General features: G+C 49.0%; 2 protein-coding genes across 6 annotated transcripts in view; both read right to left on the bottom strand.

Annotated features, from left to right (window-relative positions):
• Positions 1–6,973, bottom strand: part of LOC140365193 (eukaryotic translation initiation factor 4B-like) — a 13,552-nt gene extending 6,579 nt beyond the window's left edge. For all 3 annotated transcript variants that reach the window (XM_072451466.1, XM_072451467.1, XM_072451468.1), the window contains exons 1-6: positions 6,884–6,973; positions 3,569–3,715; positions 2,507–2,712; positions 536–652; positions 366–420; positions 84–224 (exon numbers count right to left, since the gene is read on the bottom strand). In XM_072451466.1, coding sequence (XP_072307567.1) covers positions 84–224; positions 366–420; positions 536–652; positions 2,507–2,712; positions 3,569–3,715; positions 6,884–6,896 — 679 coding nt within the window. In that variant the 5' untranslated portion in view covers positions 6,897–6,973. The remainder of the gene's footprint in view (positions 1–83; positions 225–365; positions 421–535; positions 653–2,506; positions 2,713–3,568; positions 3,716–6,883) is intronic.
• Positions 6,974–24,690: 17,717 nt separating this feature from the next.
• On the bottom strand, positions 24,691–61,137 carry LOC140365192 (disks large-associated protein 4-like). Of its 3 annotated transcripts, none has more exons than XM_072451463.1 (15): positions 61,119–61,137; positions 46,530–47,460; positions 45,685–45,976; positions 44,358–44,593; positions 40,631–40,747; positions 38,802–38,970; positions 36,882–37,161; positions 33,560–33,860; positions 31,206–31,443; positions 30,578–30,678; positions 29,103–29,309; positions 27,564–27,850; positions 26,792–26,883; positions 26,560–26,703; positions 24,691–24,952 (listed from the first exon to the last, which is right to left on the bottom strand). In XM_072451463.1, exons 2-15 carry the CDS (start codon positions 47,402–47,404, stop codon positions 24,716–24,718), a joined length of 3,576 nt encoding a protein of 1,191 aa, XP_072307564.1. In that variant the 5' UTR covers positions 47,405–47,460; positions 61,119–61,137; the 3' UTR covers positions 24,691–24,715. The 3 variants fall into 3 exon arrangements, with proteins under 3 accessions (XP_072307564.1, XP_072307565.1, XP_072307566.1); XM_072451465.1 differs by having other exon boundaries at positions 24,715–24,952; positions 26,538–26,703; XM_072451464.1 differs by lacking the exon at positions 40,631–40,747 and having other exon boundaries at positions 24,692–24,952.
• Between the last annotated feature and the right edge of the window lie 10,428 nt (positions 61,138–71,565).

Below are 71,565 nucleotides of genomic sequence, written 5' to 3'. Positions count from 1 at the left end.
GTAAAAGACACGTGGTCATTTCATTCGTTACGTCGGGATATCTTCAGAGGCCAAACCATCGTCAAGGCGATAAGAAAACGCACCGAATGACGAGTCCTCTCCTCTTTTGGGCGGCCCGTCGTCCACGTCATCCACCGGACGAGCCCTCCAATCCGCCGAGTCCGTTTTGTCCGGGCCCATGTCGGACATCCGGCCTCTGTCTCTGCCCATCCCGTTGTCACGCTCTGAAATCACACACGGAACACGTTTGTACGCAAAACGCACGCGCAAACACACAAAATGAGTGGGGCTGGGAAACATCGGGCTTCCAGTAGAAACGGGTCAGAAATGAGTTACTTGAAGATGAAACGAGTAAATATTTGTACCTTTGTCGTTTGATTGGTCGGCGATATCAACTCGAATTCTCCTGTTTCCCAGATTCTGTGGAGAAGGTAAAAATAGTTACATCTATGAAGCCGCCGGAAAGTGAAAGGCAGTTCTACATCGTGTTACGTTTTGACTGAAAGCTCGGACAGTAAAGGGACAAAGGTCTGACCTCTTCGTTGAGGCTGAGCGCTCTCATTAGTGAGTCCACGTCGTCGAACTCCGCATAGCCGAAGCCCTTCAGCCGCTCGGGATTCGAGGGCTCTCGAGGCAGTCGCACTGCACTGATCTGAGGAGAAAACACACACCCATGAGCCTTCCGCTCCACCCAACACAACCCAACCTGCTTCCGCTCCCTCTGACCTCTCCAGGTCAGTCTGTGTGTCAGAGGTCAGATTTTTTGACCTGGTTTATGGGTCAGGACTCCATCGTTATTGGGCCAGTCCACATGAAACAACCTGACAACGTTCAGTCCTTTGAGTCAGTACACGGTAAATCATGCAAGATTCATATAATCCAAACGATTAAAAGTTCATAGGTCATAATAGTCCAATCCTTCCAGCAGAAGGCAGACTTTAGCGATTGGTCTGTCCTGAACATTCGTTTCAGTTTTAATCCTCAGTGTGCACTTGCCATTTGTATCCAGAACAGCATCAAAACTCTAGCTGTGATCCATGAACTGTGCAGTGCGATATCGTCCATGAGCATCGCGAGGGGTCAGGGTTATGAAGTAGATCTGTAGATGCTTTTGTTGTAGGACGGCTGTTAACAGCCCCAGCTTCACAAAACAACCAGATTCGCTTCATCCAGAATCTGTGTCTTCAGAATGGAGTTCAAGACTTCACGAACAGACCGAACCAATCTCTCCCAAACACCTGCATGGTGCGATGCAGCTGGGGTATTGAAAACCAGGCAATATCTCTTGACCATTTGCACGACCACGTTCAACTTCACAGGCATTTTCCACCTTTGAGACTTGAGCTTTGATCATTTCCATCTGGACTTTCATATCCTCTTCCAAATGCTCAGAACTCATTTCTGATCTCGCCAGAGTCTCTCTCCACTGCAGTATATGCTGCACCAACAACAGCAAGTTTTTAAACTTAAGGAGCCGACTTACAGCCATCAATTTAGCCAGAAGGAAAAGTAAATAATGAGCTTCTCTACTGGACGTGCCTGCTCATCCTACACAGTGCTCTCAAACAAAGCCTTTACCTCTGGATCATTACCTCTGGGTATGTCAAATATTTGTTCTCAGGTTTCACAAGAAAGTTTCCAATTCCAATCACTCTCCACAGCCTTCGTCTGAAACAACTGGGTGGTAAATGTAGTTAGAAATGTTGCCCCTTCTGCATTTAACTGCAGTGGCTTTCCTCCTTACTTCCATCTGACTAAGCAGAAACTTTACAATCTGAGGCCTTTAACACGCTCACTTTGGCCGTATGGGCAGCCAGCTCAGTGTCAAAGTAAAGCGTTTTTTTCCTCCTTAACAGTTCCTATTCGTCAACCTGCTGTTCTAAAAGGATACTTCAGGCAGGGGCCATGAGAGCTGTGGCATCTGCATCGGTCTTTCATCTGGCAGACGATGAGGTGGACACAGCAGATTTACTGACAACAGTGCTATGTCACTTTGATTTATATGATATTTCCTCAGCTTCATTTCTCACGCAGTTCAGTTCAGTTCACCTGCAGCACCGTCATTTCACACGGGCGACTACAGATGGAGCACTACATGAACAGCGCCCTCTGTAGAAATCTTCTCCAACAACCATTTGTCTCCTTCATAAAGGTCGTCAACACGGTCAACCCACTCGTTTTGCTTTTTCTGTTCAGGTGGGACCATAAAAACCTCTGTCGGAGTGTGGCAGTTGATAATAGCCAGAGGGTGAGAGTGTAGCAGTGTGTAACCACCCCTGTTGGAGTGTAGCAGTGTGTAACCACCCCTGTTGGAGTGTAGCAGTGTGTAACCACCCCTGTTGGAGTGTAGCAGTGTGTAACCACCCCTGTTGGAGTGTAGCAGTGTGTAACCACCCCTGTTGGAGTGTAGCAGTGTGTAACCACCCCTGTTGGAGTGTAGCAGTGTGTAACCACCCCTGTTGGAGTGTAGCAGTGTGTAATAGCCAGTATTCAGTGCTCTACTCACTGCCAGTCCGTGGAAGAACTCCTTGATGGACTCTTCGCTGACGTCGTAGGGCAGGTTCCCCAGGAAGGCGGTGTAGGGCGGTGAGCGCGGCAGGCGGGAGCGGTCGATGTTGGGCTCTCGGGCCGAGCGAGGAGCTGTGGGGAGGATGGAGCGGTCGATGGCAGGTGCACGGTACGAGTCCTCCTCTGTGTGCCACGATGTCGAGACTGAGACGGAACACAATGTTAGCTCTCAAACCGGGATTTCAATTTTAATTAAACACCATTTTCAGCGTAATTAAATTAATTAATAATTAAATTAACTATAAACATGTGGGTGTAATCCCTCATTCATCCAGGAGTGTTTCATTGTAGAAAAGAGTCACTTGTATCATCTGGACTTGACACTAGCTGTCAAACTTGCCGATACATTAAGTGCAGTGTGTAACTTTTATGATGAGGGTCCGCCCCCTGCTCGTCGTCATGGACATGGGTCATTGCTTTGCCTGGAATGTTCCATTGAATGGCATTAAACTTGTATTTATTCACATGCGTTTGTATGGCGGTCTAAAGTGGACAGAGGGTTGGTCTAAAGTGGACAGCGGCAAGTGAAACGTCTCGCCTGGCGCGCACGCAGTGAAACGTCTCGCCTGGCGCGCACGCAGTGAAACGTCTCGCCTGGCGCGCACGCAGTGAAACGTCTCGCCTGGCGCGCACGCAGTGAAACGTCTCGTCTGGCGCGCACGCAGTGAAACGTCTCATCTGGCGCGCACGCAGTGAAACGTCTCGTCTGGCACGCACGCAGTGAAGCGTCTCGTCTGGCGCGCACGCAGTGAAACGTCTCGTCTGGCACGCACGCAGTGAAACGTCTCGCCTGGCGCGCACGCAGTGAAACGTCTCGTCTGGCGCGCACGCAGTGAAACGTCTCATCTGGCGCGCACGCAGTGAAGCGTCTCGCCTGGCGCGCACGCAGTGAAACGTCTCGTCTGGCGCACACAAGTGAAACGTCTCGTCTGGCGCACACAAGTGAAACGTCTCGCACACACGTCGTTACGGGTTTTACAGCCGTGTGGCTGAGGCTCACCATCTCCATCCAGATCGTCCGTCTCATCGGCCCAACTCGTGGACTTAGTTGGGTAACTCGGGGCGGGCGCATTGTTGTTGCCCCCGGTGTCCTCAGCAAGGAAATCAGTCAAAGTCAGGGTTTTCCCCTTCTTATTCTTCTTCTTAGCTGTAAACGGAAGAGAAAACACAAATATGTAAATATATGTAAATGTACTTCAGTCAGTGGCACATTCTCAAAATACTGTCATTCTGAAGACCAGGTGAGAATAGAGCGCCATCGTTCCCCATCATCCGAGACTGAACCGCCGAGACTGAACCCCCAGGACTTAAAGACGTTAAGTGTTGAGTAACGCACATGTGCTCAGACAGATAAGAGACGACTCCAAAATACAACTTTACAACAGAGTCAACACAGGGAGGGCGGGGTCTGTCCCACCAAAGACAGTAAGGGAGGGCGGGGTCTGTCCCACTAATGACAGTCAGTGAGGGCGGGGTCTGTCCCACTAATGACAGTCAGGGAGGGCGGGGTCTGTTCCACCAACGACAGTCAGAGAGGGCGGGGTCTGTTCCACCAACGACAGTCAGAGAGGGCGGGGTCTGTCCCACCAACAACAGTCAGAGAGGGCGGGGTTTGTCCCACCCACAACAGAGTCAGAGAGGGCGGGGTCTGTCTGTGCAGGGTTTTATAAAAAGGTTAATTTCTTTTAGGACATTAGAAGGTGGAAAGGTTTTTTTAGGGCTCTAAACTCTTTAAAGTCACTGGACCAGGCGAGGCTCATAACGTTTCATCTAATTAGATTTAAAACATTTAATTTACAGCTTCACTTGGAGCTCTGTTGAGACAATCGTTTAATCGTCATCTCACAAGCCCGGTGCCATCTAATGACCTTTCCCCCCCCCTCTGTGCCCCCAAAAGATCAGCCCCGCCCCCTGGACCAGAGCCAGGGTCAGTGCAGCTGACCAAAGCTTCACTGGACCAAAGCCACGCGTCAGGACATTCCTCTGCGCCACCAAAACAGAGAAACGCAGAGTCACTGTTTACGACCAGCCAGAGCCACGCCAGAGCCGCGCCAGAGCCGCGCCAGAGCCGCGCCAGAGCCGCGCCAGAGCCGCGCCAGAGCCGCGCCAGAGCCGCGCCAGAGCCCTGAAGGCTACGGTGCATTATGACAACTGAGGTGTTTTTTAATGCAACTATTTCTAGACTTTTGGGGTGATGCGTCTTTACTCTCTTTCTGTGCTTTACTTTAGATTAAAAAAAATAAAAATAATAAAAACACGTGGGCTTTTTACCGTTATCAATAATTAGGAGTTAGAAGCAACAAACGATTATTTTAAATCATAAACAGTGAACTTAAGGCGAAGATGAGAGTCGTGATGAAGATGGAGGTCAACGTAAGATCTGACTGAGATGGAGCCATGAGAAGGATCTGGATAAATGTGAAGCACATTCTGGACAACACGGACCAGACACGGGAGAGAAGAAACCATCAAGAGGAGAAACCATCAAGAGGAGCAACCACCAAGAGGAGAAACTACCAAGAGGAGAAACTACCAAGGGGAGGAACCATCAAGAGGAGAATATCAAGAGGAAGCTTCTAGATCTGGACTCTTGATCGCGGTGAAACAATGAGACTTTGAGGACGAGGGAGGAGAAAACACAGGGGACTTGGCCTGAGCTCAATAAATCAATATCGTGACAAACTTTGTATCGATACAGAGATGTGCCCGTGATACTTTTACACAACATCAAGTCTTTATAAACTGCAGAGATCTGGACCAACCGAGCCCGAGGAACCAACCGAGCCCGAGGAACCAACCGAGCCCGAGGAACCAACCGAGCCCGAGGAACCAACCGAGCCCGAGGAACCAACCGAGCCCGAGGAACCAACCGGGCTCGGGACACGCGACCCAGACCGGGGGCCGGGCTCGGGACATGCGATCCAGACCGGGGGCCGGGCTCGGGAGACGCGACCATCAGCTTGTCCTGGCTTCACTTCACCTTTAACTGGGTAAAACTTATTTAAAAACATCTCATTGGCCTCTTGGGGTCTAAATTACTAATCAAAAGAATAAAAACTAGATTAATACATTTGCAAATTAATTCAGCCCAAAAACAAAACATCAGAAATTTATTTTAAATGTAATCATGTCTCACTCTTTGTTATAAAAAGATCTTTTAAAAGTCTGTTTTTTTTTAACTTACGACTATGTTTTAGTCGACTAATCGTGAGTCTGTTTAAAGTGGTGTCCCCCCGGCCCGGCGCCCCCGCTGCACGGGGCTTAGTCAGCAGCAGAGTCCCGCGGAAGGAGACTCGGTGTGTGCAGTGGTCTCAGGCCTAGCGCGCGCGCCACCGACACAAAAAACCGACCCAAGTGCGCCATCACCGGACTGCGCTTTCGGGGGCCGCGGCGCGCCTCGGACACGGCCCACCGGAAGAGGGCTGCGCCGCGGCGGCTCCGCTTCCACGGACCGCGGACGGTACCGGGGAAAGAGCGACGTTGGGAAGCGGCCACCGCACACGTGGGAACGGCAAGGCGGCGCGGTGCTCTACTCAAACCCGCACCCCGGCGAAACGTGACTCGAAGAGGGCGCTATGACACTGAGTAAATCACATGATACAACAACAAAAGCATTTCTGCACCGGCCATACGTCATAAACACAACATTTACAACAGTTTACGCGTTTACAGTGAAATATAATCGTTTAAACGATCCAGAGTGAACACACGCGGATGACCAGTGGCGTAAAACGTATATCAAAGCAATTAAACGTTCTATTTCAGGTACGTTGTTGATTAACGATCGTCATATCAACTAATAAGTGTGTACATACAAAGAAGAAACACAAAAACACGTAAAAAGTGTACATTCTATCCACTTTGCTCGGGGTGCAGATTCTGCCATGACACCGGTTCAGCCCTGAGCGCATTCACGGAGAAAGCTACCGCCGCGGACGTGCAATGTGCCAGCTCTTTGCGCACTTACAAACACCGCAAAAAGACGCGCACACCGGCCGCGCGGACTCGTCGGTCGCGCGGGCGTCAGAAAACGGCACAACTGGCAACAATAACGGCGTATTTCGGGCGTAAACTGCCGCTTCAAAGTGTTGTGCAAGTCGTAGCTTCGTTCATTCGCTTTCGCCCCGGAGCCGCGTCGTCTTTTACGGGACCAAAACAACCGACTAAACCGCGCCGCGAGCGTGAGACAACGAGACCAGGGCGCGAGCAGAAGCGTTACCAACCCGCAAAGTGACGCGAAGGAGCGCAAACGCCAAAAAATCCCGCTCAAATGAGGCTACGACGCGCACACAAACGAGAGCCACATAAACCTCACCTGACGCCGCCATGTTGGAGAGCGAGCTCGGTGTAGTTCCCGGATGTAGGCGTCAGAATTAGCGAGCGCGCGCCGATCCGTCTGCGCGCGGACGCCACCGACTCCTCCCTGTTTGTTTGGGTCGACAGAAACGGCGCAGATCAAAGAGTGTTTTACGCAACAGAGCGCGACGCGGCGGCTTTTGTGACCGCGCGACTGTCGCCATGGTTACGAGGGCTGCGACGTTTTCAGTAAAAAAAAAAAAAAGAATATTGATCGTTTTTTTGAGCTAAAAAGGTAAAAAAAAAAAAAAAAAAATACTAAACAATTTATGTTCTTACTTTTTTCTACTTTATTCGTAAACATTCTCTCTCTAGAAGCCTCAGTCACAATATTTCACCCTTTATTTGGTGACTAGTCGACAGCTAAAATAATTGTTGTCACCTTAATAATTACTATACTTATCGTTCAGTAAATGACCAATGGAACTATATTTTATAGGGTAAATATTTATCGTGTTGATATTTTTGGTATATTTCTGTACAAGGATAAGATTTGAGCTGTAGACGGTTGAATAAAGAATTTGGACAATTGTTTCATTCTGCTTTTCATTTACTGCAGTTCGTGTGTTTTATATGGAGTACTTGTCTTCAACATGAGCCTGATGCTGAGGGTGGTACCACAGGTTTGGAAGACCTGCTGTCTGGTTCCTGTGCCCAAGACACCGCGCGCCAAAGACCTCAACAGCTTCAGGCCAGTGGCTCTCAAGTCCCACCTGATTAAGACACTGGAGCGGCTGGTCCTGGACCACCTCCGCTCCACCGTGGGCTCAGCCATGGACCCGCTGCAGTTTGCATATCGGCCTGGCATCGGAGTGGAGGATGCCGTCATCTCCCTGCTGCACCGCTCTCTCTCTCACCTGGAAAAGCCTGGCAGCTCTGTGAGGATCCTGTTCTTCGATCTTTCCAGCGCCTTCAACACCATCAGCCGCTGCTCTCGCGGGACAAGCTGGAGATGGCTGGTGTGGAGTACTGGATCCTGGACTACCTCACAGACCGACCCCAGTTTGTGAGAGCACGGGACTGTGTCTGACACTCGGACCTGCAGTGTGGGGGCTCCAGGGCACTGTCCTCGCGCCCTTTCTCTTCACCCTCTACACTGCAGACTTCAGACCCGACACGGACAGCTGTGTCCTGCAGAAGTTCTCTGACGACTCTGCCATCATCGGACTCATCACGGACGACAATGATGCGGAGTACAGGGGACTGGCGCAGGACTTTGTGGACTGGTGTCAGCGGAACCACCTCCTCATCAACGCGGGAAAGACCAAGGAGATGGTGGTGGACTTCCGCAGACACCACCCCACTGCCCCCTCACCAGTGAACATCCAGGGAAGGGCAGGAAGAGCCAGAGTCGGCTCTACCTCCTGAGGAGACTCAGGTCTTTTGGAGTGACAGGGCCACTCCTGAAGACCTTCTCTCACTCTGTGGTGGCATCAGCTCCTGTAGGTGTGGCCTGCTGGAGCAGCAGCATCACAGAGAGGGAGAGGAGGAAGCTGGACAAAGTCATCAAGAAGTCCAGCTCCGTCCTGGGCTGCGCTCTGGACTCGGTGCAGGAGGTGAGGGACAGAAGGGTCCTGGCTAGATTCACATCTATGCTGGACCATGAGTGTCGCCCCCTGCAGGACACTCTGTCCCCTGCAGGACACTCTGTCCGCTCTGGAGAGCAGCTTCAGTGAGAGACTGATCCACCCTCGCTGTGTGAAGGAGACGTTTCACAGGTCTTTCCTTCTGCTGCTGTCAGACTTTTTAACAAACACTGTTAGCCCTGAACACTCGCAATACTGACCTAACCATGTGCAATTCCGTAATATTCATGTGCAATTACTGTCGTGATTCATGTGCAATTATTGTGCAATTACTGTCGTGACACATATTCATGTGCAATTACTGTCGTGATCACATGCAATGGTATTTATTCATTTATTTAATTTATCTTTATTATTTTTCCCCTCCATCCCTTGTTGGGAAATGGGAGGTTTTGTCTATAGGAGTTTTTGTTTGTAAGAGTTCTTCTATTGAGAGTGTTTTTCAAACTTCCTATAAGTGATCTGTTCTTTTCTTCTGTATCTACCTTTGTATCTACCTGTGTTGCAACAATGAAATTTCCCCATGTGTGGACAATAAAGGAATATCTTATCTTATTTAAAGTACTAAATGCAGTGTAGTGTGTATTATTGGGACAGTTTTCCCTCAGCTTCCTGCATGTTTCAGTTATTCCGTCTTGTCCTGTGTTTGAGGCTTGAGAGCTCGGAAAAATGAAAGAAAAACATATTCCGGGTAAAGGATTAAAAATGTCTCATAGCCCTTGAAAAAATAAAAAAAGAATAAATATGTGTATAAAGCTCTAAAGACACACTTACTCCTTTACTTTGATCAACTTTTAACTGTCACTTAATAAAACTCCTCCCCTCCTAGTGTGAAAGAGGCCATCATATTCCTGACACCAGAAGAAGGGAAGGACCGACTGGACTGTGCCTCATATAGACTATTTCTATTCTGAATGTGGACTATTGTTTATACACCTCAATTATGTCCAAAAGAATGGAACAAATCCTCCCAAACTGAATCCACAAAGATCAGACAGGATTCATGAGCAAACGACAAACACAAGACAACATAAGACTAAACAAAGATGTAAGAATAAGTCTGGACGCTGAGAAGGATTTAGATTCTGTAGCTGGACTTATTTATTTAAAGTGATTAACACATTTCAAATCAATGATTTAATTACAAAACATGTTAAGGCTCTTTACGATGGTCCAACATCAAGAATTAAAATCAATGGTCATGTGACAGATCCACTGACTCTTGACAGAGGGGTGAGACAGGGCTGTGCCTGGTCCCTCCTCCTGTTTGCTTCTTATTTGGACATAATTAGCCCCATTTATTACACAATCAAAAACAATTCACGGAGTTACAATTGACGGGACAGAACATAACGTTGCCTGCTGCAGATGATGTTCTAATATATTTGACCAAAACAAGAAATCCAATGGTCCAATGTCGGGCTCAAAATGAATGTACATCATCATTATACACCTCCTTTTACTACTAATAAAAAGAACCTTATCCTGGACTTAAGTCGAAGTCAAAGGATTGAAACTATAAAAATTAATGTTTTGCCCAGATTTCTCTCTCTGTTCCAGACGCTCCCGATTTCCATCTCCAACCGGCTGTTTGATGATGGAATAAAACATGTTTTCCATTTATATGGAAAGAAACCTCGAATCTGATTTAAACTCTATAATTATCAAATGAAAAAGGAGGCGGGGTTTTACCTTGTGTGAAAAATGACTTTATTTCAGGTCAAATCAGAGCGTTGCTGGTGTGAGCCAGAATCTGAAGCTCAATGGTGTTCACAAATACTTCATTACGTTTGTATAGTTTTGTACTGTATTTTACTGTAGTATCTCATGTTATAGAAGAAAAAACAACTGTTTTAAATAGACTTTTGGCTTCATCTACTGGCAGCAGAGGGAATTACATGGGTGAGATAAAAAGCATGCAGTTGTAATGAAGGAGAATCTGGAGAGGATTTATGGACCTCAAACAGCACAGGAGACCTCGGAGCGTGACCTTTGACATCGGGAGTGTTTTTGAGGCTCGGAGTGAGAACAGGGTTAAAGACAAGTGTCCTTTGAGGTCCTTGTGTCAGGATAAAGTCGTTTCAATATCGTTCATCGTGATATTTCCCTGCAGCAGTTTAATCGCACTTCAAATGTGTTTCACACAAATATGTCCGCAAATAAGAACAAATATATTTAGCACCACGTTTCACAGATAAACTGGCCTCACGGTCCAGAGGGGACACCTCACGGTCCAGAGGGGACACCTCACGGTCCAGAGGGAACCTCACGGTCCAGAGGGAACCTCCCGGTCCAGAGGGGACACCTCACGGTCCAGAGGGGACACCTCACGGTCCAGAGGGGACCTCACAGTCCAGAGGGGACCTCACAGTCCAGAGGGAACACCTCATGGTCCAGAGAGGACACCTCACGGTCCAGAGGGAACCTCCCGGTCCAGAGGGGACACCTCACGGTCCAGGGAGGACACCTCACGGTCCAGAGGGAACCTCACGGTCCAAAGGGGGAACTTCACGGTCCAGAGGGGACCTCACGGTCCAGAGGGGGCACCTCACGGTCCAGAGGGGACCTCACAGTCCAGAGGGGACCTCACAGTCCAGAGGGAACACCTCATGGTCCAGAGAGGACACCTCACGGTCCAAAGGGGGAACCTCACGGTCCAAAGGGGGAACCTCACGGTCCAGAGGGGGGACCTCACGGACCAGAGGGAACCTCCCGGTCCAGAGGGGGGACTTCACGGTCCAGAGGGGGGACCTCACGGTCCAGAGGGGACCACACGGTCCAGAAGGGGGACCTCACGGTCCAGAAGGGGGACCACACGGTCCAGAGGGGGGACCTCGCGGTCCAGAAGGGGGACCACACGGTCCAGAAGGGGGACCACACGGTCCAGAGGGGGGACCTCACGGTCAGACAGGGCTGAAGAACGATCAAAACATGAGAGAGATGAGTCTGGGCTGAAAGCTAAAGCAGGTTTCACCAGAACAGAGTTTTGGAGACATGTTCCACAAAACTAACGCGTTTACCTTGTTCTGCCTCGTTCCACACGTGCTTTTTCTTCTTTCAGACTCACACGCCGTCACCTTGGTTTAAAAGTAAAAAAAAGTAAAGTAAGTAAGTAAGTAAGTAAGTAAATAAATAAATGCTTCTCTTTTGTGTCGTGCCTTAACGTTCAATAAACACTTAAATCGTGTAAAACATCAGATTCTGGCTGAGCTCTGGGTTTAAACGAGAAAAAACAAAAACGATGAAGAGATAAAAATGTGTCAAAAACAGGAAACTTTCACAGACCAGACTCAGACCGGTTTTAGTCCTGGTTTAGTCCTGGTTAAGACCTGGTTTAGACCTGGTTTAGACCTGGTTTAGTCCTGGTTTAGTCCTGGTTTAGACCTGGTTTAGTCCTGGTTTAGTCCTGGTTAAGACCTGGTTAAGACCTGTTTTAGACCTGGTTTAGACCTGGTCTAGTCCTGGTTTAGTCCTGGTTTAGTCCTGGTTAAGACCTACTTTAGTCCTGGTTAAGACCTACTTTAGTCCTGGTTTAGTCCTGGTTAAGACCTGCTTTAGTCCTGGTTTAGTCCTGGTTTAGTCCTGGTTTAGACCTGCTTTAGTCCTGGTTCCTTGGACATGGCTCTGGCGCTATACACATACCTTGCGCTTTCGTGTGAGGTGTGTGTGTGTGTGTGTGTGTTTGTTTGTGTATGTGTGGAACTTAATAAACTAAAACTAAAGTGAACTAAACTAAACTGTCCTCTCTGGATCTAAAGCTCATATTAGAGGGCGGAGCATGAACGGGCCTCTGAACACGCCCACAGACTGAGCAGCCATAGGAGAAGAAGAACCAAGCTTCCTGCAGTACTGCTCAGCGGCCTGTAGAGGCTTCAGCAGCAGAAGAGAGGGGGAAACAGGCTAGATATAACATTTCTGAACAATTTAAATTTAGTTGTCGATTGTTCTGACCATACGAAACTGCACTGGACAAACAGGACTATTCAAGGTCTAAACTAGCACTAATCCATGTCTGTAACAGGACTATTCTAGGTCTAAACTAGGACTAACCCATGTCTGCCTGGAAATTGATGATCTTAGATGGGAAGAAGTCAGGGATGAGTTTGAGGCTGAAAGAGACTGATATGGTTTTAATTATTAGGCTGAAAGAGACTGACACAGACTGATATGATTTTAATTATTTATCCAATGGAATGCAAGAAGCTTTATCTCAAATGGTCAAGAATTCAAATGGTTTATCTCTCAACTATCTAATGCACGAGGCATTATTTGTGTACAGGAGTCTTGGTTAAAGCCTGAGTTAGATTTTAGAATATTGAATTACACTGCGATTAGGTGTGACAGGGTGGAAGGTAGTGGAGGAGGGTGTGTCACTTTTATTAAGGAAAATACAGCTTTTAGAGTGGTTAGAAAGGGGAAGGATGAGGAATTTATTCTTGTTGAAGTCTGGATAAATGGTCGAGTAATCACTGTCATACATTTTTATAATTCCTGTAAGAGATTGCAGTTAGATGAAGTTAAAGGAATACAAGGGGGGTGTAGTAATAATATAGTATGGTGTGGGGATTTTAATTCACATAGCACTTTATGGGGGGCAGCGCAGAATGATGCAAAAGGGGAGATTGTAGAACAGTTCTTGGAGGATAATAATTTGGTTTGTATAAATGATTGAAGGGGGACGCGGATCGATGTTCACACAGGGAGAAGCTCCGTTTTAGACCTAACACTGGTATCAAGAGATCTTGCTGGGATTTGTGAGTGGGATGTAAAGGGCGAGTCGACTATTGGCAGTGATCATTTTCCAATCTTTTGCACAATAAGTATAAATAAAGACCAAAATATAAAGAAGAAGAAGGCTCATTCTGTCTCTAGTCTGTTCAGAGCTGCTCAGGCTGGTGGGAGGGGCCAGTCGCTGTGCTGGGACTGTGGAGGTGAAACACAGAGGAGAGTGGAGACGAGGGTTCGGCTATAATGTCTGGGACCTGGGGGCCACAGCTGCTGTGTGTGGAGAGCTGGACTGTGGATCTGCTGTTTCTGGCGGAGACAGAGATGGTTTTCCAGAGAGTGATGCGTGGAACATCTGCTCTATCTGTGTGAGGGAGTCTACAGTGACAGAGTGTGTCACAGACTCTTCCTCTCTTCAGGCTCTGGAGGTGGTGTGTTCAGGTAGGTCTGGTCTTAAATCCTCAGGTTGAATTTCTCAGATGTTCCTCACAGACTCCTCCTCTCTGTGGCTGGAGTCAGTCATTATGGAAGTATTATTGGCTCAATATAACAGATGATGAACAGTTTGATGCTAAAGCTTAGAATTAGCTCTATAAATATCCAAATATGAATAATGAAGAGGGTTTGGGCTGGGACCACCACTGTGTCAGGAGCACAGACTCGTCTCCCTCACGCCGGGGTCTGGAGGTGTGTTCAGCTCTGAAATTACATTCTCCCGTTCACTTTCACATCTTTGTCTCTGAGGATTGAAATTATACTTTTTATATTATAAATACAGACAAACAGAACAAGACCAGAGAGAGAAAGATGAAATACCTGAAAATAAAATGTCCTCCAGGCACATGTCCCTCTGTATCTGTCCCATCTGTCCCAGTGTCTGGAGAATCTGTCCATGTTTAACTTTAATCATGTTTTAGCTCTAGTTTCTCCAGAGGAACGTCAGCTGTAAAAGATCTCTGTGGAACGTCCAATTAGAGTTTAGATCAGGCCCAAAACATCCAGCCTGACCCGAGTCCCTGCACTCATAGAATCAGAGTTACTTTAAGTAACCAGAGTTTGATTGTCAGAAAAAGGTGATAGAGCTTCATGTGTTCACAGCTTTAGTGTTCTACCTGCAGATGTCTCTGGACCAAAAGAGCTTGTCCTCAGACTACTGACCCACATGATCTCGCTCTGTCCTTTCTTTCTCTCTTTCAGGGCATCTGACTTTCACTGGTCTCTGCTCCTCTTCTTTCCCTTCTGTGCTTCATCCACATTCTTTCTCTCATACTCCTCCATGTCACACGTGTGTGTGTCCTATTGGCTCAGAGTGGTGATGTCACACATGTGTGTGTCCTATTGGCTCAGAGTAGTGATGTCACACATGTGTGTGTCCTATTGGCTCAGAGTGGTGATGTCACACATGTGTGTGTCCTATTGGCTCAGAGCGGTGATGTCACACACGTGTGTGTCCTATTGGCTCAGAGCGGTGATGTCACACGTGTGTGTGTCCTATTGGCTCAAAGCGGTGATGTCACACACGTGTGTGTCCTATTGGCTCAGAGCGGTGATGTCACACGTGTGTGTGTCCTATTGGCTCAGAGCGGTGATCAAATCAAATCAAATCAATTTATTTTTGTAAGGCCCAAAATCACAACAACAGTTGCCTCTGAGGGCCACAGGGAGAAATGAATCAACAATGTCTGTGGTGGCGATGAAGTCAGACAATGTCTGTGGTGGCGAGGGACGATGTCCCAGGGTCCTCTGTCCTTAGACTCTCCTTCTCGGCCAGGAAAAACTACAAAAAAAAACCTCTTTGGGAAAAAAGCGTAGAAACCTGGAGGAGTTCCAGTGAAGGAGAGATCCGACTCTCACAGACGGACAGACGGACACGAGGAGACTGGAGCTGGACCCACTCTTCAGGCAGATGAGGGACCGTCTGAGTCGAGCTGGACCCACTCTTCAGGCAGATGAGGGACCGTCGGAGGCGAACTGGACCCACTCTTCAGGCAGATGAGGGACCGTCTGAGTCGAGCTGGACCCACTCTTCAGGCAGATGAGGGACCGTCTGAGTCGAGCTGGACCCACTCCTCAGGCAGATGAGGGACCATCGGAGGCGAGCTGGACCCACTCCTCAGGCAGATGAGGGACCGTCCACACAGGGCAGGGACCACTTCACCAGGAGAGGGACATCTGGGTCCACAGGTCCTCAGGAGTGAGAGAAAGAAAAAGAAGGCGGTGAACAGTTTGCAAGTGGAATTAAAAAATAAATATTGTTTGATAGCATAAGTAGTCAGAAGAAGAAGAGGATAGTGCTCAAGCTATCATACTTCCCCAGCATAGTTACTCCAAGGGCAGCGTAGCTAAAGCTGTGGGTTTATGTTTCTGTTCCTAACTACTCTGACCATAAGCGATTTCGAAGAGGAACGTTTTAAGCCTGGACTTAAATGAAGAGACTGTGTCAGCATATTTAACATGGGTCGGGAGCTGATTCCATAACACAGGAGCTTGGTAGCTAAACGCTCTACCTCCTACAGTACTTTTAGAGACTCTTGGCACCACCAGAAGGCCAGCATTCTGAGAGCGAAGAGCTCTGTTTGGATGATATGGTTCTATAGCATCTTTGAGGTAGGATGGGGCCATGTCATTTATGGCTTTGTAGGTCAAGAGTAGAATTTTGAATTTGATTCTAAACTCGACGGGGAGCCAGTGAAGAGACTTCAGCACCGGCGTAATGTGCTCTCTTCTTTTTGTTCCTGTTAGTAATCTTGCTGCTGCATTTTGAACCAGTTGAAAGCTTTTTATGGAGCTTTTAGGACACGCTGCAAGCAGGGAGTTACAGTAGTCTAATCTAGTCGTTACAAATGCATGGATACGTTTTTCAGCATCGCTTTTAGGCAGGATTCTTCTGATTTTGGCTCTTGTTGCGCAAATGGAAATAGGCTGTTTTACAAGCTTGATTTATATGAGCTTTAAATGAGAGCTCCTGGTCAAATAAGACTCCAAGATTTCTTACAGTAGAACTAGAGGCTACACTAACATTGTCCAGTGTGGCTATCTGCTCAGATAGATCGTCTCGTAGATGCTTAGGGCCAAGCACAATGACCTCGTTTTTTTCAGGGTTAAGAAGCAGGTAGTTTAGTGTCATCCAGGTCTTTATCTCCTTCACACAAGTACTAAGTCTGTCTACTTGATCGCTCTGATCAGGTTTCATTGATAAATACAGCTGAGTGTCGTCTGCATAGCAGTGGAAGTTAATGCCATGCTTTCTGATAATGTTGCCTAATGGCAGCATATAAAGAATAAACAGAATTGGACTGAGTACCGAACCCTGTGGCACACCGTAAATTACTTTAGAGCAAGGTGAGGAGCTCTGGTTTACATTAACAAATTGGTACCTATCAGATAGATAGGATTTAAACCAGCTGAGGGCTGTTCCTCCAACACCTACATCACATTCTAACCTCTGCAGTAGAATGTTGTGGTCAATGGTGTCAAACGCTGCGCTGAGGTCCAACAGAACCAGGATTGAGACCAGTCCATCGTCAGCGGCTAATAACAAATCATTTGTGACTTTAACTAGTGCAGTTTCAGTGCTGTGGTGGGCTCTGAACCCTGACTGGAAAACTTCAAATAAGTTATTGTCCTGCAGGTGGCGACAAAGCTGTTTTACTACAACTTTTTCAAGGATTTTAGAGACGAAGGGAAGATTTGAAATAGGTCTGTAGTTTACCAATAGGTCGGGATCTAGATTAGGCTTTTTCAGAAGAGGTTTAATGATGGCATGTTTGAAGGACTGTGGAACATAGCCACTTTCGAGTGAAGTATTTATTATATTAAGAATAGTCTATAATTAGGGGAAGAATGTCTTTGAGGAGTCTGCTTGGAATGGGGTCTAGGACACAAGTTGAGCTTTTAGAGGACATAATGGCTGAAGTTATCTCTGCTTGATCAACAGCTGTGAACCTTTCTAGGTTTACAGGTGGATTTATATGGGACGTTAGATTTACAGCTTGGGCTAGTTCAGGGCTAATAGCGGGGGTAATTTCATCTAATTTATCTCTGATTGTTTTTATTTTATTATTAAAAAATAGGAGGAAATCATCAGAGCTAAGTGTAGCTGGGATTGAGGGCTCTACTGCACTGTGACAGTTTGTTAGCCTAGCTACAGTGCTGAAAAGGAATATAGTGTTACTTTTGTTGACTTCTATTAGATTTGAATAATATCTGGTTAGGGCCTTACGCAGAGCCTGCTTATAGGACAGCAGGCAACTTTTCCATGCTTTTAGGGATTCTTCGGTGTGAGAGCGACGAAATAATCCCTCTAACTTTCTAACTCTTTGTTTATGTGAACGCAGTTCTTGGTTGTACCATGGGGAGGCGCGCTTTGGCCTAATGACCTTCTGTTTTAACGGCGCGACAACGTCAAGAGCAGACTTCAGAGAATTCATGGTCAAGTCGACACATTGATCACTTAAACTGGGACTAAAACTGTTCTCAGCAGGATCACATGACATGTCACTGAATATTGGCTCTATTATTTCTTTGAATTTTGAGATAGATTTTTCAGATATTGTCCTTTTCATTATAACTTTATTTTGTGGGACTGGATGATCTTTAAGAATAAACTGAAAGGTAATTAGGAAATGATCTGACAATATAGGGTTTTGAGGGAGGACAATGAGGTCACTAATCTCTGTTCCATACGTTAGGACAAGATCCAGAGTGTTCTTGTGAGTCGGTTTTTTTACATTCTGAGTGAAACCAATGCTGTCTAACAAGGCGCTGAAAGCATTACTGAGAGCGTCATCACTCATGTTCACGTGGATAATAAAGTCTCCAGCTATAACTATTTGTGATGTCACACACGTGTGTGTCCTATTGGCTCAGAGCGGTGATGTCACACGTGTGTGTGTCCTATTGGCTCAAAGCGGTGATGTCACACGTGTGTGTGTCCTATTGGCTCAGAGCGGTGATGTCACACACGTGTGTGTCCTATTGGCTCAAAGCGGTGATGTCACACACGTGTGTGTCCTATTGGCTCAGAGCGGTGATGTCACACGTGTGTGTGTCCTATTGGCTCAGAGTGGTGATGTCACACACGTGTGTGTCCTATTGGCTCAGAGCGGTGATGTCACACACGTGTGTGTCCTATTGGCTCAGAGTGGTGATGTCACACATGTGTCCACAGACTCGGTGCGACTGGTCTCGGGGTCCGGCCTGTGCTCAGGATCAGTGCAGATCTGGGATCAGTCCTGGACCTGGCTCTGTGAAGAGGCCTTGGACCTTCAGGGTGCAGAGTTGCTGTGCAGGGAGCTGGGCTGTGGGGCTCCTTCTCTCCTCCAGGGGGCGGTCTCTCCTCTGGGACTGCAGACGTTCTACTGTGAGGGCCATGAGTCTGCTCTGATGGACTGTCCCCGCTCCAGCTCAGAGACCTGCTCCTCTGGAGACGCTGTCAACCTCACCTGCTCAGGTAAAGGGGCGGGGCTTCAGCTGCTCCGGTAAAGGGGTGGGACTTCAGCTTCTCAGGTAAAGGGGGGGGCCTCACTCTGTCTCTTGTCTGAGCCGCTCAGGCTGGTGGGAGGGGCTAGTCGCTGTGCTGGCACTGTGTAGGTGAAACTCAGAGGAGAGTGGAGACCAGGGGTGACCTCTGACTTCTGGAACCTGGGGGACACAGCTTTTGTGTGTCGAGAGCTGGACTGTGGCTCTGCTGTTTCTGGAGAAAACAGATATGATTTTCCACAAAGTCGTTTGTGGCTCATCAGCTCTGACTGTGTGAAGAAGTCAACAGTGAGAGTGTGTGGAGCAGAGACACTCCTTCAGGGTTCTTCAGTATCTTTGCTGTTCCTGCACTTTTCTGGACCGAGATGTCTGATGTTTTTCCTGGATCTGCTGTAGCCCCTCCTCCAGTTTGGGGGTCACTGCCCCAAGTGCTCCGGTCACTACAGCACCACCGATACCTTCAGGCTCCAGACCTTCTCCAGCTTCTCTCTGAGGCCTTGGGATTTCTCTAGTTTCTCATGTTCCTTTTTCCGGATGTTTCCATCCCATGGCACTGCAATGTCCACCACCACAACTTTCCTCTGACCCTTGTCCACCAACACTATGTCCGGTTGGTTCTCCATTACCACACTCATCTCTGCGGCTCTTTCTGCTCAGAACATCCTCCTCTCTGCGGCTCCTTCTGCTCAGAACATCCTCCTCTCTGCGGCTCCTTCTGCTCAGAACATTCTCCTCTCTGCGGCTCTTTCTGCTCAGAACATCCTCCTCTCTGCGGCTCCTTCTGCTCAGAACATCCTCCTCTCTGCGGCTCTTTCTGCTCAGAACATCCTCCTCTCTGCGGCTCCTTCTGCTCAGAACATCCTCCTCTCTGCGGCTCTTTCTGCTCAGAACATCCTCCTCTCTGCGGCTCCTTCTGCTCAGAACATCCTCCTCTCTGCGGCTCCTTCTGCTCAGAACATCCTCCTCTCTGCGGCTCCTTCTGCTCAGAACATCCTCCTCTCTGCGGCTCCTTCTGCTCAGAACATCCTCCTCTCTGCGGCTTCTTCTGCTCAGAACATCCTCCTCTCTGCGGCTCTTTCTGCTCAGAACATCCTCCTCTCTGCGGCTCCTTCTGCTCAGAACATCCTCCTCTCTGCGGCTCCTACTGCTCAGAACATCCTCCTCTCTGCGGCTCCTACCACTACTACAGTTCTTTCCTCTCAGTAAACATGTCGGTGTAATAATCCCTCATTCGTTCAGGAGTGTTCCATTGTGGAGAGATTCAGGAACATTCAAGATTCAGTTGTATCATCTGGACTTTTTCGGGGAAAAAAAACGATACGTTTGTGCTGATAAAGCCTCTTGTGATGTGGCTGTTTAGTCTAGTAAAGAGCGCCACATAGCGAGACTAAAGAGCCATAGCACAAGAGGCTTTATCAGCAGAAGACACTGGAGTTCAGGACCACAGAGCGTCGTGCATCTTCATCTTAAAGACACAAACCACTCTATCAAAGACAGTGAGGAGAAGATTCTGAGCAGGACAAAAGATGCTTTGAAAGAGTTAAAGAGGCAATCTGTGTTAAAAAAGAAAGACCATCATTAAATAGAAACTGTGGTTTAAGATTCAACCTTCAGGTTGTTTATAATGGAATTTTGAATCCCTGGAAAGGTCGACTCCCAGAGCATTCTGATGCTAATCAGTTACACAGGGAGGGGAGAGAGTGAGCCAGGGACAATAGGAGGCTGATAACCCATTAAAGGACTGAGAGGAAACAAAGAGGGTTAGTTTCTGGTGAAACCAAAAACACCTTTTCATCAGGTGGTCCCGTCCGGGGGGCAGGGCCTACTCAGAGTAGGATAAATATCTGAGTTCCCGGTCTTGATTCACAGATTGAGAATGACAAACAGAACAAATGTTTAGTTAATAAATCTAACCTAAATCCACCTGAATTCTATTTTTGAATCGAGTCATAAAAAGACGTTAAGTAATTCCAGTGTGTGTGTGAGGGGCGTGACTAAAGCTAGTGTGTGTGAGGGGCGTGGCTAAAGCTAGTGTGTGTGAGGGGCGTGGCTAAAGCTAGTGTTTGTGAGGGGCGTGGCTAAAGCTAGTGTGTGTGAGGGGCGTGACTAAAGCTAGTGTGTGTGAGGGGCGTGGCTAAAGCTAGTGTGTGTGAGGGGCGTGGTTAAAGCTAGCATGCACAGGAACAGTTTTGCCTCATTTCTTTGACTTCTCTCAAAGCCTCTACGCCGCGTTTGAACCTCTCTTTATGTCATGCTTTGGCTTTGGATCATGTCAGACGCATTATGACCTGGAAATATCAGATTCTGGCTCTTGACAAAGCGAGTGCCGTGCGGCCATAAACAGGAAACGGCTGTTGCTAACGTGCTTTGCTAGCTTTGTGTTGCTAACGTGCTTTGCTAGCTTTGTGTTGCTGACACGCTTTGCTAGCTTTGTGTTGCTAACGTGCTTTGCTAGCTTTGTGTTGCTGACACGCTTTGCTAGCTTTGTGTTGCCAACACGCTTTGCTAGCTTTGTGTTGCTAACATGCTTTGCTAGCTTTGTGTTGCTAACGTGCTTTGCTAGCTTTGTGTTGCTAACGTGCTTTGCTAGCTTTGTTCTGGTCATCACTGGAAAGGGCTGCTTGTGTTTTACCTGAATGAAAAACAACACAGTGTCGGTCATATATTCATTTAATATCTGTATCTTTTAGTAAAAATGGACTTTGTAAAATAAAACAGAGCTAAAGAGTGAAACAGAAGTGAAAAGAGTCGGTTCATTGAACATGAAACTGTTGCTGACGCTGTTAAAAGCACTTAAAGAGGCGTTTATGACAAAAAGAACTCACATTTTTGGAGAAGCAGCAAAAATCAAAATATTTGTATCAGTCAAGACTAAACCAGGACTAAACCAGGTCTAAACCAGGACTAAACCAGGACTAAACCAGGTCTAAACAAGGACTGAACCAGGACTAAACCAGGACTAAACCAGGTCTAAACAAGGACTGAACCACGACTAAACCAGGACTAAACCAGGTCTAAACCAGGTCTAAACAAGGACTGAACCACGACTAAACCAGGTCTAAACCAGGTCTAAACCAGGACTAAACCAGGACTAAACCAGGTCTAAACCAGGACTAAACCAGGTCAAAACCAGGACTAAACCAGGTCTAAACCAATTCCTCCTTCCCTGCTCCTCCACTTTTCCTCATCTGCTCCTCCTCCTCTGCTCTTCTGCTCCTCCTCCTCCTCTGCCACTCCTCATCCTCTGCTCCTCTCCTCCTCCTCCCCCTCTGCTCCTCCTCTCTGCTCCACCTCCTCTGCTACTCCTCTGCCACTCCACATCATCTGCTCCTCTACTCCCCCTCCTCCTCATCCTCTGCTCCTCCCCCTCCTCTGCTCTTCCTCTTCCGCTCTTCCTCAGAGAGTCTTTCCCTGATTCGGAGTCAAAACAAAGAACTAAAGGAAGACATAAAAGTAGACGGCCTGCACTGTGGAGACGAGGTCTTTTCTCCTTTCTGATTTGGAAATAAAGAGCTATAGGACAAACTTCATCAAATCAAGAACTTTTATCCCAATGTGAAGCTCTGAAAATTTTCTGACATTTTCACATTAACTATAGAAAAATGTAACGCAAAATGACCTTTTCCTTTCCAGCTGCAGCGTCTCGCCTCAAGTGGTCTCCAAATGTCCCCCTGAGAAGTTCTACTGTTTGTTCCTCCTCTTTTTAAGCGCCGTGTTATGAACAACGTACACATTTCGTCTGATTGGAGTGTAATAAAGTTTCTCGTGTCCAGTGCAGGCCCGGGTCAGCCTCAGAGTGGTGCAGTGTGCAAAGCTACAAAATGGCCGCCGCTCTGGGACGAAGAGGAAGTGTCTCTGTCGACTCACGAGAAGATTGAACAAGAAAACAGTCTTTAAGGACTCTAAAAGATATATTCACAGAACTTATTATTATTCATGATATACACTGCAAACAGGAAAAGCCGCACGAGTTAAAATAACTTAATTTGGGCCATTTTGACCGGTTTAAATGGGTTTTACATCTGAAGATCGGTCTAATTAAAAGGGAAACACGTGTAGCCAATGCCACTTTTCGACCACATTTCTAACAGTTTAAATCGTCAGGTTTCAGCTTCCTGTTTATCTGCGACATTTGGAGAACCTTTGGCCAAAACGGAGACGTTCGCGTGACGTTCTTTTATTCCTCGAGTTTAGTCAAACCGAACGCGTCACAAACAAATGAACAGTGAAGCCGCACATTATTGAAGAAAATAAACGTATATGTTAAGCCATTTCTGTCATTTATTTAACATTGTGTCAAAGAGGACGTTCACCTGACCAGCTAACGGCTAACCGACCTTTAAAGGCGCCGTACCGGATGTTTACCGTCCCCAAAACCAGAAAAACAAAACTGGTTCATGTTAAATTGTTTGCTGACTCTTTGTCCACAGTTATTCCTCACTTGTGTCCAAACTATTCAACGTGCCAAGTTCATTGGCGCTTTTCAAACTTTCGGAGCAGATTTTTCCCGCCGCTAACAAAAACTAGCATGCCAACAGCTACTAGCATGCTAAGGGCACACATCCTTGTACTCGGGACGATAAAACGCTTCTTAATTAGAAACGGCCCCTGATCTGAGCGCGCCGGTAACGGTCGCACCTTGAGTCGGCCCCTCTGCCGAGAGCGCGGGGTCAAGTCAAGCGTGACCAGGCCAAAACGGGAGGCGGAGCGAAGCGGATTGAGGGGGCGTGGCGTGGCGCATTCTGGGAAGAACGGCCAGAATTGTAACTTGGAAACTAGCGCACTTAAAAGCAAAACACGGGTCACAGTATCATCCTCTGTGGACAAGAGAATCATACTGAAACAACCTTGATGTTCATAAATAACACGCAGTTTAAGGGTAAGGTAACACGCACACAGAGACACAAGGAGGGACGTCGGATTCACAACGGAAGCTTCTGTTTGGCCTTTCTGATCTTTGGCAGGTAATAAAATGTGCACATGTATTATGGGCCGGAGAGGGAGCACCAGCCTGTTTTACCTCTTTGCACCGGCCCATAAGAGGGGGCACCAGCATGTTTACCAGCCTGTTTACCTCTTTGCACCAGCCCATTATGTATTATGGGCCGGAGAGGGGGCACCAGCCTGTTTACCAGCCTGTTTACTTCTTTGCACCGGCCCATTATCTGCACGGGGCCAAACAAGTCCTGCCACCACTTGGACAAAAAACGGGTAGAGCCGCTTTAAGTTGAGATTTCTGATCTCGTGCTTTTGATAAGAATCTCGAGACATTAAACAAACTCTTTTACGTATCGGCGTTAACGAGACTTAAATATCCTAAAATAGACAAGTTGTTATAAACTTTCGTTTGTTTGTGACGCAACGTTTGATTTGACGAGCGTCGCGAGTTTGAGCGACGGCCAGAGAATCACTGTGAATGTCTACAATCCAAAAGACTTCGTATTAAAGTTCTGCATCATTAACATTTCATCAACCCACACACAGTTTAATGAGATTCACAGTTTTGGAACGAAATCTCCAAATGTGTGCGCCACAAAAGCTGAACCTTCTAATTATTAATTTGGGATTGTCAGTGTCGCATTAATCTTATGGTTTAAAGTCCTTTCAACTGACAAAATTCACGTCTTTGGAGTGAATTCTGAAGCCGTTGTGAAGAAATAAAGACGCTTTAGGGTCACTTTTAGTTTCACGTGGATGGGCCCAGTAATTGCAGAGATATTTAACATAAACTAGGTCCTCAAGTCATTCTAACTCTTGTGTTTTTTTTCATTTGCAGTGAAACTTTGGCAGCATCCGACGAGGAACTTCTGCGTCAAAAGTCTCTTATATATTCAAAAGTTTATTCTCTTCCTTTTATTGCAAGCGCTCGATTTCTCTGAGCCGCACACGTCCAAAATATATGCATCCGATTTCTTCTTCTCGATGCTTCTCGGGCTCAGAAAGTTGTCAGAAAGCGGGTCCGTTTGGTCCAGCTCTGGGTTCACGTCTGGGTTCTGGGTTCAGAGCCGGGTCTGGGCCTCGGGGACGTACATCTCGAGGCTATCCGCGCTCTCAGTCGCCGAGTTCTGCCGAAAAGAAGTGGCTTTTTTGGCCGTGACGAGGCGTTTGCGAGCCTCCTGCCTCGGCTTATCCGCGCTGCCGGAGGACGAAAGGTCCACGCTCTTCTCTCGACCCAGAGACGAGCGACGTTTAGCGGGCTTCTTCGCCGCCGCCGCCGCCGCCCTCTGTTGGTGGTCCTGGGGATAAGCAGAGAGTGAGGGAGGAGCCGGAGGCGCCGGGTCGAGGGGGACAGCGCTTTTGCACACGAAAGACGAGTACAGAAAACATTTGAGACGCGTTGAACATTTGGAGAGGAAAATGAAAAGACTTTTGTTTTGTTCAAAAGTGAAAAGATCATGGATTTAGGAGTGTTTGGACTGAGCTGCACTTTGTCTAAGGCTTAGAGTAAATGCGCCGATAGAAGAGGTGGAGATTGCCCGGATTGTTCCACAGTATGGCATTAAATGTGTTGTACGCTGACTCTAGTTACGCTGCAAATAACTCTTTTCGCTCAATTTGAACAAAGAGCGAGGATCCTGTCAACATCGTTTGTGCTTTTAAACGCCTTGTTTAAAAGCACTTTAACAACGTTCCACTACTGCTCAGATTTCCCTGGAAAAAACAGCTTCCTACTGTGAGTGGCCTCTCCACAGATCTGACCTGTACCTCGGGTTCAGCTCAGAACAAACACACCTGATGCAAATGATTGGACCGAAATGAAAAGTGGAGACAAGGTTCACGACGACAACGGCAGCAGAAGACACACAGAGACTCGACAGACTGTGGTTCTGTTTGGAGGGAGGAGCAGGTTCAACCAACTCTGAACATGTGGACTTTAAAAACACAGAGGAGCACTTCCGGACTTCACACTAACAACATCATTCAGTGAGAAAAAAATTGTGCTTTGGAGAGGGAACATCAGGAGCAACACAAGGGAAAAGAGGATTTAGCAGAATATTTCACTCAGTTTGTCCAACCTGCTTTTCTAAACAGTGCCACAACAAACAGATAAACAAACACACACAAACAAACAAACAAACAAACAAGCACAACGACAACAAGCAGCAAAAGCCTCGTTTGAGTCCAGGCCATGCCCCACTGTCACAGAGGAGACGACATGCATGTCTAACAGAGCCCAGAAGGGGGCGCTGTTCACTGCAGTGTCCATGCATGTCTCAAGGGGGCGCTGTGCTCTGCCCCTTTGTGCTGGCCCTCGGGGATTACGCGCTGCACAAACAGACACACACACACACACACAAGTTCAGATCACATGAATTCAGGACAATTATCTTTTCTTTGTAGTTTAGGCGCATTTAGATCTATTTAGTTTTAAAGATTTAGCTGTGAATACAAAGTCCTCGTTAGTCCGAGGTGTGGTCTTGGTCAGGTGGTCTTTAGCTGTGGTGCACATGGAGCCTGGCATAAGTGCTCGCCACTCTGCCACTGAGCGGCTCAGTCATGAGTGTGCAGCGCTTACAGTTCCTCACATAATCCGTCTTACACCTTCTCGACCTCAGACTGGACACACTCAGACGGGACACGCTGTGAGACTGGGTCAGGGGTCTCGTGAGACTGGGTCAAGGGTCTCGTCCTGGTCAGAGTGGGACGTCCACTGACCCACAAAGGGACCAAATCTAAACTAGCCGAAACGTTTCAAAAAGAGATAAAGATCCCGTCTCCATTTGTCCGAGCTCGTGTGGATCTCTGTTTCTGCAGCAGCGTCAGGGGAGGGGGGGAGGGGTGTGGTGGAGGGAGGAGGGGCCGGTGCGGCGGCTTTCCTACCCCAGCCAGCAGGGGGCAGTACCTTCCTCTCGAGGGGCTGCCACTCGCTGGATTTCAGGTGGTAGAGCTCGTCGAACTTGAGGCTGATGTCCTCGATGGAGATCTGGAGCAGGTCCCAGAACCCGGCCAGGTCCTGCAGTGAGGGACGTGAGGACGAGAGCGGGTCCTGAGCGGGGGGAAAAAACAACACCTTTTTCCATTATTTGTCTGTCTATAAATCAAATGTGACTGAGTGAAATAAAAACGACACTCACCAGGTTCTGTTCACAGAGTCCCTGAAACTGCTGGAACTTCTGCGACATGAGGAGCTGCGCGCTGCCCACCGCACTGCGCACTTTACCCAGAACTACACCCGGAAAAGCACAGAGAAAAGCTCATTTGCATCGATCCCTTTGCCAGACGGAAAAAGCATTCTAAAAGTCGTCAGAGAGCTGGTGGTCCTGAGCTGGAGGTCCTGAGCCTTACCCTCATCTGAGAGCTGGTGGTCCTGAGCCTTACCCTCGTCCGAGAGCTGGTGGTCCTGAGCCTTACCCTCGTCCGAGAGCTGGAGGTCCTGAGCCTTACCCTCGTCTGAGAGCTGGAGGTCCTGAGCCTTACCCTCGTCCGAGAGCTGGAGGTCCTGAGCCTTACCCTCGTCCGAGAGCTGGAGGTCCTGAGCCTTACCCTCGTCCGAGAGCTGGAGGTCCTGAGCCTTACCCTCGTCCGAGAGCTGGTGGTCCTGAGCCTTACCCTCGTCCGAGAGCTGGTGGTCCTGAGCCTTACCCTCGTCCGAGAGCTGGTGGTCCTGAGCCTTACCCTCGTCCGAGAGCTGGTGGTCCAGAGCCTTACCCTCGTCCGAGAGCTGGTGGTCCTGAGTCTTACCCTCGGCTGAGAGCTGGTGGTCCTGAGTCTTACCCTCGGCTGAGAGCTGGTGGTCCTGAGTCTTACCCTCGGCTGAGAGCTGGTGGTCCTGAGGCTTACCCTCGTCTGAAAGCTGGTGGTCCTGAGTCTTACCCTCGGCTGAGAGCTGGTGGTCCTGAGTCTTACCCTCTGCTGAGAGCTGGTGGTCCTGAGTCTCCTGCTCCATCTGCTCACACCAGCCCTCCATGCGCCCTCTCTCGGCCTCCAGAAGCTTCAGGAACCACTGGCCGTCGCGTCGACACAGGTTTCCCCCCATACCGCCTGCTCCTCCCTGGATGAGAGCTCCTCCACCCCCCGACACCGTGCTCTCCAGCCAGGGGTCCGGAGGTGGCAGGCAGGATGGGTCTAGGGCCGGGTCCAGACTAGGGTCCAGGCTCTCTGAGAAGGAGTCCGAGCTGCTCCGAGTGGTAGATCTGTGGAGCAGGTGTATACAGTATATTATTTTTATATATTATATTAATATATATTAATATTTTTATATATTATATTAATATATATTAATATATATAATATTAATATATATTAATATATATATTAATATATATATATATATTAATATATATATATATATATTAATATATATATATATATATATATTAATATATATATATATATATATATTAATATATATATTAATATATATATATATATATAAATATATATATTAATATATATATATATATATATATATATATATATATATATATATATATATATATATATATATATATATATATATATATATATATATATATATATATATATATATATATATATATATATATATATATATATATATATATATACACACACACACACACAAATACACACACTGATGACGGCCTGGAATTATAAAAGAGGAAGTGTTTTCTCATTGATAGATCCATGTTCAGCCACAGTTTGCTTCTGTCACTACAAACAAGTAATTTATTGATGCATCAAAAGACTTTATTTACTCTGTCCTAGTTCTTAGAAAAGTGAAGCATTTCACTGCAGCAAAATTATTTTGATTTACTTCTATTTATTGTTGAAAAAAGGACATTTTCTACGGTTCTGACAAAGACAATGAACAGAACCGGTGACAAAGAGCAGCCCTGAGGAGACCAACAGCTCCTGCAGCCCTGAGCAAAGGGCCCCGAACCGCCCCGGAGCACCCCCCAAAGGACACCAGAGGGACACGGTCAAAAGCCTTCTCCAGATCCACAAAGCACATGTGACTGTGGCAAACTCCCATGAACCCTCGAGCCCCCGATGGAGAGTCTAGAGCTGGTCCAGAGTTCCACGACCAGGACCAAAACCACTTTGCTCCTCCTGAATCCGAGGTTTGACTATCGGTCGGATTCTCCGCTCCAGTACCTGGAATAGACCTTACCGGGGAGGCAGAGGAGTGTGATCCCTCTGTAGTTGGAACACACCCAATAAAAATAAAATGTATTATTATTATCAGTGTCCGTCCTCCAGGGCCCCCCTGAGCCCCCCCTGAGCCCCCCCGAGCTCCTCCCAGGCCCATGTTTTTGCCTCTGCAAGTATTGGCCTGTCAATACCTGCCACTGCCACCAGGTCCTCCCTTACGTGCAGCGCCCGCTCACGTGTTCACTGCATTTCCCATCATGCATTTGGCGTTTTCTTTTCTTTGCTTATCTTAAACACACCTAAAAACATCACCTGTTGAGGATCTGTCGTGTGATGGGCGTAGTCGAGGGGACGGGCTCCTCCTGGTCCAAAGAGTCCTGAGCCACTGATTGGCTGCCACAGCTGACCATCACTTTCTTCTCTGAGGGTTTTAATTGGGGCTTGTATAAAGGGGGTGGGACTTCCTGAGTGTCAGAGTCGGTTTCCTGTTTGGATGTCATGCTGCTGGAGCGACTCAACCTGCAACAAACATCACAAATATTATCTGGACGGGCACACGGACCAGCAGACGGGCACACGGACCAGCAGACGGGCACACGGACCAGCAGACGGGCACACGGACCAACAGACGGGCACACGGACCAACAGACGGGCACACGGACCAACAGACGGGCACACAGACCAACAGACGGGCACACGGACCAGCAGACGGGCACACGGACCAGCAGACGGGCACACAGAGCAGCAGACGGGCACACAGAGCAGCAGACGGGCACAGAGAGCAGCAGACGGGCACGCGGACCAGCAGACGGGCACACAGAGCAGCAGACGGGCACAGAGAGCAGCAGACGGGCACGCGGACCAGCAGACGGGCACACAGAGCAGCAGACGGGCATGCAGACCAGCAGACGGGCACATGGACCAGCAGACGGGCACGCGGAGCAGCAGACGGGCACGCGGAGCAGCAGACGGGCACGCGGACCAGCAGACGGGCACGCGGACCAGCAGACGGGCACGCGGACCAGCAGACGGGCACGCGGACCAGCAGACGGGCACGCGGACCAGCAGACGGGCACGCGGACCAGCAGACGGGCACACAGAGCAGCAGACGGGCACACAGAGCAGCAGACGGGCACATGGACCAGCAGACGGGCACACAGAGCAGCAGACGGGCACACAGAGCAGCAGACGGGCACGCGGACCAGCAGACGGGCACGCGGACCAGCAGACGGGCACGCGGACCAGCAGACGGGCACGCGGACCAGCAGACGGGCACGCGGACCAGCAGACGGGCACGCGGACCAGCAGACGGGCACGCGGACCAGCAGACGGGCACGCGGACCAGCAGACGGGCACGCGGACCAGCAGACGGGCACGCGGACCAGCAGACGGGCACGCGGACCAGCAGACGGGCACACAGAGCAGCAGACGGGCACACAGAGCAGCAGACGGGCACACAGAGCTAAGCTAAGCACACTTGTATTGTGTGAATTGGGCTGTTTTTCCTGTTTCCATGGAGCTGGTTATGGACCTCTGAACTTCACCCACAGGTGGCACTACAGTTACAGTTACAGTAACTTTCTGACACTATACTTTTACTTCTATTCAAGTCATATATTGTACAGTGTGACCGTCTATGAAATGATTTTCTTGCTTCTTCAGATATGATTTAGTTTGTCTCATTTTTGTGTCGGTCTTTTGAAAATGCCAGATTTGGTTCATAATTGATTTTATGTTTTGTCATTACAGTTACATTAACTTCAAATTATAAATCGAATGTTACTCACTGCCAGCCGTCTTCCACTTGGACCCCAATGGACTGGAAGCGGCTCAGAGGGGGCGTGTCCTCTTGGGGGGCGGGGCCAGAGGCCTCCTGGAGACAGTCCACCTGAAGGTCAGACACTTTGTCAGGACCGTATCTCCCAGAGAACCATCATTTCACCTGGATGCCCTCCCTTCTCCACAGCAGCTTTAATCTTGCTGAAGAAATATTTTCTCATAGTTTTGATCAATGTAATATTTTTTGGGACAAAACTAAGAAAAAAAAAGATATCTTAATGAATAAAATGATGACTAAAATTACAAACATTTGGTTGACAATTAAATTTTTTGTTAAATTAAAAAGATATCTTCCAGTTGACTTAAACTATAACTAAAGTACACATTATGTTGACTAAAATTAGACTAATCCAAAAATAAGTATTTCAATAATTTCTAGATAAATGTTCAGATGTCGGCTCAAAACCGTTCTGTTTTTCTGTGCATTTGCTCTTTTAAATGATCATTTAGCTTTTTATTGGTTTATATTGTGATTGTAACACGTTTTCCTGTTCTGTAAGGTACTTGGAGTACTTGGAGTACTTGGAGTACTTGGTGTACTTGGTGTACTTGGTGTACTTGGTGTACTTGGTGTACCTGGATGCCGATGGAGGACAGCTTCCTTCTCGGAGCCGGTGCTTCCTGCAGCTCCTCCGGTGTTAGCGAGACGTTAGCTTTAGCCACTCCCGTTAGTGTCAGGCTAGCTTTAGCTGCTTTGGCGGCGCTGTCACAGTTGGTGGTTTCCGTGGCAGCGTGGGCTCTGCTGAGGGCAAGGGGCTCCCGGCTCTCTCGGTGGGTCATGGCTTCTCTCGTTTCTCTTTGGGTTAAAGTTTCTCTGGCAGACGGGGACGGAAACGAGAAAAACATGACTCAAGTGAGAGTTCTGATAACATTGTTCCTAATCAAAAACATACCTGACATTTTGCTTCATTCACACTTGTTTGATTAGTCCTCTCCTTCAGAACTTAAAAAAAAAACACTTGTACTGAACGTTTCTGCCGTCATAACCCGATTATTACAACTGCGTGGCTGCATTAGCATGTCGGGCTATGCTAGCGTTTGTTTATCTCACTAATGATATTTCCAGATGGACCCCAAAGTCATTTGTAGCGTGGGAAACGTTTGAGGGTACCGAAGTATGTTTTTTATAGTTAAAAAAAAAAGTTTAGTTTTAAAAGATGAGATGCCAAATAATGCATAATAATTGTCCTTTAACCTGCGTTTGAGGGCGTGACAATAACGGAAATACTGTGATAATCCAAAGTCACAATATATCCAATCATAAGATATTCCTTTATTGTCCCACATGGGGAAATTTCATTGGTGCAACGCAGGTAGATACAGAGGTAGATACAGAAGAACAGATCACTTATAGGAAGTCTGAAAAACACTTTCAGTAGAAGATCTCCTATAAATAAATAAAAACTCCCATTGACAAATAAATAAATAAATAAATAAATACCATTGCATGTGATCCCGACAGTAATTGCACATGAATATGTGTCACGACAGCACATAGGTTGCACATGAATTTCACAGTAATTGCACATGAATTCCAACAGCAATTGCACATATGACAGAATTGCACATCAGTATTAGGTTAGGTCAGTATTGCGAGTGTTCAGTACTAACAGTTTTTGTTATAAAGTCTGACAGCAGCAGGAAGGAAAGACCTACGGAACCTTTCCTTCACACATCGAGGGTGGATCAGTCTCTCACTGAAGCTGCTCTCCAGAGCGGAGAGAGTGTCCTGCAGGGGGTGACACTCATGGTCCAGCATAGATGTGAATCTAGCCAGGACCCTTCTGTCCCCCACCTCCTGCACCGAGTCCAGAGCACAGCCCAGGACGGAGCTGGACTTCTTGATGACTCTGTCCAACTTCCTCCTCTCCCTCTCTGTGATGCTGCTGCTCCAGCAGGCCACACCATACAGGAGGGCTGATGCCACCACAGAGTCGTAGAAGGTCTTCAGGAGTGGCCCTGTCACTCCAAAAGACCTGAGTCTCCTCAGGAGGTAGAGCCGACTCTGGCTCTTCCTGTACAGTGCGTCTGTGTTATGAGTCCAGTCCAGTTTGTGGTTCAGATGAACACCAGGTACTTGTATGAGTCCACTCTCTCAATGTCCCGTCCCTGGATGTTCACTGGTGAGGGGGCAGTGGGGTGGCGTCTGCGGAAATCCACCACCATCTCCTTGGTCTTCCCCGCGTTGATGAGGAGGTGGTTCCGCTGACACTAGTCCACAAAGTCCTGCGCCAGTCCTCTGTACTCCGCGTCATCGTCGTCCGTGATGAGTCCGATGATGGCAGAGTCGTCAGAGAACTTCTGCAGGACACAGCTGTCCGTGTCATGTCTGAAGTCTGCAGTGTAAAGGGTGAAGAGAAAGGGCGCGAGGACAGTGCCCTGGGGCGCCCCCACACTGCAGGTCCGAGTGTCAGACACACAGTTCCGGGCTCTCACAAACTGGGGTCGGTCTGTGAGGTAGTCCAGGATCCACTCTGCCAGGTCATACTCCACACCAGCCGTCTCTAAGCTTTTGTTCTGCACCAGAATAGTATTTTTGCCACTAGATGTCACACTAAATCCAGGTAGACGCGTTCTACAAAACTAGGAAGTGGAGTGGTCTGGTGAGTGGGCGTGTCCTCCATGGTCCTGGGTGGTGTGCTATGTCCAGGCCATTTTTTAAAATAAGGGACACGTTTGATTCTTCAAAAGTCAAGTTGTGATTGTTTTGTCATTTTTACACCTTTAATGGAGAACGTAAATAAAGGAAGTGGAAGTATTGTGTCTCATGTCAGTCATACACCATCATACCAGAAAAGAGGATGGAAACAAGCAAGGCACTTATATCATCGCTTATATTATGATTTAAACGTGTTAAATGCACCTGAATTGTGAAAAGAGTTGGGTCAGTAATGTGTTTTCGAAATGGCCCCGCCCTCACCTCTCCTCACCTGTGTTCCCTGTTGGTTTCCCTGTTGGTTTCCCTGGCGACGGCGGTGATCTGCGGCGGTCTCCTGATGCCACGTGCCAGGCTGTTGGCGCGCGTGCTGTCCAGACTGTCGGAGGAGTTACTGTGTGCCTGGCTGGACTGGCTGGTGACCTCCGACCTCCGACCCTCCTCCCGCTCCAGGTACGTGTCCTGGGCCGACTCGGTGCTGCTCTGGACCGTGACGGAGATGTAGGGTTTGGAGGTGGTCCGGGGGGGCACGGGGGGCGGGGCCGTGCGCTTACAGGTGGAGACGCAGGTGGAGACTGCAGAGAGAGAAAGTCTTGTGTTACCGCTCGCTAACGGAACAGTCGGAACAACCGTGTTACGCTAGCCAAACCTTTTTCCTTAAATATTGTGACCCGAGACGACAGGAAGTGTTTTTTAAAGTCCATTTACCTTCACCAGACTCATCCGAAACATTTAACCTCGGCATGTAAAGTCAACGTGTTAACTCATGCAATTAATTATAGAAAACTGCCTAAGTTGACACAGTTGAGGACTGGTAGACTCCAGGCCAACCAGAACCACTTATATCTGTCACCATAAGGGCCAGTTACACCTGCTAGTGGCATTGAAGGGCCTTGAAACCACTACATCTGTTGTTTGGTTACTTTAATTAAAGGCTCATCCATCTTCTTCCACTTATCCAGGGTCGCGGGGGCAGCAGGGACTCCTAGACTTCCCTCCCTATCCAGAGACTTTAGATACTCAGGATGGTTCTCATCCACCCCCAGAACCACAGAAGAGCTCTGACCACCTCACTCACTTCAGCTCAGGAGATGGACAAGTCCCGGTCTCTACTTTGACCTGGAAAACGTGATGGTGGGACTGATGAGAGTATTTCTTCCACAGTCCAACAACATCCCAAGTTGAGGTCAACAGCTCTCCCTGCACTGTTCATGGTGTTAGGTGTGTATGGTGTTAGGTGTGTATGGTGTTAGGTGTGTATGGTGTTAGGTGTGTATGGTGTTAGGTGTGTATGGTGTTAGGTGTTTGGTGTTGGGTGTGTATGGTGTTGGGTGTGTATGGTGTTAGGTGTGTATGGTGTTAGGTGTGTATGGTGTTAGGTGTGTATGGTGTTAGGTGTGTATGGTGTTAGGTGTGTATGGTGTTAGGTGTGTTAGGTGTGTATGGTGTTAGGTGTGTATGGTGTTGGGTGTGTATGGTGTTGGGTGTGTATGGTGTTAGGTGTGTATGGTGTTAGGTGTTTGGTGTTGGGTGTGTATGGTGTTAGGTGTGTATGGTGTTAGGTGTGTATGGTGTTAGGTGTGTATGGTGTTAGGTGTGTATGGTGTTAGGTGTGTTAGGTGTGTATGGTGTTAGGTGTGTATGGTGTTAGGTGTGTATGGTGTTGGGTGTGTATGGTGTTGGGTGTGTATGGTGTTAGGTGTGTATGGTGTTAGGTGTGTTAGGTGTGTTTGGTGTTAGGTGTGTATGGTGTTGGATGTGTATGGTGTGTATGGTGTTGGGTGTGTATGGTGTGTATGGTGTGTATGGTGTGTATGGTGTTGGGTGTGTATGGTGTTGGGTGTGTATGGTGTTGGGTGTGTATGGTGTGTATGGTGTTGGGTGTGTATGGTGTTGGGTGTCTATGGTGTTGGGTGTGTATGGTGTGTATGGTGTTGGGTGTCTATGGTGTTGGGTGTGTATGGTGTGTATGGTGTTGGGTGTGTATGGTGTTAGGTGTGTATGGTGTTAGGTGTGTATGGTGTTAGGTGTGTATGGTGTTAGGTGCGTATGGTGTTGGGTATATAGGTGCGTATGGTGTTGGGTATGTATGGTGTTGGGTATATATGGTGTTGGGTATGTATGGTGTTAGGTGTGTATGGCCTTCTTCAGCCTGACCCTTACCCCCCATCCCCCCCAAAATATTGGGGCTCGTTACGATGGCCCAGCACCAAGAATCGAAATTAACGGTCACTTGACAGACTCACTGACTTTGGAAAAAGGGGTGACACAGGGTTGTGCTTGGTCCCCTCTGTTGTTCGCTTCTTACTTGGAACCATTGGCCATATTTATTAGACAATCAGGAACTATTCATGGTGTCTAAAGTGAGGGGACAGAACGACAACTGGTATGGCCACAAATGGTATGATATTCTTCTACATACAATTTGCCATTGGTCCTACTATCCCCCCTGACACGCCCCCTACACCCCCCAGTCACGCCCCCTGCCCCCCAGACATGAGCAAAGGAGCCCAGTCAAGACGTTGTAGCCAGATGATTGTATTAGAGCCAACATAGACTCAGGCCAAAAGCAAAGAGCAGAAAGAAACAGAAAAGCATGAAGTGAAATAAACTCTCTGTTTACTTTCGCCACATCCCGGAGCCACACAAACCTGGAATTACTAAATTACCTAAAGTCTTTTTGTTAATCGTTGATCTGCCTCATGATTAAAAAGGTCTGAGGGGTCTTTTCTGTCCCTTGTTACCTGTCCTCTTCTTGTTCGGGGGCCGGTGCAGGTCTAGTCTCTGCAGTAAAACAGCCAGTTGTTTCTCTTTGGGGGCCTTGTCCAAACCTGTGGCCATAAGGTATGAGTCGAACTGCTGCTTCCACTGAGTCCACTGGGCCGAGAGATCTGAGCAGGTGTGGCAGGTGTGGCAGGTGATCAAGGGGAGGAGGGGCCGTTTGAAGGGGTCAATGTTTGAAGCCAGGGTCAAAATCAAGGTTTAAATAAAGGAAATAATGGAAGGAAAGCAAAGAAAAATACAGAAAAATAATCAAGAACTTAAAATTGACATGAAATGAAAATGAAAAACTTTACCCAAAATGTTCAGTCAACAATATTGCCTCTATTTAAGTAACGTAAAGGTGAGGAGAAGGCACGAAAGTACCATGGGAAGATTGAGGCTCGTTGGGGACCCTCCTCTCATGTCGATCATTGGCATTTGCAGCTACATTTTTAATTGTTCTCACAAACATCTCCAGGGACACTTTTTGATGAGGTTGCACTGCAATGTGGGTGTTGTAGTCTCACCTGTGCTGGTGCATCGTGGGTGGTGTAGTCTCACCTGTGCTGGTGCATCGTGGGTGGTGTAGTCTCACCTGTGCTGGTGCATCGTGGGTGGTTTAGTCTCACCTGTGCTGGTGCATCGTGGGTGGTGTAGTCTCACCTGTGCTGGTGCATCGTGGGTGGTGTAGTCTCACCTGTGCTGGTGCATCGTGGGTGGTGTAGTCTCACCTGTGCTGGTGCATTGTGGGTGGTGTAGTTTCACCTGTGCTGGTGCATTGTGGGTGGTGTAGTTTCACCTGTGCTGGTGCATTGTGGGTGGTGTAGTCTCACCTGTGCTGGTGCTGTACGTCCGCACGCTGCTCTCTGTGGGCGGTGGAGACGTGGAGTCCAGGGACAGTGAGTCTTCATCCTGGGAGCAGCCGGCCTGGATTGCCCTCAGGTAACTGTGGCTGCGCGAGCGGAAGCAGGAAGGGCGGGGCAGGTCTGGGGGCAGGTCCCGGGGCAGGTCCCGGGGCAGGTCTGGGGGCGAGTCCTGGGACTGGGACCGAGAGTCTCTGAAGGTGGACTCAGAGCTGTGGTCCTCGAACCGTCCACTGTCCAAGTCCCGCAGCTGAGGACCAAAGGGAACATGAACATTCTGTGGCCCCGAAACAGGAAGTAAGGCTCTGATACATTTACTTCAATGAACAGGATTCACAAACATAGTCGCTCAGGCTGAAAGTGTGTGTGAAGTAAACAAAATGAATGTGGTGCACACCGGGGCCACTCAAGGGGGCGCTCTAACATGTGTGACAAGCTTAATGTTGACAATATAAAAGGGTTTAAACATTTGTGTTTCTGTCCTTTGAAAATACCAGACCGTGTGCTTTATTTCATGTTTTGTTCTTCTTAAAATGATCTTAGAATATGTCACGTTATTATTGTGACGATACGATAGCATCATATTTTAGTTATAGTTTCATCTCTATTGAAAAGTGAATGAAGCACTTGCAGAACTATAATAACTCAATAATGGCTTGTGTTTTGTGCAGAGGCCAGCAGAGGCCAGCAGAGGCCAGCAGAGGCCAGCAGAGGCCAGCAGAGGGCAGCAGAGGGCAGCAGAGGGCAGCAGAGAGCAGCAGAGGCCAGCAGAGGCCAACAGAGGGCAGCAGAGGCAAGCAGAGGGCAGCAGAGGCCAGCAGAGGTCAGCAGAGGCCAGCAGGGGCCGGCAGAGGGCAGCAGGGGCCAGCAGGGGCCAGCAGAGGTCAGCAGAGGCCAGCAGAGGCCAGCAGAGAGCAGCAGAGGGCAGCAGAGAGCAGCAGAGGCAAGCAGAGAGCAGCAGAGGGCAGCAGAGGGCAGCAGAGCGCAGCAGAGCGCAGCAGAGAGCAGCAGAGGGCAGTAGAGAGCAGCAGAGGGCAGTAGAGAGCAGCAGAGGGTAGCAGAGAGCAGCAGAGAGCAGCAGAGGGCAGCAGAGGGCAGCAGGGGGCAGCAGAGGCCAGCAGAGGCCAGCAGAGGCCGGCAGAGAGCAGTAGAGAGCAGCAGAGGCCAGCAGAGGGCAGCAGAGGGCAGCAGAACACTGTGTCTTCTTCATGTGTCCATTAAAGCAGAACAGGCCAGTTTAAAAGAGAAACACTTTAGCCGTTCAACTCTTGAAAATGAGCTGCTTTAAATGTGGATGCAGTTAATGATGCCGCCACTAAAATCCTCATGGCAACAATATTAGACTCACAAATGCAAACCATCAAACGCAGATTCTTCTTTTTAGTTTTAATGATTTGTTCTGAAAACAAACCAAAGCTGCAGCCTCGATCAGACGGTTTCAAACACTCAATGTATTTTATGTTTCTCTGAACGATACAGACTCTCAACACGTGTAAATAACAGACACTGATGCTGTGGAATCACAACGTCAAAAAAGAAAAAACTATTTTGGATTTTCATCACTAATATAGTGTAATTGGTAAAACTGTATTAGTCTTAATCTAGAATATAAATAATCCCTGATGGAGCCTGATGTGGGAGAGAATCCCAAAACTGTCTTCAAGTAAGAGTATATATATGATATAATATTAATGTTATAAATATTAATCTCCCCATCAAACTAACATAATTAAACACCATGAGAATCCGTCATATGGACTTTTATAAAAACAGTTTCAAATGCATTTCTTTATCTTTATTTAAATGTTTTACACTGCATTATTGATTCATCAGGACAAGCTCTTTCTGTAGCCACAGCTGCCCTGAGACGGCCCTCCACATCTACTGTACCTGTCCCATGTGACTGCGACGAGCCAATGAGCTCACAGCTTCTCTCAGATCCTCGTCGTCCCATCCAGACGACACGGTTCCTCCCAGAGAGTCCAGCCTGTCTCCCCCCAAAGGGTGAGTCTGGTCCAGGGCATGAGGAGAGGACAGCTCCTGGAGGGACGGAAGACAGCTGCGGAGGAGAGGAAGAGGAGGAGAAGAAGAGGTAGAAGAGGAGGAGGAAGAGGAGGGAGAGGGAGAGGAAGAGGAGGAGGAGGGAGAAGGGGAAAAGGAGGAAGAGGAGGAAGAAGAGGAAAAGGAGGAAGAGGAGGAGGAAGAAGAGGAAGAGGTAGAAGAGGAGGAAGAGGAGGAGGGAGAGGGGGAGAGGAGGAGGAGGTGGAGGAAGAGGAGGAGGAGGAAGGAGAGGAGGAAGAGGAGGTAGAGGAGGAGGTAGAGGAGGAGGGAGAGAAGGAAGAGGAGGAGGGAGAGGGGAGGAGGAGGAGGAAGAGGAGGAGGAGGAAGGAGAGGAGGAAGAGGAGCAAGAGGAAGAGGAGCAAGAAGAAGAGGAGGGAGAGGAGGAATATGATGAAGAGGTGTAAGAGGAGTAGGAGGAAGAGGAGGTAGAAGAGGAGGAGGGAGAGGTGGAAGAGGAGGAGGAGGAGGAGGAGGAAGAAGAGGAAAAGGAGGAAGAAGAGGAAAATGAGAAGAAGAGGAAAATGAGGAAGAGGAGGTAGAAGAGGAGGAAGAGGAGGAGGAGGAAGAAGAAGAAGAGGAGGAAGAGCTGTCAGAGGATTTACTGCTGCGTTACAGTTTTTCTCACCCGTCCGATTTTGGAACAATTTTCCATCTCAAAACTCGGGCAACAAATGTTAATGAAGTTTAACACGGAGCTCATGACGGTTCGTTAAGTCACATGGCACAGCACGGGTCAAGGTCTGACCACAGCTTCTGGGGCTCTGTATTGATCGTGAGGGTCACATGACAAACCAGCTCCGCCTCATCCTGATGTTAATAATATTGTAGGTTTAGAAAAGGGTCTTTATCCTTGCCGTGCTTTGGGATCATGTTTCTATGGTGATGTTTCCTGCTGCAGAATGTTGTCGTTCCCAAAGCTCAAACAAGAACATGGTTTAAAACAAGTACATTTGACAGAATAAAGAACCTTTGCCAACGCGAGACAGTATCCATAGGTGGAAGTGACTAAACATCAGACTTTTGAGTCAAGTTTAAACATGATTTGTTGCATTAGCATTAGCTCACAGGATAGGTTACACCACCACTTCTTTTGTATGTACAGTGGTTTAAGAACACTAACTCACTTTCTCACATCCACCTTTGGTTAGTGCAATGAACTCAGTGACATGTAAAACCACCAGAATTGTTGGGAAAAATACATACATTATATTATAGTGTAAAAACACACTTGACTTTAATTGCACCGTTTGCATTAAATCAGGACTAATGACTAATATCTATAGTTTTCCCACAAATACTGTGCAGTTCAGAGCCTAAATAACATGATGAAAAACCAAGACGTATTCATTAGATTTGACTAAAGGAACTTTATTCTGAATAACTCCAAATGTACACTTACAAACTGATATTCTGAACATGCATAAAGTTATTTCCTGACCACCAGAGCCACTTACCTTTATGTGAAAACCTGATAAATGTCACATGACAAACTTACGTGTTTGAATGAGTCTGACAGTGACACATGGGATGAACTTACTCCTTAACACATCTTATTTCATCTAGATGAATGCTAACTTATATTAACTGCTAACTGATAGAGGAGCAGAGCACTGCCCCCTCTGAGCCGCTGCTCCTCTGCCTCTCTGAGCCTCACTGACCTGCTCATGGACCGGCCCAGCTGGTGCAGGGCCACACTGTGGTGCTGGTGATGGACCGGCGACCACAGAACATCCAGGTCGTGTCCGTGAAGGAACCCAAAGTCCACCGTCCTGCTGCTGCTCGTCACCACCAGGGGGCAGAGTGTTAGCTGAGGTTTGTGCACTTAACCTCGGCTGACCTTGTTATGTTTTTATATGTTCTTAATATGAAGCACTTTGGACGTCTTTGTGTTGTTGTTAAATGGTAGAAAAAGCTTCAGTTGTAGTCATCTGGACTCAGTTAGAAAAAATAGACGTTTCGACTCTCATCCAAGAGTCATTGTCAATAAAAGAATTTAGATCGAGAACTCCGATATTAATACTGTTCTGTGGTAAGACCCGCCCATTGGGCGGAGCCTTCCTGAAGTAGAAGGAGTTGTTTGTTTCCCTTGTATCTACCGAGCTAGCCTATTCAGAATTTTAATGAGCTATTAGAATCCTCTTTGTCTTTATGAGACCCTGGTTCAACCACCCTGAGTACCTGATTAGCATCTAAATGTCCTGGTCCTGGTCCTCTACCTTTCCAGGGGTTCAGTATACCATTATAGATACCAGGGAGATTGAATCTTAGCCCTCCATTTCTGTTTAAAGAAGGTCTTTCTTTTTTAACAAAAATAGCTTCCTTGACTCCTCTTTCAAACCATCTTTTCTCCCTGCTTAAAACCTTCACCTCACCGTCTTCAAACGAGTGATTAGAGGCTTCAAGATGGAGATGCACGGCACTCTCAGGTCCTGAACTTGTATTTCTTCTGTGCTGATAAAGCCTCTTGTGTAGAGGCTGTTTAGTCTCACCTATGTACCGTTCTTTACAACTTTCTTCACTGCATTGGATCGAATAAACTACATTGCTCTGTTTTTGAGTCGGCAACTTGTCCTTAGGATGAACCAGTTTTTGTCTTAAAGTGTTTCCTGGTTTAAAATAAACAGGGACTTCGTGTTGTCTAAAAATTCTCTGCAGTTTTTCCGGCCAGACACATAAGGGATAGAAACACCCTTCTTTCTCTGTTCAGTTTCCCTTTTGTCCTGCTTCTTGGTTCTCTTCACTCTGTTGAGAGCCCAAGCGGGGTAACCACAGGCTGAGAGGGCATTTCGGACATGTTTTTCCTCTTTCTTCTTGCCCTCTGAGCTGGTGGGCACACCTTGAGCTCTGTGTTGTAAGGTTCTGATCACCCCCAGCTTGTGCTGTAGTGGGTGGTTGGAACCAAAGAGCAGATACTGGTCCGTGTGTGTAGGTTTCCTATATACTTCTATTTGGAGTTTCCCGTCCTCTCCTCTGATCGTGGAACAATCAAGAAAGGCCAAGCGATTCTCCTTAGCGTCTTCTCTTGTAAACCTGATATGTGGGTCCACAGCATTGATGTGATCAGAGAAGGTTTCCAGCTCTTGTTTCTTGATTGTTACAAAAGTATCATCGACATAGCGAAACCACAGTTTTGGGGCTATGCCTGAGAATGAGGACAGTGCCTTCTTCTCAAAGTGCTCCATGTACAGGTTGGCCACTATGGGAGGGACGGGCGAGCCCATGGCACAGCCATGAATCTGTCTGTAAAATTGTCCCCGGAATTGAAAGTAAGTGGTGTTCAGACAGATGTCCAACAGTTTACATATGTGTTCAGGTGTCAGTTTGGTCCTTTCCTGTAGGGTGGTGTCTTCCTGCAGTCTGATCCTCACTGCTGCTACTGCATCGGGGGTCGGGATGCAGGTGAACAGGGACACAACATCATATGAAACCATGAGGTCATCTGGGTCCAGTTGGAGATGTTTCACTTTATCCACAAAGTTGTGCGTGTTTTCCACATGATGTTCCGAATTCCCCACAAGCGGAGCCAATATAGTTGTTAAATGCTTGGCCACATTGTAAGTGATGGAATCTGTGCTGCACACTATGGGTCTGAGTGGAACATCCTTTTTGTGTATTTTTGGAAGGCCATAAATGCAGGGCATGGCTTCACCAGGATACAGTCTGTAATACAGAGGCCGGTCTATCGCTTCCTCTTTTTCCAGCCTTTGTAAACAGTCTATCACTTTCTTCTTGTAGCCACTGGTCGGATCTCTTTTCAAGCGCTCGTATGTGGTCGTGTCCTCGAGGAGGGTGTGGACTTTGGCTTCGTAATCAGCTGCGTTGAGAATCACAGTGCAACGTCTCTTGTCTGCTGGGAGGATGTTGATGCTATGATCTTTTTCTAGTGCTGAAAGTGCTTTTCTCTCTTCAGATGTGATATTTGAAGGAGGTGGTTTGGCACTCTTCAGAGTCGCTGTGACACGTAGCCTCAGGTCTGCAGCCTCCGATTCAGTCATTTTGTTGTTCCTAATTGCCGTTTCAGTGGCTGTAAAATAAAATAAAAAATAAAATTCTTAATGGGCTAGCTCGGTAGATACAAGGGGAGGAGTTTCTGTTGAAACAAACAACTCTTGCTACTTCAGGAAGGCTCCGCCCAATGGGCGGGTCTTACCACAGAACAGTATTAATATCGGAGTTCTCGATCTAAATTCTTTTATTGACAATGACTCTTGGATGAGAGTCGAAACGTCTATTTTTTCAAACTGAGTCCAGATGACTACAACTGAAGCTTTTTCTACAATGGAACACGCCTGGACAAATGAGGGATTACACCGACGTCGTTGTTAAATGCTCTAAACCTGATTGACAGACCACATGATCCATGTTTCCACTGGTTCAGTTTGGTCCAGTTCAGTCCTAAAGTGTCTCATTCTGAAGTCTCTGGTCCGTGTCTTAGATCCAAAGTGGCCCCTGAGAGGTTCTAGGTCCCAAAGCGTCTGGCTCTTGGGCCCCAGGTGGACTTTAGCTCAGGGGGAGGAGCTCCACAGCACAGCCAGATGATTGGACCAGAGAGAACGCAAGACTCAGGCCAAAACAAGAGGCAAAAAGCAGAGAAACACAAACGCAACTTTAAGTGTCAAAACGGGACTACAAGCAACAAAAACACAACAGGGAGACAAAGTAAGCCCCAGAAAGAGCACCTAAAGGCAACAAAATGTGACAAAATGCAACTTCAAGTGACCAAATGTGACAAAAACTTAAAGCAACAAAAAGTTACAAAAACGTGACTAAAAGCGCCGTATTTCTACTGATGCTAACTTATACGTCGAGCCTTGGCGACACAAAGCTAGCAAAGCGCAATAGCAACAGCCGTTTCCTGTTTATGGCCGCACGGCACTCGCTTTGTCAAGAGCCAAAATCTGATATTTCCAGGTCATAAAGCGTCTGACATGATCCAAAGCCAAAGCATGACATAAAGAGAGGTTCAAACGCGGCGTAGAGGCTTTGAGAGAAGTCAAAGAAATGAGGCAAAACTCTTCCTGTGCACGCTAGCTTTAGCCACGCCCCTCACACACACACACTGGAATTACTAAGCGTCTTTTTGTGACTCGCTCAGATCGACCTCAAGAGTAAAAAGTGTCATTCGGGTTTGGGAGACGCAGCAGAGAACAGGCCGAGATGAACAGAACTGTTTTGGGAAAAGAGCCAGTTGAAATGAGGCTTTAGGTACTGTAGGTAGCAGTAGTAGCAGTAGTAGTAGCAGTAGTAGCGGTAATAGCCATAGTAGTAGTAGTAGTAGTAGTAGTAGTAGTAGTAGTAGTAGTAGTAGTAGTAGTAGTAGTAGTAGTAGTAGTAGTAGCAGTAATAGTAGTAGTATAAGTTTTAGTAAAGGTAGTGGTGACGTACTTCCTCAGGGGCAGCTGGTCACTGAGGCTCTGCTGTGTGGCTCTCAGGTAACTCTGCCTCCGGGCGGAGCACTTGGGCGAAGGTTTGGGGCTGAAGTCTGAGTCGTCGCTGTCGGCCGTGTCGCCCATGGCCTTCACGTAGCTGCCGCTCCTCATGCGCCGACAGGGGATCTCCATGGCCCTGCCCATGGCCCCGCCCATGGCCTGGCCCCGGCCCAGGCTGCTGCTCCAGTCGTGCTGCAGCGAGAGAAAGATGAAATGAACGGTCTGTGAAGGGCCCAGATCTGAGCCAGGACCAGGAGGACCACAGCTGCAGGGCGATGGTGCACGTTCAGGGTTGTAGGAACCCCTAACCCTAACCCTAACAGCTGCAGGGTGATGGTGCACGTTCAGAGTTGTAGGAACCCCTAACCCTAACAGCTGCAGGGTGATGGTGCACGTTCAGCGTTGTAGGAACCCCTAATCCTAACCCTAACAGCTGCAGGGCGATGGTGCACGTTCAGGGTTGTAGGAACCCCTAACCCTAACAGCTGCAGGGCGATGGTGCACGTTCAGGGTTGTAGGAACCCCTAACCCTAACAGCTGCAGGGCGATGGTGCACGTTCAGGGTTGTAGGAACCCCTAACCCTAACAGCTGCAGGGCGATGGTGCACGTTCAGGGTTGTAGGAACCCCTAACCCTAACCCCGGACTTTATGCCCTTAAGCTCCACTCTCATTCTTCTCATACATTATTATTTATCTTTTGAGAGATTTTTCTGGCCCAAAGGCTTTATTTGGCTGGACAGTTGCAATGTGAAATGAGGAGAGATAGACATTCAGCAAATGGCCAAATGGTCGGAATCAAACCCACGGGAACAACCACATGTGCAACGCCTTAAACCACTGCACCACCGGCAAAGCATGGTTCTCTCTGTTTTCTATGTAAAAGAGTTTGTTTTTCCTGGTTACGTTCGTTATACGGACTGTTTATGCAGGTTCCTGATTGGCTAATCACCGCTATAGGCTGTTAATGATTAAAGAGGTTTTTTTTTTAATTAATTGCACTTTGCACTTTGTCTTCCAAATACGACAGCTGCTCTTTTTGATGATCACATTTTTCTGGATATCTGAAGGGGTTTTGTCGTTTTTTTCTAGCCGAGAAGGAGGGTCGAAGGACACGGGACGCTGGGACATGTGTCTAAGGACATGGGACGCTGGGGATGCTGGGACATTTGACTAAGGACTCTGGGACATTTGTCTAAGGACACAGGAGGCTGGGACATTTGTCTAAGGACAGGGGACACTGGGACACTTGGGCGCCCCGTGTGCAGGTTTTGGACGCACTCACCCTCCTCCCGACCTGCAGGTAGTTGGTGCTGAGCTCTTGTTGGCAGGACTTGGACTTGAACATGGACCGGTCCAGAGTGTGCGCCCCCTGCTGGAGGAGCTGCTGACGCGGCGGCTGTCCCATGGTCAGCGCCGACCAGGAGCCTCCTTTGACGTAGTCCTGATCGGCGACACCCAGAGACCCCAGGCCCAGCCCCGGCTCCCCTCGGCCCGGGACGGAGAACTTCATGTCTCCGCTGCTTTTGGACGAGCTGATGGTGTTGTAGCCGCTGTGGATGTATCTCTGCTGAGGGCTGTGACGGGACGAGAAGGACACACGGCCATGACACTAACGCCACGCACACGTTAGCAAACACCACGCACACGTTAGCAAGCACAACCCGCCGTTCAGAGGGTCCGAGAACTCGACGAAATAGAAAACAGATTTAAACGAGACATTTTCAAGAGCCTGTGATCAATCCAAGCGTTCATGGCCCAATGACAACTAAAAGGTGAGTGTGGTTGATGCTAGTTTGTGACTGTGATGTTCTTCATGAGGACTTGTTTAACGGCATTAGAGTTTAACGGCATTAGAGTTTAACGGCATTAGAGTTTAAAGGCATTAGAGTTGTCGTACTACAGCGAAGAGAACACACACTTGCACAGCTAAAACGTGCGTGCTAACAGAACTGGCGCACCTAGCAAGAGCTTTGAGACGACGATGTTCAAAACGATGAGAAGATGAGACTCGTAGTTTAGCTGAAAGTCAAAAATCGGCAAACCTAGAGCAGTAAATACAAACTGGCAATAAAGTCCTCGTGACTATGTTCTCCTTGCGCTGAAGCGGATGCCAAGCAGGTTTCTTACCTCTGGAGCCCCTCGTGCGCGCCCAGCCGGCCCATGGTGTGGTGGTAACTGCTCACGTCGCTGCTGTCCAGGTCGTCGGAGCTCCAGTAACCGGACATGTTCGACCTGGGCCTACGCTTGGGTTCCTTCGTCGCCCGGTCTTTGCTCTTCGCCCGCCGGTTCTGTTTCCCGCCGTCCTCCGCGCTCGACGACCCGCCGCCGCTGGCCGACGACCGGCCGTTGACGTTCCCCTTCATCTGCTGCCCCTCCAGCGACTGCGACTTGGCGAAGAGCTTCTGCACGGAGTTGAGCATGTAGCGGATCCTCCCCGGGCTGTCCGTGCGCTGCTTGGAGCTGGCGATCGCCGCCGTCGTCCGGTGGAACTGCAGCGTGCTGAACCCGTCCCGGCCGCCCGGCAGCATCTTGTCGAACTCCAGCAGACTCTGCGGGATCTGACCTTTGCCGCCGTGGTGCGAGATCGTGGCGGATCCGCTCGTGATCATCGGAGTCCGTAAACTCGACATGCCCATTCCCGGCTGCATTCCCAACGACAGGGAAGTCCCCAGCGTCCCCATCCCCCCGAGGCTTTCCGGGGGCGAGAAGTCGTGGGGGTCGTAGGTGTTGTAGTGCATCCCGGGGAAGGTGCTGCTGTTGGGGATCTGGTTGTTGAGGACGCAGTCTGGGGTCAGCGAGGCGGGGTTGCTGGGGTAAAGGCGAGGGTCCATGGTGCCGTAGCGGTCCACGGCGGCGGGGGCGAGGAGGTACGGGCTGCGGGGGAGCGTGCTGCTGCCCATGCTGCTCTTGGGCGGGTAGAGCGCCTCCCGGTGGTGCAAAGACGAAGCCGGGTCGCAGGAGTCGGTCACGTGCCGGTTGCGGTTGACCCCGAGCCCCTTCATGGCGGCGAGGGCGGCCCCGTTTTCAGAGGAGCGCTGCGAGACGAGCGGCGAGTGTCCTGCAACAGAGACGGGAAGTTCGGTTTAAGCGAAGGATGAGACGAGGATGAATATTGTTATAACAATAATATAATAATAGTAATAATTATTCAGATTGTTTTTCGCCCTCGCTTTTTTCAAAACTTTTTTTTCTCTCTTTCATTTATTCATTTTTATTTATTTGAAAGGGACATTGCACAATGAACATATTGCACAGTGAACACATTGCACAGTGAACATATTACACAGTGAACACATTGCACAGTGAACATATTGCACAGTGAACATATTGCACAGTGAACATATTGCACAGTGAACATATTGCACAGTGAACATATTGCACAGTGAACATATTGCACAGTGAACATATTACACAGTGAACACATTGCACAGTGAACATATTGCACAGTGAACATATTGCACAGTGAACACATTGCACAGTGAACATATTGCACAGTGAACATATTGCACAGTAAATATAATACAGTATCATTACAGACGGATCAAACTCTGATAAAAAATTTTAAGGTAGAATTTAAAATGTCCCAGAATGCATCACTCTCTCCCAGATGAAGGTAAAGTCATTCTTTCTTTCTGTATCGTTTTTTTGTTCTATTATGATTACGATTATTATTGACCCGTCTTCCTTGTCTCCCCCCTCCTCCCCCCCTCGTCTCCCCCGCCTCCCCCTCCCCACCTCGTCCCCCCTCGTCTCCCCCTCTCCCCCCTCGTCTCCCCCTCTCCCCCCGCCTCCCCCTCTCTGGACTGTAAACTCGGGGCACAGATTGTAGTAGTAAAAGCAGCAGGAGCTGGAGCGAGTCTGAGCCAAACGACCTTCAGTCCAACAGCGAGGGAGACGACTGAAGAGTCCAAAAAACTAAATCACCGACGGCTCCAGGAACCAGGTCTAAACCAGGACTAAACCAGGTCCAAACCAGGACTAAACCAGGTCTAAACCAGGTCTAAACCAGATCTAAACTAGGTCTAAACCAGAACTAAACCAGGTCTAAAGAAGGTCTGAATCAGGTGCAAATCAGGACTAAACCAGGTCTGAACCAGGTCTGAACCAGGTCTGAACCAGGTCTGAACCAGGTCTGAACCAGGTCTAAACCAGGTCTAAACCAGGACTAAACCAGGACTAAACCAGGTCTAAACCAGGTCTAAACCAGGTCTAAATCAGAACTAAACCAGGTGTAAACCAGGTCTAAACCAGGACTAAACCAGATCTAAACCAGGACTAAACCAGGTCTAAACCAGGTCTAAACCAGGTCTAAACCTGGACTAAACCAGGACTAAACAATGTCTAAAGCAGGTCTGAACCAGGACTAAACCAGGTCTGAACCAGGTCTGAACCAGGACTAAACCAGGACAAACCAGGTCTGAACCAGGTCTGAGCGTCTGGTGTTACAGCTGAGCCTCCATCTGTTGCTCCACAGAAATCATGACCTGATCTTCTGTAACAGACAAGCTGAGATAAACACTAAACCAGGTCCAAACCAGGACTAAACCAGGTCTAAACCAGGACTAAACTAGAACAAAACCAGGACTATACCAGGTCTAAACCAGGACTAACCCAGAACAAAACCATGTCTAAACCAGGTCTAAACCAGGACTAGACAAGGTCCAAACCAGGACTAAACATGGACTAAACCAGGTCCAAACCAGGTCTAAACCAGGACCAAACTGTATAAAAAGCATGTGTAGTTGACAGTGGGACCAGCAGAGGGCGCTGCTCTGCAGAACAGACGCTGCTGACTCACACTTTGGACTGTTTACTCTAAATGTAAAATAATCCTCATAAATCTGTCAGCTCTGGACTGTAAAGGCCCGGACGGAAAATGAAGGTCAAAACAAACACAATCATAAATAAAATGGATCCATCCTTTTTCTACCTTTATGAGTCTTGGAGAACGACTTAAGTAAAAGTACAGTTTTAGTAAATGCGAGTACTGCCTAAAGTTTACCACAGACAAAGTGATTCATGGAAGAGATGACAGACATTAGTTCAGAATCATTCTCTGGTATTTCCACCTTTTTAAGTAGCAGTATTTTTCCTGTTCTGTAAAGCTTATTGAAGTACTTATGTAAATCCTGTTGAAGTACTTTGTGTCCAAACTGTGCTCTACAAACAAACTTCATCAAATGAATAGGTTGAAAACAAAAAATACAACAATTACTACAACTATTTTAAGGTATGAAGACAACAACTGAACACAGCGTCTGTCGTTTCTATTGCTTCACACTCTTTTCTCCGGCAAAACAACGAGGGAGAAAAGGGGGTAGAAAAGGGGTGAGGCCGGGGGAAGGTGTGAAAGACGTGTGAGCTCCGCCCGAAGTGAAAATGAAAGCAATCGACAGCTGAGAAACTGTGAAAGTAATCAGACGAGTGTAAGGAAGTGCGTCAGATGCCCTCCCGTCCCCCTGTGTCCTGTGTCAGATGCCCTCCCGTCCCCCAGAGTCAGATGCCCTCCCGTCCCCCTGTCTCCTTCCTGTCTCAAAACTCTGACTTGATCTCGTGCTAACGCGCCGTGTTTCCACTGATGCTAACTTATATGTCGAGCCTTAGCAACACAAAGCTAGCAAAGCGCATTAGCATCAGCCACTTCCTGTTTATGGCCGCACGGCACTCGCTTTGTCAAGAGCCACAATCTGATATTTCCAGGTCATAATGCGTCTGACATGATCCAAAGCCAAAGCATGACATAAAGAGAGGTTCAAACGCGGCGTAGAGGCTTTGAGAGAAGTCAAAGAAATGAGGCAAAACTGTTCCTGTGCACGCTCGCTTTAGCCACGCCCCTCACACGCAGAGAAGTCAAAGAAATGAGGCAAAACTGTTCCTGTGCACGCTCGCTTTAGCCACGCCCCTCACACGCAGAGAAGTCAAAGAAATGAGGCAAAACTGTTCCTGTGCACGCTAGCTTTAGCCACGCCCCTCACACGCAGAGAAGTCAAAGAAATGAGGCAAAGCTGTTCCTGTGCACGCTCACTTTAGCCACGCCCCTCACATGCAGAGAAGTCAAAGAAATGAGGCAAAACTGTTCCTGTGTATGCTAGCTTTAGCCACGCCCCTCACATGCAGAGAAGTCAAAGAAATGAGGCAAAACTGTTCCTGTGCATGCTAGCTTTAGCCACGCCCCTCACATGCAGAGAAGTCAAAGAAATGAGGCAAAACTGTTCCTGTGCATGCTAGCTTTAGCCGCGCCCCTCACACACGCTAGCTTTAGCCATGCCCCTCACATGCAGAGAAGTCAAAGAAATGAGGCAAAACTGTTCCTGTGCATGCTAGCTTTAGCCGCGCCCCTCACACACGCTAGCTTTAGCCACGCCCCTCACATGCAGAGAAGTCAAAGAAATGAGGCAAAACTGTTCCTGTGCACGCTAGCTTTAGCCACGCCCCTCACATGCAGAGAAGTCAAAGAAATGAGGCAAAACTGTCCCTGTGCATGCAAGCTTTAGCTGCGCCCCTCACACATGCTAGCTTTAGCCACGCCCCTCACATGCAGAGAAGTCAAAGAAATGAGGCAAAACTGTTCCTGTGCACGCTAGCTTTAGCCACGCCCCTCACATGCAGAGAAGTCAAAGAAATGAGGCAAAACTGTTCCTGTGCACGCTAGCTTTAGCCACGCCCCTCACATGCAGAGAAGTCAAAGAAATGAGGCAAAACTGTTCCTGTGCATGCTAGCTTTAGCCGCGCCCCTCACACACGCTAGCTTTAGCCACGCCCCTCACATGCAGAGAAGTCAAAGAAATGAGGCAAAACTGTTCCTGTGCACGCTAGCTTTAGCCACGCCCCTCACACATGCTAGCTTTAGCCATGCCCCTCACATGCAGAGAAGTCAAAGAAATGAGGCAAAACTGTTCCTGTGCACGCTAGCTTTAGCCACGCCCCTCACATGCAGAGAAGTCAAAGAAATGAGGCAAAACTGTTCCTGTGCACGCTAGCTTTAGCCACGCCCCTCACATGCAGAGAAGTCAAAGAAATGAGGCAAAACTGTTCCTGTGCATGCTAGCTTTAGCCGCGCCCCTCACACACGCTAGCTTTAGCCACGCCCCTCACATGCAGAGAAGTCAAAGAAATGAGGCAAAACTGTTCCTGTGCACGCTAGCTTTAGCCACGCCCCTCACACATGCTAGCTTTAGCCATGCCCCTCACATGCAGAGAAGTCAAAGAAATGAGGCAAAACTGTTCCTGTGCACGCTAGCTTTAGCCACGCCCCTCACATGCACACACTCTGGGCCCAGAACATCGACAAAGTCTAAGGAATAAAGTCTGGCGGTAATGCAACACTCGGATGTCAACCGCCATAAAACAACAACAACAACAACAACAACAACATGGAGATTCCAGATTCCAGAGATGAAAGGAATCGTTCCAAAGCGCTCTGAAGTGAACCCGGGTTCAGCAAAATATAGAAGCTTTTCAACATATTCAGGTCGATAGTTCAGTTTGTTATGAATATGATGAAAAGAGTAGATGTTTTTCATAAAGAGCTGAGAAACTACAGTCCTCTCAAACGGCTCGGCGTCGGTGTGTCCTTCATGCATATTCAGGAGCAGGGTGAAGTCCGACCTTGGCCTGGATTCTGTCCCGTTTCCTCAAAAATAAAAACAGAGATAAACGACTCGGAGAAACTGCAGGAGGAGACACAAAATGGAGGACGAGACGCTGCACCCAAGTAAAAGTGAGAGAAATTCTTCAAACACACCGGAGAACTGGCTTTTACGAGACTAAGGTTTGGCCCTGGTTTAGTCCTGGTTTGGTCCTGGTTTGGCCCTGATTTAGTCCTGGTTTAGTCCTGGTTTGGTCCTGGTTTGGCCCTGGTTTGGTCCCGGTTTGGCCCTGATTTAGTCCTGGTTTGGTCCTGGTTTAGCCCTGGTTTTGTCCTGGTTTGGTCCTGGTTTGGCCCTGGTTTGGCCCTGGTTTGGTCCTGGTTTGGCCCTGATTTAGTCCTGGTTTAGTCCTGGTTTAGTCCTGGTTTAGTCCTGGTTTGGCCCTGGTTTGGCCCTGGTTTAGTCTTGTTATGTCTTGTGAACTCAACTTTACTCTTTTGGTTTGTGCTTGAAGTCACCAGAAGAGGGCGCGATGACTCTAACGTCTGCTGCACTGAGGATCAAAGCAGTCTAAATCAGGTTAAAACCCATAGCTGTGAGTCCTGATAATAATAATAATAATAATAAATATAGCCGCAAGCGGCAATGATCGGCCCTCGCCACGCCGCTGCCACACCGCCGCCACGCCGCAAGAGGAGGGGGCGCTAACGCGCCCCAATTGTCCTTTTATCACACCTACTGCTGAATCTGTGACGCTGTCACATGTTCTCCCCTTTGTTTTACCATCAAAAAGCAATTTTATTTTGAATTCTTGGCAAAATGTGCGGCTTTGCCGCACAGACACCGTGACTCTTTGAATGAAAATGTGGATAACTTTTGATGGTCCTGAAGATGAGTCTCACCAAATTTCAGGTTAATAGGGCTGACGCCCTGGGAGGAGTTTGTGAAAGTCTAAAGTGTAAACATGTTCTGGCCCCATTGGAATAACATGGGAGGTTTCGGTCATCGTTACGGCAACGCCATAACAATTATGACATGGGTCTCATTGACTTTTTTGATGGGGATGCTAAAATTGAGTTGTGTGTCAAATTTCATATAATTTTGCAAAACTAAACATTTAACCTCCATATAAAATCTGTAGGGGGCGCTGTGGCGCCAAATGAATTTATTTCACTTCAAGTAGGTTTAGGGCAAAGAGTTTAACAACTGATTCTAATTTGACGCAATTCGGACTTTATCTGCTCAAACGGCAGAAATTTTAAATATGGGAGATTTCTGAAATTCTAGCTACAGTTTGCGGCTTCGCCGCATAGAGACCGTGAGAGGTATCAATGTAATTTGGATAACTTTTGATGTCCCACTCCTCAGTAGCATTTTCACCAAATTTCAGCTTTTTAGGGCCAACGCCCTGGGAGGAGTTCGTAAAAGTACGACGTTTGGAAAAACTCCGAAGTCATGTTTAGCCATTTTTGAAGCAATATGGCCGACATTTGGTTCGGGGGACGGCGTTGCCGTAATAATATTTTTTACTTCTCTTGTCACCATCTACCTCTGCGCCAAATTTCATGATTCTACGATCAGATTTTTTTGGGTCATTTCCCATCTCTCAATGCATTTTTGGTACATTTGGTGGCGCTGACGCGCCAATTTTTTTTATTTTAGAAAAGGGAAATAGCCAGAATGTAGAGAGGCACGATTTTTAGAGGTGTGCAAATTTTTGTGACTTTTCGTCAATGTTCACTGGGTGAAAAATAGGGGGGTTGGTCCCGAGAAGAAGAAGAAGAAGAAAGAAAGAAAGAAAGAAAGAAAGAATAATATTCCGATGCGAAAACAATGTTTCCCATTTTTCAAATATCATAAACTATACATTTTCGGAAAGCGCTCGCGCTTTCCTACCTCATGGTGTGGGTCCCTGGTCACTGACGGGTACTTTCGATAATTTTGAGTGGGCTCCGCCCACTTTGTGTTTTTGGCCCTCTATACAGTAATAATGTTCAATTTTTGCATTACATGCTTATATGCACGGAACATGCAAGAGATGGGGAACGTATTCGTGAGCTACTTAGCGCAAATGAGTGCTTTATATGGGGATGACGACCGCTTCGCGGTCGTCATCCCAATGTAAAGTGCTCGTTTAGTGCGAACTTTTGCACGGGCTTCGCCCGTTTACAACGGTAATGTTCCATTTTCCTACAACTAATTAGTATGCACGGGGCGTGCATGAGTGGAGGAGTGCGTTAGTGAGTGTTTGGAAGTGGGCGAGCGCTTCGCGCTCGATTTCGTGCGCACTACGTGTGCACTTTCGCAGCCGTGCTTCGCACGGCCTTACGAGATTAATAGGCCTCTCGCCAGCTTGTGGCGCTCGGGCCTAATAATAATAATAATAATAATAATAATAATAATAATAATGATAATGATGATGATAATAATGTTTATTATAAGTCCAAATAGACATGATTTTAGAAACAGTTCGCTTGCTTTTCATGAATTTAATAAACCATCTCTAACGTCACTAAATAAGCCTCATCTGTGATTCAAACATTTAAACATTTGAATCTGTGAGAGATTTAAAAGAGAAACTTTCTTCAGGACAAAGAGGAAACGTCGAGTGGAAGAATTCTCAGCTCCAAGTGAAAGTGCTACAACCGATTTCACCAGCGTTAGATCCGCCACGAAAGAGCGAGATCACGAGGAAGAACAGGAGAGAAAAGAGGAGTGAAAAGAGGAGTGAAACAGGAGTGACACTGGAGTGAAACAGGAGTGAAAAGAGGAGTGAAACAGGAGTGACACTGGAGTGAAACAGGAGTGAAAAGAGGAGTGAAACAGGAGTGACACTGGAGTGAAACAGGAGAGAAAAGAGGAGTGAAACAGGAGTGACACTGGAGTGAAACAGGAGACTAATTCATAAAAACTCGCTGTCAAATCAACAAAACTTCTTTGATCTGGGTTGATCCTGACTCTGATTGGCTGTTGTAAAGTGGCATGTTCCGATCTGACATTGACCCACAGAGCGCCGCAGACATGAGGCGAGCGCCGCAGCTCGCAGCTTGGACCGATCTCCTCTGGAGTTCAGGCTTCACTCACAACACAAACCTTCAATTTAGAACATTCAGTTAATTTTCTTTTCTGTTCCAAGGAACTGAAACACACTGTTCTCTGGCCTCAAAATTATCCTTTTAAATCTGTATCAGATCAAACACTGCAGGACGCTCACATGTGTCTGAGGACAGCGCCCCCTGGAGGACGCTCACGTGTGTCTGAGGACAGCGCCCCCTGGAGGACGCTCACGTGTGTCTGAGGACAGCGCCCCCTGGAGGACGCTCACGTGTGTCTGAGGACAGCGCCCCCTGGAGGACGCTCACAAGTGTCTGAGGACAGCGCCCCCTGGAGGACGCTCACATGTGTCTGAGGACAGCGCCCCCTGGAGGACGCTCACATGTGTCTGAGCACAGCGCCCCCTGGAGGACGCTCACATGTGTCTGAGGACAGCGCCCCCTGGAGGACGCTCACATGTGTCTGAGGACAGCGCCCCCTGGAGGACGCTCACGTGTGTCTTAGCACAGCGCCCCCTGGAGGACGCTCACATGTGTCTGAGCACAGCGCCCCCTGGAGGACGCTCACATGTGTCTGAGGACAGCGCCCCTGGAGGACGCGCTCATGTGTCTGAGCACAGCGCCCCCTGGAGGACGCTCACATGTGTCTGAGCACAGCGCCCCCTGGAGGACGCTCTCATGTGTCTGAGGACAGAGGCCCCTGGAGGACGCTCACATGTGGACGCTCACATGTGTCTGAGGACAGCGCCCCCTGGAGGACGCTCACATGTGTCTGAGGACAGCGCCCCCTGGAGGACGCTCACATGTGTCTGAGGACAGCGCCCCCTGGAGGACGCTCTCATGTGTCTGAGCACAGCGCCCCCTGGAGGACGCTCACATGTGTCTGAGGACAGCGCCCCCTGGAGGACGCTCACATGTGTCTGAGGACAGCGCCCCCTGGAGGACGCTCACATGTGTCTGAGCACAGCGCCCCCTGGAGGACGCTCTCGTGTGTCTGAGGACAGCGCCCCCTGGTGGACGCTCACAAGTGTCTGAGGACAGCGCCCCCTGGAGGACGCTCACAAGTGTCTGAGGACAGCGCCCCCTGGAGGACGCTCACATGTGTCTGAGCACAGCGCCCCCTGGAGGACGTTCACATGTGTCTGAGGACAGCGCCCCCTGGAGGACGCTCACATGTGTCTGAGGACAGCGCCCCCTGGAGGACGCTCACATGTGTCTGAGCACAGCGCCCCCTGGAGGACGCTCACATGTGTCTGAGGACAGCGCCCCCTGGAGGACGCTCACATGTGTCGAGCACAGCGCCCCCTGGAGGACGCTCACATGTGTGTGAGGACAGCGCCCCCTGGAGGACGCTCACATGTGTCTGAGTACAGCGCCCCCTGGAGGACGCTCACATGTGTCTGAGGACAGCGCCCCCTGGAGGACGCTCACATATGTCTGAGGACAGCGCCCCCTGGAGGACGCTCACATGTGTCTGAGGACAGCGCCCCCTGGAGGACGCTCACATGTGTCGAGCACAGCGCCCCCTGGAGGACGCTCACATATGTCTGAGGACAGCGCCCCCTGGAGGACGCTCACATGTGTCGAGCGCAGCGCCCCCTGGAGGACACTCACATGTGTCTGAGGACAGCGCCCCCTGGAGGACGCTCACATGTGTCTGAGCACAGCGCCCCCTGGAGGACGCTCACATGTGTCTGAGGACAGCGCCACCTGGAGGACGCTCACATGTGTCTGAGGACAGCGCCCCCTGGAGGACGCTCACGTGTGTCTGAGGACAGCGCCCCCTGGAGGACGCTCACATGTGGACGCTCACATGTGTCTGAGGACAGCGCCCCCTGGAGGACGCTCACATATGTCTGAGCACAGCGCCCCCTGGAGGACGCTCACATGTGTCTGAGGACAGCGCCCCCTGGAGGACGCTCACATGTGTCGAGTACAGCGCCCCCTGGAGGACGCTCACATGTGTCTGAGGACAGCGCCCCCTGGAGGACGCTCACATGTGTCTGAGCACAGCGCCCCCTGGAGGACGCTCTCGTGTGTCTGAGGACAGCGCCCCCTGGTGGACGCTCACAAGTGTCTGAGGACAGCGCCCCCTGGAGGACGCTCACAAGTGTCTGAGGACAGCGCCCCCTGGAGGACGCTCACATGTGTCTGAGCACAGCGCCCCCTGGAGGACGTTCACATGTGTCTGAGGACAGCGCCCCCTGGAGGACGCTCACATGTGTCTGAGGACAGCGCCCCCTGAAGGACGCTCACATGTGTCTGAGCACAGCGCCCCCTGGAGGACGCTCACATGTGTCTGAGGACAGCGCCCCCTGGAGGACGCTCACATGTGTCGAGCAAAGCGCCCCCTGGAGGACGCTCACATGTGTCTGAGGACAGCGCCCCTGGAGGACGCTCTCATGTGTCTGAGCACAGCGCCCCCTGGAGGACGCTCACATGTGTCTGAGCACAGCGCCCCCTGGAGGACGCTCACATGTGTCTGAGGACAGCGCCCCCTGGAGGACGCTCACATGTGTCTGAGGACAGCGCCCCCTGGAGGACGCTCACATGTGTCTGAGGACAGCGCCCCCTGGAGGACGCTCTCATGTGTCTGAGCACAGCGCCCCCTGGAGGACGCTCACATGTGTCTGAGGACAGCGCCCCCTGGAGGACGCTCACATGTGTCTGAGGACAGCGCCCCCTGGAGGACGCTCACGTGTGTCTGAGGACAGCGCCCCCTGGAGGACGCTCACATGTGGACGCTCACATGTGTCTGAGGACAGCGCCCCCTGGAGGACGCTCACATATGTCTGAGCACAGCGCCCCCTGGAGGACGCTCACATGTGTCTGAGGACAGCGCCCCCTGGAGGACGCTCACATGTGTCTGAGGACAGCGCCCCCTGGAGGACGCTCACATGTGTCTGAGCACAGCGCCCCCTGGAGGACGCTCTCGTGTGTCTGAGGACAGCGCCCCCTGGTGGACGCTCACAAGTGTCTGAGGACAGCGCCCCCTGGAGGACGCTCACAAGTGTCTGAGGACAGCGCCCCCTGGAGGACGCTCACATGTGTCTGAGCACAGCGCCCCCTGGAGGACGTTCACATGTGTCTGAGGACAGCGCCCCCTGGAGGACGCTCACATGTGTCTGAGGACAGCGCCCCCTGGAGGACGCTCACATGTGTCTGAGCACAGCGCCCCCTGGAGGACGCTCACATGTGTCTGAGGACAGCGCCCCCTGGAGGACGCTCACATGTGTCGAGCACAGCGCCCCCTGGAGGACGCTCACATGTGTGTGAGGACAGCGCCCCCTGGAGGACGCTCACATGTGTCTGTGTACAGCGCCCCCTGGAGGACGCTCACATGTGTCTGAGGACAGCGCCCCCTGGAGGACGCTCACATATGTCTGAGGACAGCGCCCCCTGGAGGACGCTCACATGTGTCTGAGGACAGCGCCCCCTGGAGGACGCTCACATGTGTCGAGCACAGCGCCCCCTGGAGGACGCTCACATATGTCTGAGGACAGCGCCCCCTGGAGGACGCTCACATGTGTCTGAGGACAGCGCCCCCTGGAGGACGCTCACATGTGTCTGAGCACAGCGCCCCCTGGAGGACGCTCACATGTGTCTGAGGACAGCGCCACCTGGAGGACGCTCACATGTGTCTGAGGACAGCGCCCCCTGGAGGACGCTCACGTGTGTCTGAGGACAGCGCCCCCTGGAGGACGCTCACGTGTGTCTGAGGACAGCGCCCCCTGGAGGACGCTCACATGTGTCTGAGCACAGCGCCCCCTGGAGGACGCTCACGTGTGTCTGAGGACAGCGCCCCCTGGAGGACGCTCACGTGTGTCTGAGCACAGCGCCCCCTGGAGGACGCTCACATGTGTCTGAGGACAGCGCCCCCTGGAGGACGCTCACATGTGTCTGAGGACAGCGCCCCCTGGAGGACGCTCACATGTGTCTGAGGACAGCGCCCCCTGGAGGACGCTCTCATGTGTCTGAGCACAGCGCCCCCTGGAGGACGCTCACATGTGTCTGAGGACAGCGCCCCCTGGAGGACGCTCACATGTGTCTGAGGACAGCGCCCCCTGGAGGACGCTCACGTGTGTCTGAGGACAGCGCCCCCTGGAGGACGCTCACATGTGGACACTCACATGTGTCTGAGGACAGCGCCCCCTGGAGGACGCTCACATATGTCTGAGCACAGCGCCCCCTGGAGGACGCTCACATGTGTCTGAGGACAGCGCCCCCTGGAGGACGCTCACATGTGTCTGAGGACAGCGCCCCCTGGAGGACGCTCACATGTGTCGAGCACAGCGCCCCCTGGAGGACACTCACATGTGTCTGAGCACAGCGCCCCCTGGAGGACGCTCACGTGTGTCTGAGGACAGCGCCCCCTGGAGGACGCTCACATGTGTCTGAGGACAGCGCCCCCTGGAGGACGCTCACATATGTCTGAGGACAGCGCCCCCTGGAGGACGCTCACATGTGGACGCTCACGTGTGTCTGAGGACAGCGCCCCCTGGAGGACGCTCACATGTGTCTGAGGACAGCGCCCCCTGGAGGACGCTCACATGTGTCTGAGCACAGTGCCCCCTGGAGGACGCTCACATGTGTCTGAGGACAGCGCCCCCTGGAGGACGCTCACATGTGTCTGAGCACAGTGCCCCCTGGAGGACACTCACACTCCTGGTCTTTTGACTCTGCTCGTCTTTCCTCGTCCCTCCTAAAGGACAGGTCTCAGCGGGGTCTCGGCCTGATATAGACCCGCCTCGGACCGGTCCAAGTCCTGCTGTTTCCACATCTGTCGCCATGGCAATACCTCCTCCCCTTCACAGCGGAGACGAAGCATCACTGTAACTCTTCAGCCACAGACTCGAAGAGACATTTACTGTTTTTGAAAGAAAGATCCAAGATGACACAGCTCCTTAGATTGAAAATGACTTTCGGACGGAAGTCCAGAAGACAAACTCACAGCAACATGGAGGACACCGGTTAAAGACCCATAAATGTTTGTTCTCCTCATTATTATTTTGTCTTTTCTCCTCAAACGTGTCATATTCATCTTCTGTCTTAAAGTCTTTGGAGTTGAAGAACAGCAGCACTTTCTTTGGTTCATTTATTCTCCCATGTGTGGACAATAAAGAATTATCTTATCTTATCTCAGAGATGATGTTGAACTTTTACCAGGTTTTGAGACATGAACCATGAACCAGGTCAAACATCTACAATCTGACAGTGAAACAGTGAGTTCAGTCTGATCGTTCTGTGTGTGAAAAAGCTGCAAGAATCGAATAAAGAATATAAAAGTCTCCAACTCTGCTTCAATATTTAGTTTGTGACGTGAAAAAAGAACATCAGGCAAAACGTGTTATAAAAGATAAACAAGAACTGCAGCTACGCTCACAGTTATTAGACCCTCCTTTATTTTCCTCTGCATCTGACCACAGGGACCTGACCACAGGGACCAGATCCACGTCCAGGTCCAGATCCAGATCCAGATCCGGAGCTGGTCTTGGTCTGGACTGTACCTGGGCCATGTTTTTGGGTTGGTGATGGAGCCCGGCGCCCGGAGGAGACCACACGGGACGAAACATGTGACCTTTGTTTTGAAATAACAGGTTTCAAGTGTTGACAAAGTAATTGTTGTGTTGAAGTGTCCTTTATCTCCCCCTGTTGTTAGATCAAAGCAGCAGCAGAGCAACAACTTTATGCAGCAGAATGAAAACAGAGACAAAAAGAAACACATTAGATCATCAGGAGATATTTATGAGATGAATATGACACGTTTAAGGAGCCAAAACCAAACTAATATTGAGAAGTTTCAACGTTTAAATTGAAATCCTCTTCTGCGTGAAGACGTTTCAGCTGAAGCTTTTACCTCCGTGTGTGATTCTGAGCACTTTAAACTCTACAAACACGTCCTGAAATCAAATGTTACGCTCTAGAAAAATGAATTGCAAATTTCACCCATTTTCCTTGGATTTATATTTTCATAATTTCATTTGACCTGTTGGTTTCAGGACAGTCTCCACCCCGTGCGCCCCCTGCTGGTGACACAATGATGCACTCTGGCCTTATATAAAGTCAGGACTCACATTTGAGGCTCATTTCTCCTCGATCACAGCGGAAGATCCTGAAAGAGACAAAAACATCAATTAAAAAACATAATCTTGTGCATATTTTGTCCTTTATTTGGCTGTAAACGTTCATCACCTCAGATTATACATTCTCTGTTTGACGGTTTTGAATAATATATTTACTGTTTTACAAAGTCAGAGAAGGAATATTTTCTACTGAATAAAAAGTGTTGTAAATCCATCAGCGGCGAAGAAGAAACACGACCAAGAACCAGAAGCTAAGAGGTTTGAATGATGAAGTAACTGTGAGACAAGGGCGCGTATAATAAGAGAAATAATGTTCACCAGTAAATTCATCTACAGTTCTGGACCAGCTCTGGGTCTTTTTCTGGACCAGTTCTGGACCAGTTCTGGACCAGTTCTGGACCAGAGGGGTTTTTGCTCCCTCCTCTCACTGCACGTTTAGAGATGTTTCAGTAAAACAAAGGGAATTTGGCTGTTGGTATGACCGTGGATTTGACCGCGGGTCTGATCGTGGGTTTGACCGTTGGTTTGACCGTGGGTTCGACCGGTCAATCACAGCTCGTTTTCGGAAGTACGACTCTAACTTTAGTCTTTGTCTCGTTTCGGCTGAAGATGTTCCGTGTAGTGGAAGTCGTGCGGTGGACACTTAACAGTTGCTTGCCCGTTGACGGTTGCTCTTGCAGCAGTTGTTTACCCGTTGCTATGGTGATGGCCACAGCGTAGTCCTATGAGATCAGTCATTTGTGTTTAGCATAGTGTTTTAGCATCAGAAGTCTCACTGACTGTAACTTTGTCTGACCCAGAACACAGTTACTCTAAATATGATTCTGAATATGTATCTTTAGTACATGGATTCAACAGTGCGCATCAACATCGCTGACCCTTTGCTGACCCATAGAGCAGATTATTGCACTTTCATATTGACGACATTCAGCAGTTTTAATCACACATTTCTTCACAAAAGAATCACAGAAGAACCACAGCTTCTTTACTGTTCTTCAGAATCATCAACAGTTAGGGGAGGGGGTGGGGCTTTGTACTGTTTTAAGTTTCCGCTGAGGCCAATCTTCTTTGTTACCCTAACAACCCTGTAATAGGCCATAGAAATCCTATTGTCATCTGACTGTAACTCCCTCATCACTGGTGAGTACCTGATTAGCATCAGAATGACCAGGGCTGACCCCGCCCTGTGGCTGCAGAACACTGCTGTGAACTGTGGGGTGATTGAACCTTAAAGTCATGTGACACGTTTCAGTAAAACAAAGGGAATGGGATTAGATTTTAGAGTTTATAATGTCACTTCCTGGTTTGACATGTCCAGCAGATATGACATAGAGGTCATTCCTGTCACTTAGCAACCAGACTGTAAACAAGGGCCAGAGAATATTTGAATTATACAATATTTATGATTTGACAATAATGCCATACAACATTTATTTTGTTAAATGATTGTTTAAACGGTCATAAAAAGGTGTAAGTTTCAAAAGTTTCTCTGCATTTTTGATGGAACGGCACTTTTTGATGACATCACAACGGGATTCTGTATTTTTTTACTTTTCTTTGACAAATTTTCTTCACAAACTGCAACTCGACTGACTTAAAACTGTGATCATCATTTACCAAAGGGACAAACTGACAAAACGACGTGTTCATTAGAAAAACACAAATACTTTTATACTGTAAACTTAGTAAACCACACGTCCGACTGATTCGAGCACAAACATGATTTTTGTTCATGTGTAAATAAACAGCATCAGAGATAAAAGACCTTTATGAGACGTGTAATATGTTTTCAGTGTGATCGTTTCTGAAACAAACAGACAAAACGTTTGACAAATTATCGATGATTTAAAATAAAGTCATAATCCAGCCTCAGTTTATGTCCCGGTCACTTTCACCCAGAATCTTCTTTGTCGTTGGATGGTTTCATACTTCTGCTCTTACACAACCAGAGTGTGGCTAAAATAAGCGTGTGAATCTCATCACTTCAGAAAGCGAACAGCTCTTTGTTTCCTCCGACAAACGTTCTGAGGAAATCACAGACGATTCTGTTCAAAATCTGGAGTGTGAGTCGCAGTTTGGACGTTTAAAACAGAGAAACAAACGGGTGCAAAGACCAGGAGGTGGACAGAACTTCACATTCATCATAATCTATGTTTTGTGTTGACGTTTTCAGGGAATCTAAGCACAATTGTCGCCACTCGGATTCTTCCACGTTTTTTCTTTTGTCTCTTTTGTTAAAACGACACACGACAGCAGAGTTTGATGTTTTTTTGGTCAATTTGCTCTATTAATACATAAACTTTCACCTGAAACAATAACACGATCTAATCTGCTCTTTAAAGGTGTTTGACTATTTCATTGAATCATCTAAAGTCCATAGATTTCTCTGGAACATGCTCCTCCCACAGAGACATGCTCCTCCCACAGAGACATGCTCCTCCCACAGAGACATGTTCCTCCCACAGAGACATGCTCCTCCCACAGAGACATGCTCCTCCCACAGAGACATGTTCCTCCCACAGAGACATGCTCCTCCCACAGAGACATGCTCCTCCCACAGAGACATGTTCCTCCCACAGAGACATGCTCCTCCCACAGAGGCATGCTCCTCCCACAGAGACATGTTCCTCCCACAGAGACATGCTCCTCCCACAGAGACATGCTCCTCCCACAGAGACATGTTCCTCCCACAGAGACATGCTCCTCCCACAGAGACATGCTCCTCCCACAGAGACATGCTCCTCCCACAGAGACATGCTTCTCCCACAGAGACATGCTCCTCCCACAGAGACACGCTCCTTCCACAGAGACATGCTCCTCCCACAGAGACATTTTCCTCCCACAGAGAAATGCTTCTTCCACAGAGACACGCTCCTCCCACAGAGACATGCTCCTCCCACAGAGACATTTTCCTCCCAAAGAGAAATGCTTCTTCCACAGAGACATGCTCCTCCCACAGAGACATGCTACTCCCACAGAGACACGCTCCTCCCACAGAGACATGCTCCTCCCACAGAGACATTTTCCTCCCAAAGAGAAATGCTCCTCCCACAGAGACACGCTCCTTGCACAGAGACATGGTCCTCCCACAGAGACATTCTCCTCCCACAGAGACATGCTCTTCCCACAGAGACACGCTCCTCCCACAGAGACACGCTCCTCCCACAGAGACACTCTCCTCCCACAGAGAAATGCTCCTCCCACAGAGACACGCCCCTCCCACAGTCCCACAGAGACATGCTCCTCCCACAGAGACATGCTCCTCCCACAGAGACACGCTCCTTGCACAGAGACATGGTCCTCCCACAGAGACATTCTCCTCCCACAGAGACATGCTCCTCCCACAGAGACATGCTCCTCCCACAGAGACATGCTCCTCCCACAGAGACACTCTCCTTCCACAGAGACACGCTCCTCCCACAGAGACACTCTCCTCCCACAGAGACACTCTCCTCCCACAGAGAAATGCTCCTCCCACAGAGACACGCTCCTCCCACAGAGACATGCTCCTCCCACAGAGACACGCTCCTCCCACAGAGACATGCTCCTCCCACAGAGACATGCTCCTCCCACAGAGACACGCTCCTTCCACAGAGACACGCTCCTCCCACAGAGACACTCTCCTCCCACAGAAACACTCTCCTCCCACAGAGACATGCTCCTCCCACAGAGACACGCTCCTCCCACAGAGACATGCTCCTCCCACAAAGACATGCTCCTCCCACAGAGACACTCTCCTTCCACAGAGACACGCTCCTCCCACAGAGACACTCTCCTCCCACAGAGACACTCTCCTCCCACAGAGAAATGCTCCTCCCACAGAGACACGCTCCTCCCACAGAGACATGCTCCTCCCACAGAGACACGCTCCTCCCACAGAGACATGCTCCTCCCACAGAGACATGCTCCTCCCACAGAGACACGCTCCTTCCACAGAGACACGCTCCTCCCACAGAGACACTCTCCTCCCACAGAAACACTCTCCTCCCACAGAGACATGGTCCTCCCACAGAGACATTCTCCTCCCACAGAGACATGCTCTTCCCACAGAGACACGCTCCTCCCACAGAGACACTCTCCTCCCACAGAGAAATGCTCCTCCCACAGAGACACTCTCCTCCCACAGAGAAATGCTCCTCCCACAGAGAAATGCTCCTCCCACAGAGACACGCTCCTCCCACAGAGACACTCTCCTCCCACAGAGAAATGCTCCTCCCACAGAGACACTCTCCTCCCACAGAGACATGCTCCTCCCACAGAGACATGCTCCTCCTACAGACAAGAACATGTTGATTTCTTTGCCTCATTTATTAAAGTTTTGACTTAAATATTATATTTTTAGTCAGACCTGGTTCCGGATGATTGCACACTGTGAGATGTTCAGCGTTTGGGAAACACTTTTCATAACCTGACCCTGCTTTACACTCCTCCACACGTTCTCCTGACCGCTCTGGAGTGTTCCTGGACTTCATGATACGGCACATGTGACGGAGCGCCATCCACTCCACCACCGAGCGGCCCGGCCCGGTTCAATGCAGGAGAATCACTTTTAACACAATTTCAGCGGATCCGAGAGAAGGGAAACCACGGTAACGCAGTTCAACGCTCTGACCACTCCTGTTCTTCTGCTGGCGCCTTCTGACCCCTCTTTACCACTCCTGTTCTTCTCCTGACCACACCTGACCCCTCCTGACTACTCCTGTCCTTCTGTTGACCACTCCTGACCACTCCTGTTCTTCTCCTGACCACACCTGACCCCTCCTGTCATTCTTATGACCACTCCTGACCACCCCTGACCACTCCTATCCTTCTGCTGACCCCTCTTGACCACTACTGTTCTTCTGCTTACCTCTCCTGATCACTTCTGACCCCTTCTGACCCCTCCTGACCTTCTGCTGAGGGTCTTGCTACACAAAAGTTTCAGCTGGAGGAAAGGTCAGCTGGAGGAAAGGTCAGCTGGATGAAAGGTCAGCTGGAGCTCGGGGCAGAGTTACGTCACGTTTAGATCCTTTGTGAGAGATTTAAAACAATGGACTGAACAAAAGGTCAGAGATCTGCCTCTGAACAAGCCCCTCCCCCTTCAGATGCCCCTCCCCCTCCCGCACGGTTTATCTGAACACGCCTGACATGAACACGCCTCATCAGCTGAACACGCCTGACATGAACTCTCCTCATCAGCTGAACACGCCTCATCAGCTGAACACGCCTGACATGAACTCTCCTCATCAGCTGAACACGCCTCATCAGCTGAACACGCCTGACATGAACACGTCTCATCAGCTGAACACGCCTGACATGAACACGTCTCATCAGCTGAACACGCCTGACATGAACACTCCTCATCAGCTGAACACGCCTGACATGAACACGCCTCATCAGCTGAACACGCCTGACATGAACTCTCCTCATCAGCTGAACACGCCTCATCAGCTGAACACGTCTGACATGAACACGTCTCATCAGCTGAACACGCCTGACATGAACACGTCTCATCAGCTGAACACGCCTGACATGAACACGCCTCATCAGCTGAACACGCCTGACATGAACAGTCTCATCAGCTGAACACGCCTGACATGAACACGCCTCATCAGCTGAACACGCCTGACATGAACACTCCTCATCAGCTGAACATGCCTGACATGAACTCTCCTCATCAGCTGAACACGCCTCATCAGCTGAACACGCCTGACATGAACACGTCTCATCAGCTGAACACGCCTGACATGAACACGCCTCATCAGCTGAACAACGCCTGACATGAACTCTCCTCATCAGCTGAACACGCCTCATCAGCTGAACACGCCTGACATGAACTCTCCTCATCAGCTGAACACGCCTGACATGAACACGTCTCATCAGCTGAACACGCCTGACATTAACACGTCTCATCAGCTGAACACGCCTGACATGAACACGCCTCATCAGCTGAACACGCCTGACATGAACACGTCTCATCAGCTGAACACGCCTGACATGAACACGCCTCATCAGCTGAACACGCCTGACATGAACACGCCTCATCAGCTGAACATGCCTGACATGAACTCTCCTCATCAGCTGAACACGCCTCATCAGCTGAACACGCCTGACATGAACTCTCCTCATCAGCTGAACACGCCTCATCAGCTGAACACGCCTGACATGAACACGTCTCATCAGCTGAACACGCCTGACATGAACACGCCTCATCAGCTGAACACGCCTGACATGAACTCTCCTCATCAGCTGAACACGCCTCATCAGCTGAACACGCCTGACATGAACTCTCCTCATCAGCTGAACACGCCTCATCAGCTGAACACGCCTGACATGAACATGTCTCATCAGCTGAACACGCCTGACATGAACACGTCTCATCAGCTGAACACGCCTGACATGAACACGCCTCATCAGCTGAACACGCCTCATCAGCTGAACACGCCTGACATGAACTCTCCTCATCAGCTGAACACGCCTCATCAGCTGAACACGCCTGACATGAACTCTCCTCATCAGCTGAACACGCCTCATCAGCTGACCACGCCTGACATGAACACGTCTCATCAGCTGAACACGCCTGACATGAACACGTCTCATCAGCTGACCACGCCTGACATGAACTCTCCTCATCAGCTGAACACGCCTCATCAGCTGAACACGCCTGACATGAACACGTCTCATCAGCTGAACACGCCTGACATGAACACGTCTCATCAGCTGAACACGCCTGACATGAACACTCCTCATCAGCTGAACACGCCTGACATGAACACGCCTCATCAGCTGAACACGCCTGACATGAACTCTCCTCATCAGCTGAACACGCCTCATCAGCTGAACACGTCTGACATGAACACGTCTCATCAGCTGAACACGCCTGACATGAACACGTCTCATCAGCTGAACACGCCTGACATGAACACGCCTCATCAGCTGAACACGCCTGACATGAACAGTCTCATCAGCTGAACACGCCTGACATGAACACGCCTCATCAGCTGAACACGCCTGACATGAACACTCCTCATCAGCTGAACATGCCTGACATGAACTCTCCTCATCAGCTGAACACGCCTCATCAGCTGAACACGCCTGACATGAACACGTCTCATCAGCTGAACACGCCTGACATGAACACGCCTCATCAGCTGAACACGCCTGACATGAACTCTCCTCATCAGCTGAACACGCCTCATCAGCTGAACACGCCTGACATGAACTCTCCTCATCAGCTGAACACGCCTGACATGAACACGTCTCATCAGCTGAACACGCCTGACATTAACACGTCTCATCAGCTGAACACGCCTGACATGAACACGCCTCATCAGCTGAACACGCCTGACATGAACACGTCTCATCAGCTGAACACGCCTGACATGAACACGCCTCATCAGCTGAACACGCCTGACATGAACACGCCTCATCAGCTGAACATGCCTGACATGAACTCTCCTCATCAGCTGAACACGCCTCATCAGCTGAACACGCCTGACATGAACTCTCCTCATCAGCTGAACACGCCTCATCAGCTGAACACGCCTGACATGAACACGTCTCATCAGCTGAACACGCCTGACATGAACACGCCTCATCAGCTGAACACGCCTGACATGAACTCTCCTCATCAGCTGAACACGCCTCATCAGCTGAACACGCCTGACATGAACTCTCCTCATCAGCTGAACACGCCTCATCAGCTGAACACGCCTGACATGAACATGTCTCATCAGCTGAACACGCCTGACATGAACACGTCTCATCAGCTGAACACGCCTGACATGAACACGCCTCATCAGCTGAACACGCCTGACATGAACACGTCTCATCAGCTGAACATACCTGACATGAACACTCCTCATCAGCTGAACACACCTGACATGAACACGCCTGATATGAACACGCCTCATCTGCTGAACACGCCTGACATGAACACTCCTCATCAGCTGAACACGCCTGATATGAACACGCCTCATCAGCTGAACACGCCTGACATGAACACGCCTGACATGAACACGCCTGACATGAACACGCCTCATCAACTGAACACGCCTCATCAGCTGAACACGCCTGACATGAACACTCCTCATCAGCTGAACACGCCTGACATGAACACGCCTCATCAGCTGAACACGCCTGACTTGAACACGCCTCATCAGCTGAACACGCCTCATCAGCTGAACACGCCTGACATGAACACGTCTCATCAGCTGAACACGCCTGACATGAACACGCCTCATCAGCTGAACACGCCTGACATGAACTCTCCTCATCAGCTGAACACGCCTCATCAGCTGAACACGCCTGACATGAACTCTCCTCATCAGCTGAACACGCCTCATCAGCTGAACACGCCTTACATGAACACGTCTCATCAGCTGAACACGCCTGACATGAACACGTCTCATCAGCTGAACACGCCTGACATGAACACGCCTCATCAGCTGAACACGCCTGACATGAACACGTCTCATCAGCTGAACATACCTGACATGAACACTCCTCATCAGCTGAACACACCTGACATGAACACGCCTGATATGAACACGCCTCATCAGCTGAACACGCCTGACATGAACACGCCTCATCAGCTGAACACGCCTGACATGAACTCTCCTCATCAGCTGAACACGCCTCATCAGCTGAACACGCCTGATATGAACACGCCTCATCAGCTGAACACGCCTGACATGAACACGCCTGACATGAACACGCCTGACATGAACACGCCTCATCAGCTGAACACGCCTCATCAGCTGAACACGCCTGACATGAACACTCCTCATCAGCTGAACACGCCTGACATGAACACGCCTCATCAGCTGAACACGCCTGACTTGAACACGCCTCATCAGCTGAACACGCCTTATCAGCTGAACATGCCTGACATGAACACTCCTCATCAGCTGAACACGCCTGACATGAACACGCCTCATCAGCTGAACACGCTTGACATGAACACTCCTCATCAGCTGAACATGCCTCATCAGCTGAACACGCCTCATCAGCTGAACACGCCTGACATGAACACTCCTCATCAGCTGAACACGCCTGACATGAACACTCCTCATCAGCTGAACACGCCTCATCAGCTGAACACGCTTGACATGAACACGCCTCATCAGCTGAACACGCCTCATCAGCTGAACACGCCTGACATGAACACGCCTCATCAGCTGAACACCCCTGACATGAACACGCCTCATCAGCTGAACATGCCTGACATGAACACGCCTCATCAGCTGAACACGGCTCATCAGCTGAACACGCCTGACATGAACACGTCTCATCAGCTGAACACGCCTGATATGAACACTCCACATCAGCTGAACACGCCTGATATGAACACGCCTCATCAGCTGAACACGCCTGACATGAACACTCCTCATCAGCTGAACACGCCTGACATGAACACTCCTCATCAGCTGAACACGCCTGACATGAACACTCCTCATCAGCTGAACACTTCTCATCAGCTGAACACTCCTCATCAGCTGAACACGCCTGACATGAACACGCCTGACATGAACACGCCTGACATGAACACGCCTGACATGAACACGCCTGACATGAACACGCCTGACATGAACTCTCACCAGGTGAACTGCCCCAGGACCAGAGTCACGCATGCCGTAAAATGTGTTTGGCTTATAAACTGGTAAATTGGTATAAAATACAGCTTTAATATTCTACATCTGAAAGAGCTTGTTGTTAAACCGAAAATGAATTGTTCCTTTTTTGAATTTGCAACAATAGCAGCAGGGAGACAGGAAGTGGCAACAGGAAGACAGGAAGTAGCAGCAGGGAGACAGGAAGTGGCAGCAGGGAGACAGGAAGTGGAGCGACGATCAGAGCCAGTGATTCACAGAGACGAGCAAAGAAAATATAACTACTGCTACTCGTACTACTGTTACTAGTACTATTGCTACTAGTACTACTGCTACAACTGCTACTGCTACTGCTACTACCTGCTGTTGTTGCCAGTATTCTACCTTCCTCAGCTACAGTAATAGTACTTGTGGAAGTACTTCTACTACTTTATGATGGTTTATATGTAGTTGCGTTTTGGTGGAGCCGGTGCACGTGGCGAAAAGAGAGAAGGAACAGATACTGCAGTACTAGTACCACTGCTCCTGCGAATACTACGACTACTACTGAGTCGCACCGCTTCTATTATGACGATCATTACTGCGCATCTGCAAATACATATCAATCAATGAAACACAGTTCACAAAGCACTGCTGTCTTATTGTCCTGACTTTTGACCTCAGTAGGTGTCGTTAGCGAGGAGCTGTTAGCATTAGCGCAGAGCCGTTAGCATAAGCATTGACGTAACGGGGACTGTGCAGAGCATGAGCGCTGACGACTTCACACACACACAACGACAGAAAGAGACAACAGCCGATCTCTCTCTTCGTGTGTGTAATGCTGGCCACAGGGGGGAGGAGAAAATGTC

The sequence above is a fragment of the Eucyclogobius newberryi genome, unplaced genomic scaffold (genome assembly GCF_026437365.1).
Source record: "Eucyclogobius newberryi isolate DKJ021-1_F unplaced genomic scaffold, fEucNew1.0.hap1 SCAF_19, whole genome shotgun sequence".
NCBI lineage: Eukaryota > Metazoa > Chordata > Actinopteri > Gobiiformes > Gobiidae > Eucyclogobius > Eucyclogobius newberryi.
This window is presented reverse-complemented; position numbering and strand designations above follow the sequence as displayed.

Bases quoted from the DNA above. Each gene is read 5' to 3' on its own strand.
- LOC140365192 (XM_072451463.1), bottom strand. From the start codon at position 47,404: ATGAAGGGGCTCGGGGTCAACCGCAACCGGCACGTGACCGACTCCTGC. The intron at 37,162-38,801 runs GTACAGTAGATG...TTTGGTCCTCAG, and splicing joins GTCGCAGTCACATGGGACAG to CTGCGGGACTTGGACAGTGG. The intron at 26,884-27,563 runs GTAAGACTCAGG...TTCCGGGTGTAG, and splicing joins CCACCAGCTCTCAGCAGAGG to TTCTGGGTAAAGTGCGCAGT.